This window comes from Coturnix japonica, chromosome W, assembly GCF_054131305.1.
Source record: "Coturnix japonica strain WE chromosome W, WE-NBRP24, whole genome shotgun sequence".
NCBI classification, from domain to species: Eukaryota; Metazoa; Chordata; class Aves; order Galliformes; family Phasianidae; genus Coturnix; species Coturnix japonica.
The window spans coordinates 31030016-31096263 of NC_140701.1; the positions used below are offsets into that span (position 1 = coordinate 31030016).

General features: G+C 46.1%; 1 protein-coding gene across 4 annotated transcripts; it reads right to left on the minus strand.

Annotated features, from left to right (window-relative positions):
• Positions 1-13892: 13892 nt before the first annotated feature.
• Positions 13893-60400, minus strand: LOC146754681 (transitional endoplasmic reticulum ATPase-like). 4 transcript variants are annotated; one of them, XM_085527754.1, is made up of 17 exons: positions 60252-60400; positions 58271-58382; positions 57765-57937; positions 35591-35733; positions 34221-34351; positions 29906-30037; positions 29410-29512; positions 24207-24340; positions 23920-24055; positions 22879-22991; positions 22574-22738; positions 22351-22473; positions 20745-20957; positions 19363-19671; positions 15238-15393; positions 14751-14905; positions 13893-14355 (listed from the first exon to the last, which is right to left on the minus strand). In XM_085527754.1, the coding sequence occupies exons 1-17, from the start codon at positions 60266-60268 to the stop codon at positions 14250-14252; spliced, it is 2421 nt and encodes an 806-aa protein (XP_085383880.1). In that variant the 5' UTR covers positions 60269-60400; the 3' UTR covers positions 13893-14249. The 4 variants fall into 4 exon arrangements, with proteins under 4 accessions (XP_085383880.1, XP_085383882.1, XP_085383884.1 ...); XM_085527756.1 differs by lacking the exon at positions 60252-60400 and adding an exon at positions 59625-59673; XM_085527757.1 differs by lacking the exon at positions 13893-14355 and adding an exon at positions 14418-14640.
• Between the last annotated feature and the right edge of the window lie 5848 nt (positions 60401-66248).

Genomic DNA, 66248 nt, shown 5'->3' on the forward strand with positions numbered 1-66248 from the left:
CCTGAGGCAAGCAATGTGTCAGCCTCAGGAGCACAGGTAAAGGCAGTTGAGCTGTGTGAGCAGTTGTGTTTGAGTCTGGCTGCAGCTCTCTTAGACCCCACTGAAGGGCTGAGTGCCACTGGGAAAGGATCTCTGTGTGGAGATTGCTTCTACTAGAGGTAGTTCTATAAGACTGCAGGGAGCTGTGCAGGGGCTGTGGGGGCCTCTAGGGAGTTGAGGGGGACTCTAGGGGGGATATGGGGCTGTGGTGGGCCATAGGAGGACTAGGGGCTCTAGGTGCTATGAGGGTGTGTAGGAGTTGTGGGGAGCTATTGGAGGATATGGGCAGATATGGGGCTTTAAGGGGTGGTGTATGGAGATATAGAGGGTTGTGGGGCCTTAGGGTGATATGGGGCTACTAGGGGCTGTCAGGGGCTGTGGGGAGGAATATGGAGTTATAGCAGATTGTGGAGGTGTAGGTTTGGTATATATATGTACATCTATGGGAATATCAGTATGAAAAAGATAGATCCATGCGTGTTCTGGGCTGCACTGAAAAAGGGGTGGCCAGCAGGGAGATGGAGGTGATTGTCCCCTCCTGCTCAGCTCTTGTGAGGCCCTATTTGCAGTACTGTGTCCAGGCCTAGGAAGGATGTGGAGCTGTTGGGGTGGGTCCAGGGGAGGGCCACTGTGATGATCAGAGGGCTGGAGCAGGTCTCCTATGAGGAAAGGTGGAGGTATTTGGGCTTGTTTAGCCTGGAGAAGAGAAGGCTGCGGGGTGACCTCATTGTGGCCTTTGAGTACTTGAAGTGAGCACATAAACAGGAGGGGGAATGGCTGTTTATGCGGGTGGATAGTGATAGGACAAGGGGGAATGGTTTTAAACTGAGATGGGGGAGGTATAGGTTGGATCTTAGGAAGATGTTTTTCACTCAGAGGGTGGTGACGCACTGGAACAGGCTGCCCAAGGAGGTTGTGGATGCCCCATCACTGGAGGCATTCAAGGCCAGGCTGGATGTGGCTCTGGGCAGCACGGTATGGTGGTCGGCATCCCTGCACCTAGCAGGGGTGTTGAAACTAGGTGATGGCTGCGGTCCTTTGCAACCTGGGCCATTCTATGATTCTCTGATACGGGGGAATATGAGTCTATAGGGTGGACCACAGGGGGATGTGCTCGCAGACACTCGTGCAGCCCTGTGCACACACACACACGTGTGCAATTCCATCCTCGCTTTATGCAATCCTGTGTGCACTCACATGTGTTTTTTATTGATTTCCCACTGAATTCTCGTGTGGATTTACAGTTTGGCTGGGAGTGAAGTGGAGCACTGGGTAGCTGTTTGTGTTCCCTGCTGTGTGCTGCGGGGTTGTGCTGGTAGCGGTGCGGTTGGTTTGCTTTTCCTTGGGAGGGTGGGAAGGAGCTTAGCAGGCCCGGTTCTTTTCTCTAAGGATTCTGATTCTCCAGTGTCACTACACCAGGGAATGCACGATCTAAAAGACTTCTGGGTTGTGATAAACTCATATCTCGGCAGCTTCTATTATTTCAGGTTGGGTGTTCTAGTGCAAGCAATTTGGGGGGCATGATTTATCGTCCCCGTAGCTAACGCTGTGTGGGAAATTTTGACCTGCTTTGGCTTGCCAGTGCTTTCCCCTGTCTCCACTTGTCTGGAGCCTCCTTGAAATGTTTGACTAATGTGGAAATATTTTCTTCTTTCCTAGCTTTTGTGGTATAAAGAAGCACAGAAAGGTGCTGGAACAGCTTGTTCTAGATGGCATCTCCAAGCAATTGGAGAAGAGGAAGATCTTCAGGAATAGTCAGCATGGATAGACCAAGGGCAAATTGTACTTGACCAACCTGTTAGCCTTCTACGATGGCATCACCAGCTGGGCAGATGGCAGGAGAGCAGTGGATGTCGTCTACCTTGACTTGAGCAATGCTTTTGATACAGTCTCCCCTGTCATCCTGGTAATGAAGCTGAGAAAGTGTGGGATAGATGAGCGGCCGGTGAGGTGGGCTGAGAGCAGGCTGATTGGCCAAGCTCAGAGGGTGTTGATCGGCGGTGCAGAGTGCGGTTGGAGAGCTGTGAGTGGCGGTGCTCACTGGGGGTCAGTGCTGGGTCTGGTCTTGTTCAATGCCTTTGTCAGCGACCTTGATGAGGGGGTAGTGCCCACCCTCGGTAAGTATGCCAATGAGTTAAAGCTGGGAACAGTGGCTGGCACACCAGAAGGCTGTGCTGCCATTCAGCAAGACGTGGACAGGTTGGAGAGCTGGGCCAATGTCATGGTTTAATAATTTTGTAATTTTTGCTATCAGTATTCCACATCATAACATCATATAAAGCATGAATAATTTTACTGAATCTGCAACTTACAGAAGAAGACTACATCTCCCAGGGAACAACACGATAGGTCACGGGACCTGGACTCTATATTAACTCGGTCGCAGAACAGACTGACGTTTTTCGAGTTCTGGCGTTCAGGGGAGTGTGTGGGAGCCTTCAGCCGTTCGCCTAGATTTCACAGTAGGCCTCTCGGTTACGGGACTCATTCTCTCTCCTATTTTGCTTGATTCGTTAGCTCAATTTTCAATTTTCAATTATATTGTATTATATTGTGTTATCCGGTATTTCGATATAGTATTTAGTAAATAAGTGTGCCTCCTTAGATCGTTGCCGCTGTTTTCTTTTCCTAATTAACTTTTTTTCCTTTCGGCCTAGGGCCCCTCCGGGGCCCACAGCCCCTGTCACGGACGCAGGTGGATTTTTCGTTCAAACCGTGACAGATTTTGGTGGAGGATGCGGGCAGCCTCATCAACACAGTTGCCACCATCAACACCTGGGACTCTTGATAGAGCAAAAGATGAGCAAAGTATTACGACCATTATTGATCGATCTTTTAAAATGAGTGAAATTCGAGATCTAAGAAAGGATTACACACGTCAGCCAAAAGAAAATATGGTCACTTGGTTACTTCGCTGCTGGGACAATGGTGCCAACAGTGCGTGGCTCGATGGCAGTGAAGCTCGCCAACTGGGTAGCATTTCCAGGGACTCACGTGTGGACAGAGGTATTGGCACATGCCAAAATCGGTCCTACACCCTCTGGAAGCGGATGCTGATAGCGGTAAGAGATAGATTCCCCTTTAAACAGGACTTGGAGCCTGAGAGAAAGAAATGGACTGATATTGAGAAAAGTATCCAATTTTTGAGAGAAAATGCTCTGGTTGAAATGCTATACAGTTGTGAGTTCAATCGTAATGATCCAGACCAATTACATGATCCTGAAGCAGTCCGCGTTCCACGACAAATGTGGCGTGACTTTACAAAAGCAGCTCCAGAAAAGCATGCCAGTGCACTTGCATTAGTATATGGCAAAGGGGACAGGAAACCCTTTATGAATGAACTGATTGGCAGACTTCAGGAACTTGAATTATTTATAAGCGCTACAGAAGTTAATCTGTATACTTCAGCCATTGTCAAAATAGTGGAAAGATTAAACAAAATGGAGGGAACACAAAGTGATATTATTGACAAATTGGCTAATGTGCCTGATGTAGATGAATCCACGATGGTACAAGATGATGGAAACCAGGATTTCCACAATCACCTATTGAGGAAGCTAAACAACATGAGTTCCTCTCGACCTGTATCATCGAAAATCTCAACCATTAAAAAGAGACGTCCTCGTATTCAAGCAAATGACGATGATAAGTCACCTCGAATCAACAATGAGACTACACGTCTTGCCTTGTTGCTTTTCCTCTGTAGTCATGGGGAGGACATGAAGAAGTGGTGTAATTCATCCACTTCTGCACTTCAGGCACGAGTGAAAGAATTACAAGGTGAAACAACTACCAAGGTGAACTCTTCCAAGAAGGGGAGAGTTCCAGTTGCTGCAAGTCAACGAGGTAAACAATAGAGGGGCCCTGCCCCCAGCCAGGGGGGGGAAAGGGACAATAGAGTATATTGGACTGTGTGGATTAAGTGGCCTGGCACATCTCAACCACAGAAATATAAAGCCTTGGTGGACACTGGTGCACAATGCACCCTAATGCCCTCAAGTCACCAAGGGACACAACCAATATATATCCATGGAGTGACTGGGGGTTCCCAAGAATTGACTATGTTGGAGGCCGAAATAAGCCTCACTGGTAAAAACTGGCAGAGACACCCTATTGTGACAGGTCCAGAGGCTCCATGTATACTGGGAATCGATTACCTAAGGATGGGATATTTTAAGGATCCCAATGGGTATCGATGGGCCTTTGGGATAGCTGCTGTTAACACAAACGGTGTTAAGCAGCTGTCAGCTTTACCTGGTCTGTCAGATGATCCTTCTGCTGTGGGGTTGCTCCAGGTAAAAGACCAAGAGGTACCAATTGCCACCAAAGTGGTTCACAGACGGCAGTACCGCACCAATAGGGACTCATTGCTCCCCATTCACAAGCTAATTCGCCAATTAGAAAATCAGGGAGTGATTAGCAAAACTCACTCGCCTTTTAACAGCCCCATATGGCCAGTGCGTAAAACCAGTGGGGAATGGAGGCTGACGGTAGATTACCTTGGCCTGAATGAAGTTACACCTCCATTAAGTGCTGCTGTACCAGACATGCTAGAACTCCAGTTTGAACTGGAGTCAAAAGAAGCTAGGTGGTATGCCACCATTGATATTGCTAATGCCTTCTTTTCCATCCCATTGGCTGCAAAATGTAGGCCACAGTTTGCTTTTACCTGGAGAGGTATTCAGTATACCTGGAACCGTTTACCTCAGGGGTGGAAGCACAGCCCAACCATTTGCCATGGATTGATCCAAGCTGTTTTGGAACAGGGTAATGCTCCTGAACACTTGCAGTATATTGATGACATTGTAGTGTGGGGCCATACAGCAGCAGAGGTTTCCAAGAAAGGGAAACAGATAATCCAAATTCTTTTGAAAGCTGGTTTTGCCATTAAGCGCAGCAAGGTGAAGGGACCTGCCCAGGAAATCCAGTTCTTAGGTATAAAATGGCAAGATGGACGTCGTCACATCCCAGCAGATGTGATTGACAAAATCACTGCTATGTCTCCGCCCACCAACAAAACAGAGACCCAATCTTTTCTGGGAGTAGTGGGCTTTTGGAGAATGCATGTCCCAAACTACAGCCACATAGTGAGCACCCTCTATCAGGTAACACAGAAGAAGAATAATTTCTCATGGGGTCCTGAGCAGCAGCAGGCTTTTGAGCAGATAAAACAAGAAATAGCCCGTGCCGTGGCCTTGGGGCCGGTACGGACGGGACAGGATGTGAAGAACATCCTCTACACTGCTGCTGGAGAGAAAGGTCCCACCTGGAGTTTGCGGCAAAGAGCCTCAGCAGAGACCCGAGGCCGACCCCTAGGATTTTGGAGTCGAGCATATAAGGGGTCTGAAGAGTGCTACACTCCAACTGAGAAGGAGATCTTAGCCGCGTATGAGGGGGTTCGGGCTGCTTCCGAAGTAGTCAGGACTGAAACACAGCTCCTTTTGGCACCTCACTTGCCAGTAATAAAGTGGATGTTTAAAGGACAGGTTCCCTCCACCCATCATGCTACTGATGCCACTTGGAGTAAGTGGATTTCATTAATTACTCAACGAGCTCGAATGGGAAAACTCAGCCGTCCTGGAATTCTAGAAGTGATCATGGACTGGCCTGAGAGTAAAAAAATTGAAACACCACCTACAGAAGAGGTATCACGTGCTAAAGAGGCACCACCATACAATGAGCTACCAGAAAACGAAAAGAAATTTGCCCTATTCACAGACGGATCATGTCGTATTGTAGGGAAGCATCGCAGATGGAAAGGTGCTGTATGGAGCCCCACACGACAAGTTGCAGAGGCCACTGAAGGTAAAGGAGAATCAAGTCAATTCGCAGAGGTAAAGGCTGTTCAGCTGGCTTTAGATGTGGCTGAACGGGAGAGGTGGCCAATGCTTCATCTTTATACTGATTCATGGATGGTGGCAAATGCCTTATGGGGGTGGTTGCAACAGTGGGAAGATGATAATTGGCAACGAAAGGGTAAACCTGTTTGGGCTGCTGAACTGTGGAAAGACATTGCTGCCCGAATAAGGAACATTGTTGTAAAGGTGCACCATGTAGATGCTCATGTGCCTAAAAGTAAGGCTACTGAAGAACATAAAAATAACCATCAGGTTGATCGAGCTGCCAAAATTGAGGTGGCTCAAATACACTTGGACTGGCAGAACAAGGGTGAATTATTCCTAGCTCGGTGGGCCCATGAGACTTCAGGTTATCAAGGAAGGGATGCAACATATAAGTGGGCCAGAGACTGAGGGGTGGACTTAACTATGGACGCTATTGCTCAGGTTATTCATGATTGTGAAACATGCGCCATAATTAAATAAGCCAAGAGGATGAAACCTTGTTGGGGGGAAGGGCGATGGCAAAAGTATAAATATGGAGAGGCATGGCAGGTTGATTATATCACCTTGCCACGATCTCGCAATGGTAAGCGTTATGTACTCACCATGGTGGAGGCAACCACTGGGTGGCTCGAAACATACGCAATGCCTCATGCTACCACCCGAAACACCATATTAGGGTTGGAAAAGCAAATCCCGTGGCGGCATGGCACTCCAGAAAGAATTGAATCTGATAATGGGACCCATTTTAAAAATTCTCTTGTAACCACTTGGGCCAAAAATCATGGCATTGAGTGGATTTACCATATTCCCTATCATGCACCAGCTTCTGGTAAGATTGAACGATTCAATGGGTTGTTGAAAACTATGTTGAAAGCAATGGGTGGCGGAACGTATAAAAATTGGGAGAACCATTTAGCAGAAGCCACCTGGTTGGTCAACACTCGAGGATCTAGTAATCGTAGTGGTCCTAACCAATCCAGCTCCCTACGTACCGTGGAGGGAGATAAGGTTCCTGTAGTACACATAAAGAGCGTGTTGGGAAAAGCAGTTTGGGTCCTTCCAGCGTCTGGAAAGGGCAAACCTCACCAGGGTACTGTTTTTGCTCAGGGACCTGGGTGCACGTGGTGGGTGATGGACAAAAATGGGAATGTCCAATGTGTACCACAAGGGAATTTGATGTTGGGGGAGTGCAGCCAATGATTTTCCTGTAGGTATGTAGGTAGAGTCTTAGAAAATATTTCAATTAGGTGCAAGATAGTTCAATTAGGTACAGGACTTAAGATAGAGTGGATTAATGTTAAGGAAACACTTTTTTTCCCCGTATACCTTAATTAGGCATTCTGTCAGCAAGTTTTCCATCTGGACTCTATATCCTGCACTGGCCATGCATGTGTAGAGCACACATGGAAAGAAGTATAAGTCAAAAGCAGATCTGCTGTGGTGGCTGGGAAAGGATGAGTGCACCTTGATGTGGGGGACGCCCTACTAGCGCTGCCTTTCCCCTCTACTGCTGACATGTTTTCCTTTTTCTGGCAGTTTCTGCCATTTTCTCAAAATTAATAAATAGTAGGTTAGGTTATAGAGTTTTGTTCTCAACTTAGGGATTTGTATGGAATAAATATAAATTGTTGAGAAAAATAAGGTTGCTGATTATTCACAATTATACATATGAGTGTGTATGTATGTATAAACATAATGTAATGATGTAGAATAAGGGGTGGAATGTCATGGTTTAATAATTTTGTAATTTTTGCTATCAGTATTCCACATCATAACATCATATAAAGCATGAATAATTTTACTGAATCTGCAACTTACAGAAGAAGACTACATCTCCCAGGGAACAACACGATAGGTCACGGGACCTGGACTCTATATTAACTCGGTCGCAGAACAGACTGACGTCTTTCGAGTTCTGGCGTTCAGGGGAGTGTGTGGGAGCCTTCAGCCGTTCGCCTAGATTTCACAGTAGGCCTCTCGGTTACGGGACTCATTCTCTCTCCTATTTTGCTTGATTCGTTAGCTCAATTTTCAATTTTCAATTATATTGTATTATATTGTGTTATCCGGTATTTCGATATAGTATTTAGTAAATAAGTGTGCCTCCTTAGATCGTTGCCGCTGTTTTCTTTTCCTAATTAACTTTTTTTCCTTTCGGCCTAGGGCCCCTCCGGGGCCCACGGCCCCTGTCACGGATGCAGGTGGATTTTTCGTTCAAACCGAGACAGCCAACAAGAAACCAATGAGGTTTAGCAAGAGCAAGTGTAGAGTCTTCCAGTTGGGAAGGAATAACTGCAAGTATCAGTCAAGGTTGGGTTGTGACCTGCTGGAGAGGAGCTCTGCAGAGTAGGGCCTGGGTGTCCCGGTGGGTGACAGGTTGGCCATGAGGCAGCAGTGTGCCCTGGCGGCCAAGAAGGCCAGTGGGATCCTGGGGTGCATTGAAAGGAGCGTGGCCAGCAGGGGAATGATCTCTAGTGGTCCCTTCCAGCTCCAGTTCTGTGATTCTGTACTTGCATCATTGCTTCTTGCAGCAGTACAGTGTTTCAGAAGAGAGAAAAAGGTGGTGGGCATAAACTGGATTTCTGCGATTAGTAAAGTTGTGCTGAGAACTGGGCAGACTGTTGCACCTGTGAATGTGTGCAAAGCCTGCCGACAGAGAGAAATAACTTTTCCCTGCAGGTTGAGCTTGTCTGACGTAGGTCATTGCTAGGTGAGCTTCTGCTTTAAAGCATCAAGCTGTATAAACAAGACAATTTTAAAAGCAAGCTTGCCAGTTCTTTTTTTATCAGTGATTTTTCCAGGAAGGAAAGCTTTAAGATGCTGTTTGCTAATGGAAGATGGAGAGAGGAAAAGCAAGAGAAAGACATGCTGTGCATAGCCAACACATCCCATCTGCAGCGTTCTCCCCCTGTGCAAATGAGGAGCAGCTCATCAAGCTTGGCCTGGGCCATGAAAAGGGAGTATGCAAACATCTGGGCCAACCCCAAATGAGTTAGTTCTGCAGGTTGGTTGTTTTCTGCTGTTTGTCTCACATCCTGTTGCTCAGCGGTAGATTTGTTCATGTTCAGTGCCAACAGGAAACTCTCACAGAATTTTTGTTTCTGCTGTCCCAGCGCTTTGATCCCTTGCTGCTGGGATTGGGGTGTTTGAAGAGTGATGCATGTGTTGATGTCCAGCCTGGCTCTGAGGATGAGTCTGCATCCCTGGCGGAACTGAGGGTTGGACCAGGGCAGGTTGAATCCGGTACACTTTGCTCTCATTTGTCGTGCTTGTTCTTGCGCAGGAGGGCAAGTGGTGAACCTCATGAGCCAGTGCCTGCAGGTGGGGTTTGCAGAGAAAGAGGTCCTGTAGGTCTTGCATGACACCCATGGAACCGTAGCGAGGCTGCATGGGTGTAAAACACCGGGAATCGACAGAGGTGTAAAGGTGAGCTGCGGGCTGCAGTACCACAGGGAGGGATGTGTGTGCTCTGGGTTTGGATGCTTCTGTGTGTTTTAAGTGACTGAGATACCACTGCTCAGTCTGCTTGAGTGTATAGAACAAGTGTAACATCCATTCTGATGGAGTATTGTGAAAGGAGTCCTATGGGTTTGAGACCTGCCATTAAGCTTGTGGGCATCATCCAGGAGTTGGGGATGAGGCAAGGAAAGTTGGGGTGAGAGGATGAGGCGTAGGAACAGGAACTTCTTTGGTCACAGAATCACACAGAATCACAGAATGACCCAGGTTGGAAGGGACCTCGAGGATCATGTAGTTCCAACCCCCCTGCCTAGCAGGGCCACCAAACATACACATTTACTAGATCAGGTTGCCCAGGGCCCCGTCCAACTTGGCCTTGAACACCTCCAAGGACGGGGCATCCACAACCTCACTGAGCAGCCTGTTCCAGGGCCTAACCACTCTCCTAGGAAAGAACTTCCCCCTAACATCCAACTTAAATCTTCCCTCCTTCAACATGGATCCATTTCCCCTAGTCCTGCTATTGTCAGCCCTTTTGAAGAGTTTACTCCCCTCCTGGGTGTAGGTTCCCTTCAGGTATTGAAAGGCTGCAATGAGGTCACCCCGCAACCTTCTCTTCTCTATGCTGAACAAACCCAACTCCCTCAGCCTGTCCTCATAGGGGAGGTGCTCCAGCCCCCTGATCATCTTCGTGGCCCTCCTCTGGACCCTTTCCTAAATTTCTGTCTTTCTTGTACTGAGGGCTCCACACCTGGACACAGTACTCCAGATGGGGCTTCACAAGAGCCGAGTAGAGAGGGACAATCACCTCCCTATCCCTGCTGACCACCCCACTCCTGATGGAGCCCAGGATCCCATTTGCTTTCCAAGCTGCCAGAGCGCACTGCTGGCTCATGTTGAGTCTCTCGTCCATCAGGACCCCCAGGTCTTTCTCTGCCGAGCTGCTCTCAAGGACAACTCCTCCCAGCCTGTACAGGTGCCTGGGGTTCTTCTGGCCCAAGTGCAAAACCTTTCACTTTGCCGTATTGAACCTCATTAGGTTCACCCAAGCCCAGCTTTCCAGCCTGTCGAGGTCCCTCTGAATGGCATCCGTTCCCTCCACTGTATCGACTGCACCACTCAGCTTGGTGTCGTCAGCAAACTTGCTGAGGGTGCACTCAATTCCCTCATCGATGTCATTAATAAAGATGTTAAAGAGCACCGGTCCCAAGACAGACCCTTGGGGGACACCGCTCATTACCGGTCTCCACCTGGACATAGAGCCATTGACCACCACCCTCTGTCTGCGGCCTTTCAACCAATTGCTTATCCATCGAGTTGTCCACCCATCAAATCCACTTCCCTCCAATTTGGAGATGAGGATGTGGCGGGGGACCATGTCAAAGGCCTTGCTCAGGTCCAGGTAAATGACATCGGTCGCCTTCCCTTCATCCACCAACGCCGTCACTCCATCATAGAAGGCCACAAGATTAGTTAAGCATGACCTTCCCCTGGTGAAGCCGTGCTGGCTGTCTCGGATCACATGCTCATTCCTCATGTGATCGAGCATGTTGTCGAGGAGGATCTCTTCCATGATCTTCCCAGGCACGGAGGTGAAACTCACCAGCCTGTAGTTCCCCGGGTCCTCCCTGATCCCCTTCTTGTAGATGGGAGTGACGTGACCCTTCTTCCAGTCATCCGGGATCTCACCTGACAGCCACGACTTCTCAAATATGATGGAGAGCGGCTCGGCAACCACCTCAGCCAGCTCCTTCAGGACCCTGGGATGCACGCCATCTGGCCCCATAGACTTGTACTCATTCAGTCTAAGGAGGCACTCTCGGACTTGCTCTGCCCTTACAGTGGGGAGGGATTTACCTCCTTGGTCCTCACATAGAGGTTTGGGGATGCAGGGCTTAGGGACGTGAAAAAGACTTGAATCCTGGCCACCAGTGAAGACCGAGGTGAAGAACTCATTCAGCACCTCAGTTTTCTCTTCATCTGTTGAAGCCAGTTCACATTTTAAATTTACCAAAGTAGGTATGCTCGTTTTGGCCTATCTCTTCTGGCCAATGTACCTGTAGAAGGTTTTCTTATTGTTTTTCACGTCCCTCGCCAAGTTCAGTTCTGCCTGCACCTTGGCTTCCCTGATCCCACGTCTGCAAGTCCGGACAGCATCCCTGTATTCTTCCCAGGTGATACAGCCTTGTTTCCAGAGCTTGTACACCCCTTTCTTCGCCCTCAGTTTTCTCAGCAGGTCCTTGCTGAGCCATGCCGGTTTCCTACTTCGCCTCCCCACTTTCTTATTCAGAGGAATGGAGACCTCTTGTGCTTCCAGGAGGGCATCCTTGAAGAGCAGCCAGCTCTCCTCAACGTCCTTGTCTTTGAGGGCAGCGAGCCAGGGTATCTTGGCCAGCAATCCATTGAGTAGCTTGAGGTCTGCTCTTCTAAAGTTCAGTGTCCTGGTCCTGCTCTTTGCCAGGCCCACATCGCGTGAGATCACAAACTCAACCAGGGCATCGTCGCTGGAGCCCAGGCAGCCTCCAACCTTGATGCCTTTGATGATCTCCTCAGCGTTGGTGAGCAGCAGGTCCAGCAATACTTTACCTCTGGTCGGTCTGTCCAATACCTGAACCAGAAAGCTATCAATGGATTCCAAGAGCCTTCTGGAGCTCTTGCAGCTCGCCGTGTGGTTTTCCCAACAGATGTCCGGATGGTTGAAGTCCCCCACCAGGACAAAAGCCCGTGAGCCAGACGCCTCATGCATCTGGAGCAAGAAAGCCTCGTCAACAGCCTCCCCTTGATCAGGTGGCCTGTAGTATACTCCTAATACCTGCTGACCTTTATTAGTCCCATCTCTAATCCTAACCCACAGGCTCTCAACCTGTTCCTGACTGTTTCTCATAGGGAGCTCCTCACAGTTTATCCTATCTCTGACACAGAGAGCAACTCCCCCACCCTTCCTACCTCGCCTATCTCTCCTAAAGAGTCTATAGCTGTCGATGGCAGTATCCCAATTGTGGGAGTCATCCCACCATGTTTCTGTGATAGCAACAAGGTCATAACTTTCCGAGTGCATCACAGTTTCCAATTCCTCCTGCTTGTTACTCAGGCTGCGTGCATTGGTATAAAGGCACTTCAGCCGCGCTATCCGTCTCACCACCTTTATAAGGGATCTAGGATCCCCTAGAACAGCAGCATCCCCAGCATCCCCCTGCCCTACTCCCTCCCTTTGCACTCTGCCGTGATTGCCCACGGAGTTTGGTACAAGCCCTCGAATGACCCGTTCAATCCCAGTAGCCCTTATTTTGTCCCCTTCCCCCTTCGTTCCTAGTTTAAAGACCTGTCAATGAGTGCCGCTAATTCTTCAGCTAAGATCCTCTTACCCCTCAGAGACAGGCTGCTTGCATCAGCAGCCATCATGCCAGGTACTGTGTAAATTGCCCCATGGTCAAAAAAGCCAAAATTCTTGCGTCTGCACCAGTTCTTAAGCCATCTATTGAAGAGTTGGGTTTTTGGGATCCTCCCTGTACCTTTCCCTGACACCACGGGCATAGAAGAAAAGGCCACCTGCACCCCAGCTCCTTCAAGTATTCACCCCAATATTGAAGATATTGAAGAGGACAGGCCCCAGCACCAACCCCTGGGGAACACTACTCGTGACTATTTGTAACTATTTTTAATATCCTAGCTATCATGCAGTTCTCAGACATTTGCAGTTAAATGCAAGGTACAGATGTGGGCTCCAGCCACAGGTGAATGAACATGCACACACCAGGACAGGAAATGTACCAGCTGCCAGACCCAGGGCTTCTCTCACATAAAATACTAAGTACAGCAGTCACAGGTTTTTCATTTCAGAGAAGGGAAAACAAAGTAAGAATCAGGCCTGGAAAAGAAGGAAAAGCACAAGAGCCTGATCAAAACCTGACTACTGGAGCACAATAATTGGCAGGCTCACAGCAAAGAACCAAACCTTTCATCGGAAGCCCAAATTGATACATGAACCATTCCTGCAAAAAGGAGAAATCTCTCCACAGTCTTATGAACACTGCTCTGCTGCTAACAGCATCAGAGAAAGCTCCCCTGTTCCCAAACATACTTGGGTCGTGCTGCACCACAAACTCCAGAGACAGCCCAAGAGCCCCCTCATGCCTGCCTTCAAGCAGGACAAGATAAAAAAAAAAAAAAAAGGGGATTCCTGGAGGGAGTTCTCTGTTGCACAGAATCCAATGCAACAGAAGACCCAACAGCTTATAGCCATCATCAAAAGAGCAGTGCCAGATACCTGCCAGCTTACTCGGTGCTTACTTTCAAATTCTGGCACAGGAGAGAGACTGCCCAACCAATTTGTTCTGTTAACATGAGCTAAGAGACATAAGGATGAAGAGCAACCTTGCACACCCCGCCAGGGAAAATGCACACACACACTCCAGGGAAATGCACAGATGAACTCCACCAGACAAGAAGGGCAGCTGAGGAATGTTCATATAGCAAGTGAGACATGGAGCTTACAGAGGCAGCATTTCAATACTGTGACAGCATCACACAAAGGAATTGCCAGGGCCTAGCTAGAGTTTTGTGGGATTTTTATTATTTTATTTTATTATTTTTATTTTGGTTTTGTTTGTGTTTTGTTGTTTTAATATAGGCTAGCATTGTACCCTTTGCAAAAGTTGCTGATTCTGCCACATAAACTACAACAGAAATTTCTCAGAAATTAAGTTGGTTCCCCCTACTTGTTAATTCACCGTCTCCCAACTGAACATTGGTCTGGATTTGTGTTTGCAGAAAACATTCCCTGTACAAAGTCTGACGTGCAGTACACTGTTCTGACTGAGGAACGAAGAAATCAGGAGTCCACTGAACACTGGATTTTCCCTGTACAACTTAGCCTGATTGGGAGTTTAGTCTACTGAGGACAGCAAGTTAACCATAAAGATCATCATCATTGTCTTCGCTGTAAATGTTGCCCCCGCTGCCACCTCCTGTGCCTTGGCTTGGCCCAGCGCCTCCCTGGTTACCTGATGGGAACCTGCATGCAGCATCACAGAAGGGAAGAGAAGAGATGATGTTCAAAAGCCTCCTCACAGCTCAGTACAATCCCCTCCCTCCAAACCAACACCCTGATGCCAAGTACAAGAGGGAAGAAATATGGTGAAGCCTTATGGTAGGTCATGCAAAAGCTTACACTGCTGCCAGATGTTGCTTGCATTAAAGGAAAAAGGGTTGATGGGCTTCAGGAGCACTAACAGAGCAGATACAACTGACCTGCAGTGCAGTCTGTACCCACCACATGCTCAGCTGGCTGCTGTATACTCTGGGGAAAATGGGAAAAATGCAGTGCAAGAGGGGATCATTACCCATAGTACAATAAAGCTGCCCTCTGCTCTTTTACTAGAGCTAGCCAAGTCACCTCCTTTCAGTTACCTGAAGCTACCAAAGCCACGGCTCTGCTGTAGAGTCTGTGCAAACATCTCATATTTCCTGATGTCGTTGTCACTGACAGAGCGGCGAGCAAAGCGCATGGCCTCCTCAAAGTGATCCCTGCGTATCTCAGGAACTGGGTCATCCTCCTCCACTTCCTGCAGTGGGAAAAAGGGCTGAGATGAGCCACATGCAGTTCAACGCTCGCCCACACCTCTCTCTGGGCCAGGATGCATCAATACCCACTGAGGCAAGGTCTAGAGAGGGATACTGCAGCAGATGCCTGTTGAGCAATGCCAGAGATGAGACATGCTAGGAGGCCCTTGCATTCCCACAACAGAACAAAGAGTGCTCCAGCTCAGCACTCTGTGCAGTGAGCCTACTTGTCCTCATCAGAGGATTATGGAGAGGAACTCATCATCCCTTACCCACAGGCAGAAACAAGCTGTCTATTTCATGAGCAAGGAAAGCTCAGAGTGCCCCTACTCACCATGGCTGAAGGGTTGGTCTGTCTCTCACGTTCTCGCCTGATTTCACTCTCAATGGACTCACGGATGGCCAGTTTGCAGGCACGCTGGCAAATTTCTGTCAGGTCAGCCCCCGAAAAGCCATTGGTCATCTTAGCTAGGAAATCCAGGTCAACATCCTAGCAAAAAAAAAAACAAAACAAGAGAAGCCTATCCTTTACACCTTGCACTCTCAGGTGATCAAGAGGTTCCTTTAGATCCCATGGTACCAACACACTGCCTTAACTTTGGCCAGTTTTAGGAAGATAAGCTTTTAAGGCTCTCATTTCCAGTTAACAGCATACAAGGGCAGGCTATACCACCCCCCCCAAACCCCAACCCCCCCGCCCTGCAACCCAGCAAGAATCCACTATGCGGTTATAACTGCCCCTCCACTGATCATCTTCAGATCTTCAGTAAAAAAGCTGACTTTGGGATTTCAGATATGACTTGCTCAGATCTCAGCATTAGGAGTCAAATGAAAGTGTTAGACTGGAAATGGAGATGGGGCATAGGCAGACAGGAAAAACAACCTCCTCTGAGGAGGTCTGCTGATGGGAATTGCCTGTCTCCAAAAGGGAAATGGATACTTGCCCAGGAGCTGGCGGGACTTGTAGAGAGAGCTTTAAACTAGATAGGAAAGGGGAAGGGGATAAAGCCAGGCCTGCTAGAGATTGGCCTGGAGAAGTGGAATTGGGATTAGGAGAGAGGCGAGGGGCTCAGCTGAGGTGCGTCTACACTAATGCACGCAGCATGGGCAAGCAAGAAGAGTTGGAAGCCATAGTGCGGCAGGCAAACTATGACCTAGTTGCCATAACGGAAACGTGGTGGGATTGCTCCTATGACTGGAGCACTGCAATGGATGGCTACAAACTCTTCAGGAGGGATAGGCAAGGAAGGAGGGGTGGTGGTGTGGCTCTCTACGTTAGGGAATGCTTTTATGCTACTGAGATTGTGACTGGGGATGATAACATTGAATCCCTATGGGTAAAGATCAGAGGAAGGGCTGACAAGGCAGACATCCTGGTGGGCGTCTGTTATAGACCGCCAAACCAGGATGAAGAGACAGATGAGGTATTCTACAAGCAGCTGGCACGAGCTGCACGGTCATCAGCCCTTGTCCTCGTGGGGGACTTCAACTTCCCTGACATACGCTGGGAGTACAGCACGGCACAGAAGAAGCAGTCTAGGAGGTTTCTGGAGTGCATAGAGGATGCCTTCCTGATGCAGCTGGTCAGAGAGCCCACGAGAGGAACTGCCCCGCTAGACCTACTGTTCGCAAACAGGGAAGGTCTGGTGGGAGATGTGGAGGTTGGAGGCTGCCTTGGACAGAGTGACCATGAAATGATACATTTCTCGATTCATGGTGGAGTTTGGAGGGGGAATAGTAAAACTGCTACCTTGGACTTCCGGAGGGTGGACTTTGAATTGTTCAAGAGACTAGTAGGGGGAGTCCCCTGGCATTCAGTCTTAGTGAGCAAAGGGGTCCAAGAGAGCTGGTTGCTCTTCAAGAAGGAAGTCTTAAGGGCACAGGAGCAGGCGGTCCCCCTGAGACGCAAAATGAGCCAGTGGGGAAGAAGACCGGCTTGGATGAATAGGGAGCTGTTCTTGAGGCTCCATGAGAAAAAGAGAATCTACCGCCTGTGGAAGGAGGGACGGGCAACTGAGAATGAATACAAGGAAGTCGTTAGGATGTGTAGAGAGAAAATCATAAAGGCAAAAGCCCAGCTTGAATTTAACGTGGCCGCTGGGGTGAAAAGGAATAAGAACCTCTTTTATAAATACATTAACAGTAAGAGGAGGACAAAGGAGAATATCCACTCTTTGCTGGATGAGGTTGGGAATGTGACCACTGAGGATAAGGAAAAGACGGAGGTTCTGAATGCCTTCTTTACGTCTGTCTTTAAAAGTCATCTCGGATATTCCCAGGGCTCCCCACGCTCTGACCTGGTAGTCTCGGCTGGGGAGCAGACTGAACCCCCTGTGATTCTTGAAGAAGCAGTTAGGGAATTACTACTCCAACTTGACTGCCACAAGTCCATGGGTCCGGATGAGATTCACCCGAGAGTGCTGAAGGAACTGGCGGAGGTGATCGCTGAGCCGCTTTCCGTTATCTTTCAGTGCTCCCTGTTAACGGGTGAGGTCCCGAAAGACTGGAGGCTTGCCAACGTGACTCCCATTTACAAGAAAGGTTCTAAGGAGGATCCAGGGAACTACAAACTCGTTAGCCTGACCTCGGTGCCAGGGAAGGGAATGGAACGGATTGTCTTGAGGGAGATCACGAGGCAGGTGTGGGATGACCAGGAGATCAGACCTAGCCAGCATGGGTTCGTGAAGGGCAGGTCCTGCTTGACCAATCTGATCTCCTTCTACGATCCTGTGACCCGTCTAATAGATGAAGGAAAGGCTGTTGATGTGGTCTACTTAGACCTCAGCAAAGCCTTTGACACTGTTTCCCATGCTGTTCTCCTACAAAAGCTGACAGCCCGTGGCTTGGATGAGTACACTCTCGGCTGGGTAAGGAGCTGGCTGGAGGGCCGGGCCCAGAGAGTGGTGGTGAATGGAGTTAAATCCAGTTGGAGACCAGTCATGAGTGGTGTTCCCCAGGGATCGGTGCTGGGACCTGTCCTCTTCAACATCTTTATTGATGACTTGGATGAGGGCATTGAGTGCACCCTCAGTAAGTTCGCGGATGACACCAAATTGGCAGGGAGTGTCAATCTGCCTGAGGGTAGAGAGGCCCTGCAGAGGGATCTGGATAGGCTGGAGAACTGGGCCGAAGCCAACGGGATGAGGTTCAACAAAACCAAATGCCGGGTTCTGCACTTTGGACACAACAACCCCAGGCAGCGCTATAGGCTTGGGGCGGAGTGGCTAGAGGAAACGGACCTGGGGGTACTGATTGATGCTCGGCTGAACATGAGCCGACAGTGTGCCCGGGTGGCCAAGAAGGCCAACGGCATCCTGGCTTGCATCAAAAACAGTGTTACTAGCAGGAACAGGGAGGTAATTGTCCCCCTGTACTCGGCACTGGTGAGGCCGCACCTTGAGTACTGTGTTCAGTTTTGGGCCCCTCACTGCAAGAAAGACATTGAGGCCCTGGAACGCGTTCAGAGGAGGGCAACAAAGCTGGTGAGGGGTCTGGAGCACAGGCCTTATGAGGAGCAGCTGAGGGAGCTGGGATTGTTCAGATTGGAGAGGAGGCTCAGGGGAGACTTTATTGCTCTCTATAACTTCCTGAAGGTAGGTTGTAGTGAGCTAGGAGTTGGCCTTTTCTCTAGTGTAGACAGTGATAGAACTAAAGGCAATGGTTTCAAGCTGCGCCAGGGGAGATTCAGGCTAGACATTAGGAAATATTACTTCTCAGAAAGGGTGGTCAGACACTGTAATGGACTGCCCAGGGAGGTGGTGGAGTCACTGACCATGGGGGTGTTCAAGAAACGTTTGGATGTTGTGTTGAGGGATATGATTTAGCTGGGAAGTATTGGTGATGGTTGGACTGGATGTCTTTTCCAACCTTGATAGTTCTGTGATTCTGTGATTCTCTCCTCCTTCCTGTCAACTGACAGAAGCAGTACTGCAGCCTCCTTTAAAACTTTCCTTCCCAGCAGTAATTAAAAATGTAAACTTGACCTAAAAAAAGCTTGTGCACTCACTTGACATCTGCTATTCTCTGATTAACTATCAGTTTAATTATTGCCTAATCCCCAGGCAAGGGATATAACTCTCATCTATGAAAGAGTTTGGCAACAATCAACTGCAACGATTCCTCTTCAATTTCCTATTTCCAACCCATTTTCTATATTTACTTTTCTTTCAGGGTACAAGACTCTTTTCCACCTTGCCATAACATTCCTACACCATGAGCAGAACTCTAATATGTGATAAGACCTGCTCATGCTTATGTATTGATGCCTAGCCGTGTTGATACCTAGTTTTAAAGCTTGAGCCACCCCTCACCTCTTATTTCCACTCTTAAAGGATGAAAGGTTTCCCAGCTCTGCACTGCACAGAACAGTCACTAACTCTCTTCTTTGCCTGTAGCTCATGAGGAACATGTGCAGCACACAGGAAAACTAAGTCAGATACAGTCATAGCATATATCCTACCTTTGCAACTGGTGATTTCCTCAAGTTGGCCTTAAGAATAGCAACTCGGGACTTCTCATCAGGCAGGGGGATGTAAATGAGTTGATCTAGACGTCCAGGGCGCAAGATGGCTGGGTCAATTATGTCTGGCCTGTTGGTGGCACCAATGATGAAGACGTTCTTCTTGGTGGACATGCCATCCATCTCTGTCAGGATCTGGTTGATGACGCGATCTGCAGCACCACCACCATCTCCAATATTCCCACCTCGAGCCTTCGCAATGGAGTCCAGCTCATCAAAGAAGAGTACACAAGGGGCTGCTTGGCGGGCCTGCAAAAATCAAATAAAAACAGTCCCTGTTAAACACTACCAGGTGAGAAGCACTGATTTCATGCTAAGCCTACCCTAGAATTAAAGTAGCTCAAAGGAATACCAGAGCACTGCTACCTCAAAAAAAACAAGGTGAATTTTCCCCAAACTGGGAACACTGTGAACCAAGTAGAAGGGTAGTAACTAATACCTAGAGGGAAAGTTGGAACCAATTTACTTACACAAGAGTTTTCCCTGCAAGATCTGAGGATGTTAGGATGTAGATGTCAGTTAATTATTTAGACACTGGGTTATCAGTAGTCACAACATATCAAAAGGTCCGGCAAAAGCCAGATCCTTCTTTGAAATGTGCTGTGAGAACAGGTGCAAACTGCTACTAGCACATAGGCCCACAGAAGTCAGGGATTCTCCATCCTTGGCAGGTGTTCAGAACTAATATACTTGAGGACCCAATATACACAAACCAAATTTCCAAGTTGCCTCCCTGCCCTGGACAGTTGGAGCAGATGGCCTCTGAGGTTCCTTGCCAACCCATATTTTTCTCTCATTCTCCTTCCAACATTGTTCTTTCAGTGGCTTCCCTGACTGCAAGAGTGAGGATTCCCAAGGTAATCCATGTGTGTACCTTTTGGGAAAGGATGTGACACTACAGGAAACTGAGCAGCAGGAGTGGAACTTCTTTCTATGTCATGCATACTGCAGGACAACAACCTGTAGGATGTCTTTAAAATCTGTAGAAGGTGATATATAATGAGGTGTCAACCTAAGTTTTAAGGGATGTGAAGGATATTTATGCCACCCTAATGCTAGCCTTACTGCTAAGGCACTGGAACATTTATCATCCTGTAACAGCAGATGCAAACTGTAGTGGGAGAACACCAGTTAAATAGCTATATTCCCAAAGAAGATTAATACTCTAACATCAGGAAAGCAACCTCTGCTCACAGTGCTAGTTGGGAAAACACAAAATAATCAAACAATAACCAGGCCAGTAAGACAGGTGCAGTGGAGACAACATTCTGGGAGTATCTCAGAATAAACACAGCTCTAGGAACTACCCTGTCAACACCTACCTTGTCAAAGATCTCACGCACATTGGCTTCAGATTCTCCAAACCACATGGTAAGCAATTCTGGCCCCTTGATGGAAATGAAGTTTGCCTGGCATTCATTAGCAATGGCTTTGGCCAGAAGTGTCTTACCACAACCAGGTGGGCCATAAAACAGAACCCCTTTTGACGGGGTCATACCAAATTTTAGAAACTTGTCTGGGTGCTCCACAGGATACTAAAGGATGCAAAAAAAAAAAAAAAAAAATCATAATGAGCCAGAACAGACCTATACCTTGCTCCTACCAGAAACAAAACTGGAGATTTCTAGTGAATTAAACAAATGATTCTTCCTGCTTGGGGCCATTGGCATTTTTAGAAGCAGACTGGTTTGAAAAGCACCACAGATAAATTGTAAAACTGCCCTAAACAGCCTATTTGCCCCTAAGAATCATAGAATGGCCTGGGTTGAAAAGGACCACAATGATCATCTAGTTTCAACCCCCTGTTATGTGCAGGGTCACCAACCATCAGACCAGGCTGTCCAGACCCACATCCAGCCTGGTCTTAAATGCCTCCAGGGATGGGGCATCCACAACCTCTCTAGGCAACCTGTTCCAGTGCTTCATCTCACTCTGTGTGAAAAACTTCCTCCTAATATCTAACCTAAACCTCCCCTGTCTCAGTTTAAAATCATTCCCCCTTGTCCTATCACTGTCCACCCCGTAAACAGCCATTCCCCTTCCTGTTTATATGCTCCCTTCAAATACTGGAAGGCCACAATGAGGTCTCCCCAGAGCCTTCTCTTTTCCAAGCTGAACAAGTCCAGTTCCCTCAGTCTTTCTTCATAAGAACTAAGCATCACTGTGCAGTTTTCCAGCACACTTAACCCCAGCTTCACTCTGCCCTGCAGAAGCAAAAGGGAACAGTTCATTATCCAATCTAGTCAGCTCTACCCTCCAGAGACAGGCAAAGTATCTCAAGTGAACATTTATCTTCAACAAGAACAGAGCTAGGTGATTTTACACAAGGAAGTTGGAATTTTTAATGTATTTGTTTATTTTAAGTCAAAGACAGAGTGTCTCTATAGTGTTAACTGAAAGCAGAGATGTATCAAGAACAAACCATCCTGATGCAGACACCAGACATTTCCACAGATAATTCATGACTTTTTGTCTCTATTCATAAGAGGCTTCACTAATTACTTTTTTTCTGTCTCTATGCTAGTGCTGATAGGAAACCCCTTTGGAGGCTCACTGCATGAGAATCTTTATACACCTTCTGGCAGATAAAGCCACCACATAACAGATTTCTCAACAGTGGTCCCATTGCTGGTCTCCACTCAAGAGAAGCAGAACTACTTCTGTTTCTGGTGGGTTTTGTGCTACATGCAAAGATGTCACTGTAGACTCTATTAAGGAAAGCCTGATGTTGCTTCCTAGCACCTTCCTCTCTCTAAGTTCACTAAAATGGTACACCATGGTATTTTTACTCTGTTACAAGCAATTGCCATAAGAACCTCTACATTTACCCTGTTCACAGCCTGAACAAGAATATGAAGAGGTTCTGGATTTTATTACTATCATTACTTTTTAAACTGACTAGACAAAAAATCTGTTGGAAACCCTTACCTGTACAAGCTCCTGGAGTTCTCTCTTTACATCTTCTAGGCCACCAATATCTTCCCAGGTAACTTGTGGCACCTCCACCACTGTCTCCCGAAGAGCAGAAGGATTGCTCTGGCTCAGAGCCCACTATCATTAAAATAAATGACATTATATAATTATGTCACGTTCACACACTTCAAATAAGTAATTAGATGCTGCACCTAGAAGAGGGGCACTCTTGCATTACCCTGAAGTCATCCATGGTCACAGCTAGGGAGTTCATCACTTCAGCATCAATGGTTTCATCTTCTAGATCTATGAGATCCATCTTCTTTCTGATAGCCTGAAGAGCAGCTTCTGAGCAAAGAGCAGCCAAGTCAGCACCAACGTGTCCATGGGTCTCATTTCCCACCTGAAAGCAAAGCACTGACTGACTCACAGGCATACAGGAAAGCACTCTGCAAGGGCAAAGTCACAACAGTTCCACTACAAAACACAACATCAGGAACATTCATCTGCAGAGACAAGCTTTACCAATAACGTGCTACTCACCTGTTCCAGATCCACATCATCAGCCAGTTTCATATTTTTCGTGTGGATCTGCAGGATCTCCAGGCGCCCAGTTGCATCTGGGATACCAATATCTACCTCTCTGTCAAAACGACCTGGGGAGTACAGAACACAGCTGCTGATTCTGCAAACCAGAGAAGTTGCAATTGCTGTTTTCCTCTGACTGAGCAACATAATGACAAGCCACAAACACAATTTCAGAAAACACCACAGCTTTCATATTCTCTACAGAATATATCGGCATAGTTGCAGAGTCAGATCAGAGAAGGAAGAAAGGCCTTAAATGTTTAGGAAAATAATACTGTATTAACTTAAGTTCAAGATTGTAACAAGCAGAGTATTACTGATTTATTAAATTTTTCCAAGCCTCGTTTGTAGAAAAATATGCTTTCCCTAACCAACATACCACAAGACATTTTTGCTTACTTCTGTCTTTGCGTCCTCAGCATGACTTTGCAAATTCCAAGACAGATTTAGTTTTTCAGAACTTTCTATATTACTCATCAATACCCAAATGGTGAAAAGTATAAACTGCCACTGCAATATTAACTAAGGTACATACGTCTATCATTTGCTTCCAGTCATGCTTCTGCATACTGAAGATGCCATTTTCTCCTACAAACTTGACTTTTTTGCTATTACAGTCTTTACCAACTGCTCATACACCAGACATACACATTGCATAGTTTTGAAAAGCATCAGGATTCTCACCAATAAGAAAGATAATTCTTTTGCAACCTGAGGCATGAACATCCTCTCAAGCAGCTATTTACTCACCTAACAGAGGCTACTAAATAATTTCAAAATATTTTGTTATTTCTACAAGTTCTAACCTAATAAGACAGAAAATGATATAGAAGTCTGGAAGCCTAGAAATTAATTTCAAACAAGTAGCTGGAAAAAAGTCACAGTCTATGAAACACACAGATGTTTAATATCAATTTTTGCTCTTTCCAAGGGACCTGAAGCATAGTCTGTAATAAAGTATCCAATACACAAAACAGAGATTACAGTCCTAGTTACCAAACCGCCTGAGTGCTGGGTCAATGCTGTTAGGTCTGTTGGTAGCTGCCATAACAATCACATGTGCCCTCTGTTTCAGTCCATCCATAAGAGTCAACAGCTGAGATACTATGCGACGTTCCACCTCTCCATGTGTCTACAGAGAGAGAAAAAAAATGATTAGACCAAAAGCTCTACAGCACAGAAATTAGTGCTGCACCAGAGCAGGCAGACATTACGGCCACAAGCTGTTAAGAAACATTGTGAACTGTATACAATTCCTCTAATGCCTGACAGGCTACTTTTACCTTCTCTCTCTTTGGAGCAATGGCATCCAGTTCATCAATGAAGATGATGGCAGGAGCATTCTTCTCAGCTTCTTCAAAGGCTTTCCTCAGATTGCTCTCAGACTCACCAGCCAGCTTGCTCATGATCTCAGGACCTAAAAAACAGCAGCACTTCGGCACACAGAAGCAGCTAAGCCCCAAGTCACACAGATAATTTTTTTCAGTAAAACATTTACAAGAGAGTATCTATATTTCAAGCCAAAGCAAACATTATCAACACAGTTCACTAAATTTGCAGTCGAAGAGACAAGAACAGTATGCGGAATTATGTATGCATACTTTCTATTATAATTCTGGTGTTTTCAGTTTAACACAATAATTCAGTGCTAGTCGGTGAGCTACCTTTAGCTGTCTCTTTTCTTACCCTATTTCACACTTGGTGAGCTTTTCTGTGATATGCCACCACACACTGTTAATGCCAGTCCTAGCTTGCAAGAGAAGGCGTCATATTACATATTAATAAATTATCAGGGTAGGGAAGGAAAAAGCTATAAGTCACTAAAGTTGTCTTGAACTTGCATTGCACAGGTACACATTTACCTCTGTAGAACCTATAAATGAGTTCCAAAACAAACAAACAAACAAAAAAAACACACACAAAAGAAACAAAAAACAAAACAAAAACAACAACAGAAAAAAACAAGCAACCAGCCAAAAAAACAGCCCACACAACCTCCCCTCAATTTTTATTTATTTTTTTAAGTATAAACACATAAATCCCAGATTGAAGGACAACAATTCCCTGAGATTTCCTACAGTTGCTCAACTCTAATGCTTACAGATCTATTCCATTTAGATTTTTCCATCACAGTGTTGGGAGTGGTCATGAAGAAAAACTACACTTCTTTTGAAAGATCCATGGATAAGAAACTTGACCCTTGGGAGCACAAAGGAGCTAGCTGACTGAAGTGAGCCAGCTGCAGAGCCACTGATGCAGGCAGGCATTAAGTAAGACTTTCACTGCAAGTAACTCACCAATCCACCAGCTCTGCCTGCAGCACCACCTGCAGCTGCAGTCTTGGAATGAACAGACAGAGAAAATATCACTAATTCTGACAACAAATGTTATTTTCATTATGCAACAGAAGTACAAGTCTCTGGAGAAAAAGCTGTCTTGTTTTTATACACTGACACCTTCCCCATGCTCTGGAAGCACATGATGACAAGGGCGATATGGGGTAATAACATCTTGAGATAAAATACAAGTCAATTCCCTACCATTGGTCAATCCTATGACATCTTGATATAAAAAGCAAATCAAGGAGGAGAAGGGGGAAGAGAAAAAAAAAGCAGCAGTCCTGAAGTACAAATGTTCAGTTAATCCAGCACTGACTGTAAAATGGGACAAAAAAGTGTTGGTGAACGCGCAGGCAAAAGGTCAGTGCGCTGGGACAAACAGCCACACACCAATATGGTTAAATATAGCTGCGTCCCTTTATTTCCCAAAAAGCCATACTTTTATAGCAGACAGATGAGGGCGTTCAAAAATCACACACACTAATTGGAGGTAAGCTACTGCAATAACAACCCTAAAACCCCCTTCAAAGCCGTGAGCCATTCATTCTTATCTTAGAGGTGTCCTTGGTTCTCATGCTGTTTATCCTGCTCCGCAGCCAACTGCTCTGTGAAGTCCTTATCTTGAACCATAGCAGCTGCTCTGTAAAATTCTTTGTGTATTACCACAAAAAGGTATTGAGGAAAATTCTGAATTTAGTCTTCAATGGACATACACTAGCAGCTATCTCAACTGCTACAGGTTTAATTGATTAATATGAAATAGTGTCACTTAGAATCATTGAACAGAATTATCAAGGTTGGAAAAGACCTCCAAGATCATCCAGTCCAACTGTCTACCTACCTCCTATACTTCCCCACTAAACCTTGTCCCTTAGTTCAACATCTAAATGTTCCTTGAACACCAGGAACTCCAGGGACAGTGACTCCACCACTTCCCTGAGCAGCCCATTCCAGCACCTGACCACAATTTCAAATAAATCTTTCCTAATATCCAACCTGAATCTCTTCTGGCACAACTTGAGGTCGTTACCTCTCATCCTATTTATTATTAGTTACGCGGGAGAAGAGGCCAACCCCCAGCTCACTACAACCTTTTTTCAGGCACTTGTAGAGAGCAATAAGGACTCTTCTGAGACTCCTCTTTCCCAGATTAAACAATCCCAGTACCCTCAGCCACTCCTCATAAGACCTGTGCTTTAGACCCCTCACCAGCTTTGTTGCCCTTCTTTGAACATGCTACAGGGCCTCAATGTCTTTCTTGCAGTGAGAGGTCCAAAACTGAACACAGTACTCGAGGTGCGGGCTCACCAGTGCTGACTACAGAGGAATGATTACTTCCTTGCTCCTGCTGGCCACACTTTCTGATACAAGCCAGGATGCCATTGGCCTCCTTGGTTACCTGGGCACACTGCTGGCTCATGTTCAGCCAAGTGCTGACCAATACCCCCATGTCCATTTCTTCCACACAGACTTTCAGCCACTCTGCCCCAAGCCTGTATCATTGCCTGGGGTTGCTGTGGCCAAAGTGCAGGATCTGGCACTTGGTCTTGTTGAACCTCATCCCATTGGCTTCAGCCCAGCTATCCAGCCTGTCCAGTTACTTCTGTAGGGCCATCCTACCTCCAGGCAGATCAACACTTCCATCTTGGTGTCATCTGCAAACTTAATGAGGATGCACTCAATACCCTCATCCAAGTCATCAATATAGATATGGAAGAGGACAGGCCCCATTACCAACCTCTGGGAAATACCACTTGTGATTGGTCACATTGAGCGGGATTTAACTCCCTTCACCACCACTCTCTGGGCCTGGCCCTCCAGCCAGTTCTTACCCAGCAAAGAAGATACCTGTCCAAGCCACGGGCTGCCAGCTTCTGCAGGAGAACACTGTGGGAGACAGTGTCAAAGGCTTTGCTAAAGTTCTGGTAGACTACATCAACAGCCTTTTCCTCATCCACCAGGCCGGCCATCCGATCACAGGAGATCTGGTTGGTCAAGCAAGACCTGTCTTTTGTGAACCCATGTTGGCTGGGCCTGATCCCCTGGTTGTCCCACACATACTGTGTGACCTCACTCAAGACGATCTGCTCCATAACCTTCCTGGCACCAAGGTTAGGCTGATAGGTCTGTAGTTCCCCAGATCTTCCTTACAACCCTTCTTGTAGATGGGAGTCACATTGGCAAGCCTCCAATCCTCTGGGATCTCTCTGGTTGACCAGGAACACTGATAGATGATAGAAAGCAGCTTGGCAATCACCTCTGCCAGCTCCCTCAGCACCCTTGAGTGAATCCCATCTTATCCCATGGACTTGTGACAGTCCAGGAGGAGTAGTGGGTCTCTGAATGTTTCCACCTGAATCATGAGGAGTTTATTTTGCTCCCCATCCCAGACTTCCAGGTCAGGGGGTAGAATACCCCAAGGATAATTAGTCTGACTTTTAAAGACAGATATAAAGATGGCATTGAGAACCTCAGTGGTCATGTTCCCTGCCGTATCCAGGAAAGGATGGAGATTCTCCTTAGCACTCTTCTTACTGTTAATATATTTGTAAAAAAGTTTTTTGTTCTCTTTTACCCCAGAAGCCAAGTTGGGTTCAAACTGGGCTTTTGCCTTTCTAATTTTCTCTCTGTACATCCTAACAACTTCTTTGTACTCTCCTTGAGTTGCCCGACCCTTCTTCCACAGGTGTTAGACTCTCTTTTTCTTCTGAAGCCTCAGAAAAAGTTCCCTGTTCACCCACATCGGTTGTCTTCTCCCTTGGCTCATCTTACAGCACAGGGGGACAGCCTGCTCCTGCACCTTTAAAACTTTCTTCTTGAGGAGCGACCAGCCTTCTAGGATCACCTTACCTTTCAGGACAGAATTCCAAAGGACTCTCCTAACCAGGGTCCTGAATAGTTCAGTCTGCCCTCCGGAAGTCCAAGGTAGCAGTTTTGCTGGCCCCTCTCCTGAGTTCACCAAAAATTGAGAACTCTACTATTTTGTTGTCACTCCATCCAAGACAGCTTCCAATCTCCACATCTCCCACCAGTCCTTCTCTGTTTGTGAACAGCAGGTCTAGTACGGAACCTCCTTGGTAGGCTCTCTTACTAGTTGTGTCAGGAAGTTATACACTCTAGAAAACTCCTAGACTGCTTCTTCTGCACTGTATTGTATTTTGTTTATATTAGGGAAGTTGAAGTCTCCATGAGGACATGGGCTGGCAATCACACAACTTCTGCCAGCTGATCAATAGAACCCCTCATCTGTCTCTTCATCCTGGTTAGACATTCTATAACAGACCTCCACCAGGCTGTCAGCCTTGTTGACCCTCCCCGTGATCCTTACCCATCGAGATTCAACCTTATAATTCCCAGCCCTGAGCTCAACAACATCAAAACAGTCTTAACAGAGAGAGTATTGTAGCTAAGTTCCAAAGTACTTGTTATAGCTTTCAGAAAAGTTCCTCCAAATTAATATTATGTGAAACAAAACAGGCATTGTGCTTTACTTGAAAAAAAAAAGAAATGCAATACAAATTGGCTTTTTTTTGAACAGAAGATGTTAACAACAACAGTGTCATGGTTTTGTAATTATTGCTATTGGTATTCTACATTATAACATCATGTGGAGCACAGAGAAGAAGAACTACACATACCAGAGGACCTCATGGTCAAAGAGGAAAATACGTCATGGAAGTGACATTCGCTCTCTCTCTCAATGCCTGACAGCAGGTGTGGGTGTGCTTCCAAGCCATGGCACCTTCAGTTTCAAAGTAGGCTTCTCCGTCTTCGAAAACCTCTCTCTCTCTCTCTTATTTTATTTGATTTATTAGCCTCAATTTCAATTAAACTGTACTCTATTGTGTTAACTTGCATTCTGACATAATAATTAGTAAAATAAGTTTTCCTTAGATTTTTGCCGCTGATCTGTTTGTTTCCTTGAGCCCAACTCCCATCTCCCTACCCCCTTCCCCTTTTCCCTTCCCATTTGTTGGGGGCCAGGGGACCCACGGGCCTACTGTTTCCCCCCCCCCCCCGTCTCGGACATAGATCGATCTAGATAACTCTGTGACAATGAAACAATGTGGCTATATAAGCCTTATCTAAACTATTCACTACCTGGATCAATGACTACACAGAAGATTTGGGTCCAAATAAAACTTACCATTAATCAGGAAGAAAAAAGCCCCGGTTTCATTGGCTACTGCTCGGGCAATCAAAGTTTTTCCAGTGCCAGGGGGACCATACAGCAGGATTCCACGTGGAGGCTGGGGTCAGAGACAAGGGATTTAGGTGGTAAGCTAGTACCTGAATGCATAAGTATCTTCACAGTGAAATTCTAAGCATTTGATAAAGTCAGTCCAAAATTGTGATGCAAGCTCATGCAACAGCTGCCATCCTACCAACATCCTTACTACTTTGCATGACACAAACAAGAACCTTGCCAGTTACGGCAATACTGACTCAAAACTCTGCTCTACTTTACAAATGCCAGTACTTTAATCTGTGTCTAAAACATGTAATGAAATGCTCTCCTAACACTAGCATTCAAAAAATAAATACAAAAGGTACTTATTCCCATCCACTAAGTAAGCCCCCTACATCAAAAAGCATCAATAAAGGTAAGATCACTCACCCATCTGTCACACACAGGTACTTACCTTCACCCCTATGGCCTTGAAGAGTGCAGGGTGTCGGAGAGGAAGTTCTACCATCTCTTTGATCTGAGCCAGCTGCTTCCGGCAGCCACCAATGTCATCGTAGCCCACCTCATTTAATGACTCTTCTTCATCCTACCAGGAAGGAAATTTATTAGATATTTGAGTGAAAACAGAAGTTCAACAATTCCTCCTAATTCATAGAACCAGGAATCTGGGCTTTGTTTGGTGCCATTTCTTTGTTGTTCTGAGATTCTCATTTTCAAGCCTTCATCATGTCTTCTAATATTGTTTCTTAGCTCTGATTCCCAAATATACAATAGCAATTGCCTGCATGTACCTAGCCCTCACTGGAACCCACCCTCTTGAATAACAGACTCTAATGCCAGGTTCCCTACAGACTCTAGCACAAAACAAACTGTGTGATCCTCTGCAGCTTACAGAAAAACAGACAATAACATCCAGTATAAAATCTGCTTAGTCTTTAAACAGTCAGTGATATTTCATAGAACCACCAAGGTTGGAAAAGACCCACGGGATCACCCGGTCCAACCATCCACCAATCACCAATAGTTCTCACTAAACCATGTCCCTCAACAGAACATCCAAACATTCCTCAAACACCTCCAGGGTCAGTAACTTCGCCACCTCCCTGGGCAGTCCATTCCACTGCCTGACCACTCTTTCAGAGAAGGAGTATTTCCTAACATCTAGCCTGAACCTCCCTTGCCGTAGCTTGAAACCATTCCCTCTGGTCCTATCACTAATGACACGAGATAAGAGGCCGACCCCCAACTCACTGCAACCTCCTTTCAGGAAGTTAGAGAGAGCAATAAGGTTTCCCCTTAGCCTCCTCTTCTCCAGACTGAACAATCCCAGCTCTTTCAGCTGCTCCTCATAAGGCCTGTGCTCCAGACCCCTCACCAGCTTTCTTGCCCTTCTTTGAACACACTCCAGGGCCTCAATGTATTTCTTGCAGTGAGGGGCCCAAAACTGGACACAGTACTCGAGGTGCAGCCTCACCAGAGCCGAATACAGGGGGACAATCACTTCCCTGTTCCTGCTGGCAACACTGTTTCCCAGTTGTCCTGCACATGCCAAGTGATCTCCCTTGGGACAATCTGCTCCATAACCTTCCCTGGCACTGAGGTCAGACTAACAGGCTCGTAGCTTCCTGGGTCCTCCTTACAACCCTTCTTGTGTATGGGAGTCACACTGGCAAGCCTCCAGTCTTCTGGGACTCATCAGTCACCAAGGAGCGCTGATAAATAATGGAAAGAGGCTCAGCTGTCATCTCCGCCAGTTACGTCAGCACTCCTGGGTGAATCTCATCTGGCCCCATGGACTTGTGGCAGTCCAGTTGGAGCAGTAGGTCTCTGACTGTTTCCTCCTCAATCGTGGGGGGAGTTTGTCTGCTCCATAGTCGAGACTACCAGTTCAGAGAGTGGAGTACCTGAGGATAACTGGTCTGACCTTTAAAGACAGATGTAAAGAAGGCATTCAGAGCTTCTGCCTTCTCCTTATCCTCAGTGGTCAGATTCCCAGCCTCATCCAGTAAAGAATGGAGATTCTCCTGAGTTCTCCTCTTACTGTTGATGTATTTATACAAGTTTCTTGTTCCTTTTTTACCCCAGTGGCCAGGTTGTGTTCAAGCTGGGCTTTTGCCTTTATGATTTTCTCTCTGCACATCTTAACAACTTCTCTGTATTCTTTCTGAGTTGCCCGTCCCTTCTTCCACAGGAGGTAGATTCTCTTTTTCGCATGGAGCTTATAGAATAGCTTCCTATTCATACACGCTACCCCCAGGCAGATGGACACTTCCAGCCAACTTGGTGTCACCTGCAAACTTACTGAGGGTGCACTCCATGCCCTCATCCAGGTCATCAATAAAGATATTGAAGATATTGAAGAGGACAGGCCCCAGCTCCAACCCCTGGGGAACACCACTCGTGACTATTTGTAACTATTTTTAATATCCTAGTTATCATGAAGTTCTCAGACTTCAAGTATTTTCTTTTGGGATTGACTCAAACTCAGATAATGTTGAGATTCAGACATGCAGATAAGACCAGCTGTAACTAATTATTCTAGTACAGCCCTACAGCATTAATTTAGCTCACATCTGTGAAAATCTCTACTGGTCTTAGTTATCCAGAACATCAGGCAACACTAAAATCATAAAATAAAATAGTCTGGAATTTCAGAGGGACTCAGACCAAAACCCCATAAAGCCAGGACTATTACTTCAAGCAGGTTGCTCAGTCTGTACCTAAAAAGCACTGAATGTCTTCAGTATTAGAGATTCCTGCCCACTCTGGGCCCTGCCCTAAGATTTAGGGAAACCTTTTTCCTAATACCTACTGAGAATTTCTCTTGAGTCAGCTTGTGCCATTGCCTCTAGTCTTGTCCCCAGTCACAACTCTCCACCAGGTGGATGTCAGTAAGCCTGCCCTTTCAAATTCCCATCTCTAGGCTGCATAAACCTATTCTAGCATCTTTTTTATTTTGACCTCCAACTCCTCCTCTTTTGGAGGAATTTGTTCCTGTCTACCTCTGCTGTGTCCTGAAGAGCGCAAACAAGATTCCCTGGTGCCTCACAACTGTTGAGGTAAATTTTTCAGAAGGCAGCTAACTACAAACCAGCACTCACTTTGACTTGTGGGCAGTGAAAAGGCAGTCACTTCATGAGGCATACCAGTCACCTCCTGTATCTCTGAGATTTCCTACTTTTTATAAAAAGTACCCAACTCCTGGTAGATGAGCCACACAGTCTGCCTTAAACTTGGGATACTCAAGGCTGTTGGGGTGCTAAGTTGTCTTTGCAAGGATTTATGAGTGCATACAGTAGTTCTGAGTAGATGGAGTGTTCTAGAATAGCTGAGTTAGGCCTGTAGGTTAAGAGTTAGTGGGCGGGGGGTTTAGGTAGGTGTGTGTATAGGTTATCTCGTGTGCATTGGGTTTTGCGTAGCGGGTGTACGCGTCTGCGCGGGATTTAGGATGGTATATAAGGTGTGTGACGCAGCAATAAATTGAGAGAAGACATGACGGCATCCATGTTTGTGTCTCTCTCCCCCGGACAGTTGAGGTCCCGGGATAAGTCGGGTTAATTGGCAAATACGTCAAGTGGTGACTCCCAACGTGATAGTGTGGTTGTTTTAGGATTGAGGAGTTTGCTTGTGGTGTGAGTGTACAAGTGATTGTAGAAGTGATTGTGTCTGTTCTTTTGTAGAAGTTTGGTGTTCGAGTACTCGAGGAAGCGGCTGAGAGAGCAGCCGGGAGAAGCGGCCGTGAGTGAAGCAGCCGAGAGAAGCGGCTGGGCAGACAAGAAGGTCCGGTAGAGTAGCTGGGAGAAGCAGCCAGGAGTGCAGCCGGGAGAAGCAGCTGGGAGAACGGACGGGGAAGGTCCAGGAGAGTCTTTACCGTGGCGGCAGGATCCGTTAAAGAGACGGTAAAGATTTTAAAAGTGCTTGCAAAAGATGTGGGGGGCACATTGTCCTCTAATAAAACGGAGAGGCTCATCCAATGGATGATTCAGGGCGGGCTGATTGAGTCAGCCACACAGGCTATGGACCTGGATAAGGTTCAAGCCGCAGGGATGGAGTTACTATCAGCTGCTGGAGCAGGAAGTAAGTCTGCTCTTCAGCTTATCCCTGCCTGGGGGGCTCTACGTGCTTGCCTTCAGAAAATTCGCAGCTCGCGAAGTGTGTGGATGGTGGCTGCGGCTGCTGTTTATGGCTTGCTGAAAGCGGCAGAGCCAGGGAATTCGAGTTTTAATGGTTTGAGGGAGAGCGTTCAGCTGCTCCCTGATGTTCCCCCTCAGGAATGCAAAAGGCAGATAAAGAGGGGGAAGGACAGTGCTTTCTCTTTGGAATCGGCACAGGCTTTTCCCATTACGGAGAAAAAGGCTTTGGAATCCTTGTTTGCAGAGGAGGGGCAGTTTGCCCCTGGTATTGCGGTTGATTGTGTGCCGACACCAGCGGTCCCTGCCCCACCTGCTCTATGCTTACACCCTGTGCGCGGTTTAGGCGTCTCCACGGACGTTAGTATGCCATCGGCGGCCACTGGCCCTCCGGAGGCTCCTAGGGGGGCTGTGGGGGGTGCCGCGAGCGCTGAGGATACCGAAGGGGATGATCTGCCTGAGAGGCTGCTTAGAGAAATTCGTCGGCTTTCGGTTAACTCTAGGACGTTAGCTCAGGCAGTTCAAAACAAGGCTAAATACTTTAAGGAGCTGAAATAAAAATAAAATATTTGGAAATCAAGTTTCTCACTCAAAAAGTATTAATTCAGTACAAGAACTGAGTGAAAGGATTCTGCTCACCTCTCGTTTGATGGGCTCTCCTTCACAATGGATTACTGTGTCTGGAGCCACTATGCAGTAAGGACTTGGATCTGTCTCCACCACTTTGAACTCCACTGCACGCATTCCTCCTCGCACCAAGAAGATGTCACCTGTAAAATCTCACATTTTTAATAACCTGCTGCAACTGACATCTGCAAAACATCAACCCCTATACTACCAGCAGCCCCAAAGGACAAGGAAGTATGTTACACATGCATACACCACTGGTATTTTTAATATTGCTCTGTGTTTTAAACTCAAGAGCTGCATGTACCGGGACAACCATGGCAACGTTTAGATCTGCAGCAGTTAAAACTTATCAAGTTTCATACAGAATCAAACAGAAACCAAGATATAAGAATACTCTGCCTCTGCCTAAATGCCAAATAACTAAAAGCAATGAACTACATTTTCCATTTGGTTTCAATTTAACTGTTCTAGAACACTCTTTCACAAAAGACAGCTTCCTAAAAATAATTCAGATATTGTGGTGTTTTTTTTTAAAGTTCTAATTGGATTACAATTTGTGTTTGATCAGCCACCTAGTCACAAACCTGCCCGAGGTCCAAGTAGTCCCCAATCTTTTGAAACAGGCTAAGAATAGAGTCCAACAATAAGATGCTCATGCTGTTCCTACCTCCTTTAGAAACTACCTATCAATTGATAAGAGCTGCCTACTCCCAGCACGTAGCCCAGGGACAGTAAACAGTGCAATCACAAGTGAAACATCATGAGATAGAAGAAATTTTAGTCAGAAGCAACCAGGGAAGAGTCAAAATGTCCTAACAAAATAAAAATTTATTTTGAATTTATTATAAGTTGCTGCTATTAGTTAGAACAGCTCATCTTCAGAAGCAGAATAATATATAATATTGCACTACAACTCCTGGCTAAACTCACCTAAAGAAGCTGGAAAACTTGATTCAATTAGTGTTTATACTTTATTAGGACCTATTTGTTCCAGCAGAGGTGCTACTAATACAGCTCTAAAAGCACATTTGTTTTTTTAAGCACTCTCCTAGTTATTAATTCAATTACTTTGAAGAAGCAAATTTAATCAGGGTACCAGCTGGTATATACCTAACTAACTGATTAATACACAAGCAAACACCCAATCCTGTCAGGTAGTAACAATTTAACAAGATTTTATCATAAGTTCTACATAAGCCTTTTCTAACACACTCTCATCCAATACAGAAAAAAAAATCAGCACCATCAAAATCTCACTCTACAGATGCCAGTCTGATGCTTTGCAGAGATCTGTACAAGTCCCTAGAAATTTCCTTTACTCAGTTTCAGAACTAGACCACACTCATTGTCATCAGGACTTCTATAACAGTTGCTATTACCTTTCCTGATGGGTCTGTATGCTTCCAGGAAGTATGGTTTGAGATAGACCTCAAACAGATTTCCGGTGATCCCTTCTACCGTATCATCAATTGGCAGCACATGAATACGTTTGCCATATTTCACATCTGGGCAGGGCTGAATGCTGCAACAGAAAAAAAAAAAAGCCAGTTAACCACATCATCTTGGACTTGCACCCAAGCCTGGAAAAGGTTGTGACGTCTCTTCCCAGGACAGTACAACTTCCAGAAAGGACTCTCCAAATCCTTGCTGACACCACCTGCCTAAGAAAATTTCAGTGCTGACAGGGTAAATATAATACCACTAGAAAACTACTCTTTATAATACATGCCTTCATTCACTCCTCCCAAGGAGGAGAGGTCTCCAGATCTGATGACAATGCAAGGGGCCCTATAGTTACTCCAATGCCTGCAATGGTTCTTTGATTAAACTGAAGAACTCAGTCTGTGCCAGTGTACGGAACTGTTGAGTCACAGCCTGAACCACTCATTGAGCACCTGAGGAAAGGACCCGGTCAGCCCTGAGAACACAGGTGAAGGCAATTCAGCTGTGCGACCAGAAGGGATGAAGCCTGGCTGTACCTCTCTTAGACCTCATTTAAGGGCCGATTGCCACTGTGGAAGGATCTCTTTCTGGAGATCTGTTTTTGGTGAAGTTTTGTCCTGTGAACCTAGACTCTTGATATGGGTGAGCAATCTTCTTCCCTTCCTTTATAGCACCTTTCTAGTGCGTTGCTCTGTCTGTCATCGCACCTTTGTTGCGATACCTTGTCCATTGTATCGATTTGTCCAATTGTTACAGTTGGTGTCATTTATGTAAGACAAAGAAATAACTGCAAAATTCAAACTGTTTAGTAAGGACAGCAATTCCTACTAAACCGAGGATGGAAGGACAAGATGAAGCTGAAGCAGGGCTGTCACAAGAACATGATGAAGAGTCAAAACACATAACCATCTGACTCCTAACTGAGTAAACAGATATGTGGAAAGACTTCAGCCATAATCCAGGTAAACATATTGTCACCTTATTGCTCCCATGCTGGGATAGTGGTGTCAGTAACCTGGACTTAGAGGGAAGTGAAGCCAGGCAGCTGGGGTCCCTTTCTAGGGAGTCAGACCAGTTATCCTCAGGGTATTCCATTCTCTGACCTGGTAGTCTTTGCTTTGGAGTAGACAAACCCCCCCATGATTCAGGAGGAAACAGTCAGAGACCTACTGCTCCAATTGGTGGACTGCCACAAGTCCTTGGAGCCAGATGAGATTCACCTGAGAATGCTGAGGGAACTGGTGGAGGTAATAGCCAAGCTGCTTTCCGTCATCTATCAGTGCTCCTTGATGGCTGGAGGCTTGCAAATGTGACTCACATCTACAAGCAAGAAGGGTTGTAAGGAGAACCCAGGGAACTACAGGCTTGTTAGCCTGACCTTGGTGCCAGGCAAGGTTACGGAGCAGATTGTCTTGAGAGAGATCACGTGGCATGTGCGGGACAACCAGGGAATCAAGCCTAGCCTGCATGGGTTCACAAAGGGCAGGTACTGCTTGACTGATCTGATCTCTTATGATCTAGTGACACATCTGGTAGACGAGGGAAAGGCTGTTGATGTAGTCTATCTAGACTTCAGCAAAGCCTTCGACACTGTCTCCCATGCTATTCTCCTGCAGAAACCGGCAGCTTGTGGCTTGGACAGGAATACCTGTGGCTGGGTAAGGAACTGGCTGGAGGGCTGGGCCCAGGGAATAGCAGTGAATGGAGTTAAATCCAGCTGGCAACTGGTCATGAGTGGTGTTCCCCAGGGGTCAGTGCTGGGGCCCGTCCTCTTCAATATCTTTATTGATGACCTGGCTGGAAGTGTTGATCTGCTGAGGGTAGAAAGGCCCTACAGAGGGATCTGGACAGACTGGATAGCTGGGCTGAAGCCAATGGGATGAGGTTCAACAAGACTGAATGCCGGGTCCTGCACTTTGGCCACAACAACCTCAGGCAGCGCTACAGGCTTGGGGCAGAGTGGCTGGAAGACTGTGTAGAGGAAATGGACCTGGGGGGTTGTATGGGAAATCACAGCTTGAACCACTGATTAATTAGCTGAGGCAAGTGTTGGGTCAGCTGCGGGAGCACAGGTGAGAGTAATCTAGCTGTGCTCCTGGAAGGGCTGGACTTTGACTCCACCTCCTCTGAGACCTCATTTAAGGGCTGACCCCCACTGAAACAGCATCTCTTGGAGATTGCTCTCCACTGGAGACTGCATCAGCTATTGGGTCATGGCCTTGACATTGGTGAGTTTTCTTTACTAACAACCTTTGACTATTTATCACCATCTTGATCAACATCTTTATATTAGCCACCTTTACAGGGGTATTGATTGATGCTTGGCTGAACATGAGCCAGCAGTGTGCCCAGGTGGTCAAGAAGGCCACTGGCATCTTGGCTTGCATCAGAAACAGTGTTGCTGGCCAGAACAGGGAAGTGACTGTCCCCCTGTATTTGGCTCTGGCCCCAGGCAGAGCTACAGGCTTCATCACTCTCCTCTCCACATCTCTTAGTTTTTCCTGTTGCCTTTCTTGGTTCTGAGGAGGGCTGCTCATCAGGATCTTCCACTACCTCTTCCTACTCTTCTTCTTTTTTCCATTCTAGACATGAGGACACCTGTTTCCATTTCTTGCCTTCCACAGGGGCAACTGACATTGTTACTGGTACCTCCTGTGACTGATCAGATTTTACTTGGGGATTTCCCCTTTTGGCTTGAACCTCAGCTCAGAAACTCTTTCCTGAATAATATTATATAGAGCATGGTAAGCACAAGCCAAGCCCCAAATAAGTTGTACCTCCTTAGATCTATCTAAGCAGCACCATCCCTGGCTCAAATACTGGCTTCGTTTCTCGGGATCCCACAGGTGTTCAAGAGTGAAATCCCATGACATTGTGGGGCCCCATGCTTCTAAGATTTTTCCTAAACCTCTCCATATTCCCTGAAAGTCAGCATTCTCTGGTTTTGGAGGAGACTTTTTCCACATAAAATGAATGGAGAAGAGTACATTCAGGGAGGTTGATAACATACACGCAAGTATGACCACGAGCATGGCCACAAACTCAGCATTCAAAATGTGTGTGGCAAACTGAGAAGAAAGCCCGGAAACTGGTTTGAGCGTTGTTGTTTGTAAAGTAAGCTATTCCATCTGGGATGTGTTACAATTCAAATTATTCCACATTGCATATAACTTATTGTCACGAACACAATTCCACAACAAGTAATCTCGATGTTAATAAATTCCCAAGAACACAATGGCTTTTAATCCCCTTATAAGGTGCTCCTAAAATAAAGAGCAGATTCTTAGCTGGTGGCTGCTTAAAAAGAGAAAAACAAAAGAAAACACTTGGTACAGTGTCCAGAGGTGGCAAACTGCCCAGACTATAATCTAATCTACGAAGGTTGAAGTAGCAATGCCTTGCGGAATTCCTTTTTTCTCTGTTAAAAGCTTCAGTTTGTCCGCATCTTCCATCAAAAACTGTCACGGTGTTATCTAGATCAGTCTATGCCTGTGATGGGGGGCAGTAGGTCCCTTGGCCCTCTAAAATGGCAAGGGAAAAAAGGAAAGGATAGGGAGGTGGGAGCTGAGAGCTGGGCTCAAAGACAGAACAATGGTAATGATCTAAGGAGGAAAACTAAATTTTAACTATGATATCGGAATGCAAGATAACACAATATAATACAGTCTAATTGAAATTGAGGCTAATAAATAAGAGAGAGAGTTTCTGAAACCGAAAGGCCTACTTGAACTGAAGGCACATGGCTTGGAAGCACACCCACACCCTCTGCCAGCCAGTGAGAGTGAGCTCCCATTGAAGAGTGAGACCCTGTGACTTCTGTGACGTATCTTCTGTTCTGACTGTTAAGACCCCTGGGATATGTAGTTCTTCTTTTGAGAAGCAGGTATCCAGAAAGTTGTCAGTCAACAGAACTGGAGTATTAACTCTTTAATTACCTGTGCTGTACATGGCATTATGATGTGAAATACCAATAGCAAAATTACAAAACCATGACAAATAGCTGTTCCTATGTCCAGTGGGCAGTCACCAGAACAGAGAAGATGGACTGATTTTATTTTTGAGGTTGATAACAAGCCTTTTATCTTAATTCTCAGGAAGTGAGTGATTAATATAATAATCAGGACTATAGGGGCCCTGCCTCCAGGTGGAGGAAAGGAACAATCTGGTTTATTGGATTGTATGGATTCAATGGCTAGGCACATCAGAACCACAGGAGTATAAGGCTCTAGTGGACACAAGTGCATGGTATACCTTAATGCCATCAAATTCTAAAGGAATAGAACCAATATGTATTTCTAGAGTGACAAAGGATCCCAAAAGCTAACTGTATTGGAAGCTGTAAGGAAAACTGTTGATCACAGCCTGAACCTCTGATTAACCATCTGAGGCAAGTGACAGGTCAGCTGTGGGAGCACAGGTGAAGGTAATTTAGCTGTGCTCCTGGAAGGGGTGGAGCTTGACTCCACCTCTCCCAGATCCCATTTAAGGGCTGACCACCACTAAGGTAGCATCTCTTTCTGGAGATTACTTCTTTGTGGAGTTTGTGTGGCAAGCCTCAACATTAGTGTGCATCCATCTTGACTGAAAGCCTCAGTACTGGTGAGTCTTTCCTTAGATACTCTCTGGCTATCTATTTACTCTGTAATTACAGCTATACGCTTGTATTATTCCAACTATACATTTGGTGAGCCAGGCAGGAGATGTGGCCACAATGTCTTTCTTATGGAGCATGTACAAATGGGTCAAGAGAGAGAACACTACCCCCTTATGGAAAATGCTCCTAGAGCAGATCACAGGGTTTATGGGTTCCCCTTATTTCCAAATTGCGATCATACATGAACAATGGGGTCTGTTGCAGGAGATGTTTCCCTGTTCCGCCTGGCAGAATGTTTTGAAGGCTTGTACAGTAAGTAAATCCTTCTGTTAACACCTGACTCATTAGATGCAGTGGGACAAACAGCAGATTTGTTGACAACTTATCTGCAGAAAAGAGGATGGGCTATAAATCCTCAGAAGGTGCAAGGTCCAGGCTTATCTGTGAAATTCCTGGGTGTAGTTTGGTCTGGGAAAACCCAAGTACTTCTCAGTGCTGTAATAGATAAGGTCCAGGTGTTTCCAGTCCCTATGACATCAAAGCAGCTGCAGGAATTTTGGAGGGTATATTGGGATATTGGTGCTCCTTTATACCTCATTTAGTGCAGCTGCTAAGACCACTATGTAGGCTCACAAAAAAGGGGCAATTATGGGATTGGGAGAAAACGGAACAGGATGCTTTCCAATGGGCAAAACTGGCAGTTAAACAAGCCAAGGCACTGGGTATATTTGATCCTACCCTCCCAGCTGAATTAGTTGTTCATATTACTCAGGATGGTTTTGGCTGGGGCCTGTGGCAGCACCAGAGTTCTGTTCAGACCCCTATTGGATTCTGGTCTCAGGTTTGGCATGGAGCAGAAGAAAAATATAGCATGATTGAAAAACAGTTATTGGCTGTCTATTTGGCATTACAAGTGGTAGAACCAATAACACAAACAGCAGAATTCTTAGTTAAAACTACTCTGCCGATCCAGGGGTGGGTAAGAGATCTGACCCACCTTCCTAAGATGGGGTGACCCAAGTGCAAACAGTGGCACGATGGGTTGCCTATCAGCCAGAGAAGTAGCCAGTCTTCATCTCCACTTAAAGAAGAGCTACAGAAAATCCTAGGCCCAGTAACATACTGTAGTGATGCACTGAGAGAAACGTTGGTCGCTCCACCAGAGATGAGTCCCGTTCAGGAAGGAAAATATCCTATTCCTGAAGATGCGTGGTACGTGGATGGATCCAGCAAGGGCAACCCGAGCAAGTGGAAAGCAATAGCATATCATCCCTCTATTGAGACAATCTGGTTTGATGAGGGGGATGGTCAGAGCAGCCAATGGACAGAATTGCGAGCCATGTGAATGGTTATAACCAAGTAACCCGGTGATGGTATCCTGAACATCTGTACAGATAGTTGGGCTGTGTACCGGGGGCTCACTCTTTGGATTGCACAGTGGGCTACCCAGGAATGGACTATCCATGCTCAACCAATCTGGGGAAAAGACATGTGGTTAGACATATGGAATGCAGTTAAATGCAGGACTGTATGTGTCTACCATGTTTCTGGTCACCAACCCCTACAGTCACTGGGAAATTATGAAGCTGACACAATGGCCCAAATTCAATGGATCGAGAATTCGCGGTCTGTGAAAATTGCCCGTTGGTTACATCAGAAACTACAGCATGCTGGACAAAAGATAATGTGGGCAGCTGCTAAAGCATGGGGGCTGCACTTACAACTATCTGACATCACCCAGGAATGTTGAGATTGTGATACTTGCTTGAAGATGAGACTGAGATTGTTGCCCGAAACAACAGCTCACACTGCTAGAGGATACAGTCCTCTCCAGTGATGGCAGGTTGATTATATTGGGCTCCTCCCTCGGTCTGAGTGGGCGAGATATACACTGACCTGTGTCGATACCATAAGTGTGCTCCTGCAGGATTATCCAGTACCAAAGGCAAATCAAGCATACACAATTAAGGCGCTTACTAAACTGATGTCTGCCTATGGGGCACCTCAAGTGATTGAGAGCGACCAAGGGACTCATTTTACTGGTACAACAATACAACACTGGGCAGAAGAAAACAACATTGAATGTTGATTCCATCTGCCATATAATCCAACCAGGGCAGGTCTCATTGAACGTTATAATGGTATTCTCAAGGCTGCCCTGAAGACAGACTCCCAATCCCTGTAGGGGTGGACAAAGAGATTATACGAAACCCTGCGGGACCTGAATGAAAGACCTCGAGATGGCAGACCTAGTGCCCTGAAAATGCTACAAACAATATGGACCTCCCCACTTAGGATCCAAATTACGGGCACTGATAATCAGGTAAGACCCCAGACTGACAATGAAAATAATCTTCTGCTCCCAGCCCTGGAGAATTTAGATCTGGGGTACCCATAGAATAAAATGGCCTTGGAAGGTGCAAGTAGGGCTTAAGTGGTGTGGCCTACTTGCACCTTGGGGGAGATTATTGGAGGTGGGAGGCTTGGTAGTCCCTCCAGTAATAGGTACATGGCCTACAGGTATTGTGGTCAACACTCCAATCTTCATTGCCAAAGGGATCCCCATCATGTCCCTATGGCAGATCAGGACACCCTGTGTGGTGCCTGATATATTATGCAGCTGCAGAGATCTGGCCAGAAGGTATGGTACAGGCAGCCAGGGCATGACCCAGGACAAGCTGAAGTGTTGACACAGAATAGAAATATGGCCTGTATCTTGCCCTTGAGGGCAGACCTTCCCCTCCTGGTACCTATGAAACATCTGTATTACTCCCCCTGAGTCTTTGAGCCTCTAGGATCACTGGAAGGTACAAAATGCCATCAAAGCATTCCAGTGTTGCTGTTAGATCATGTGTGACACCTGGTGATGGTCTACATTGGAGTAATGGAGCATAGGATGGACCTGCACCTCACAACCACATGCTTCCAGTAACATCATCAAGCAATGGCCCATAAAAGAATGTTTTTTCACTGTTCCTCACGTCTTAAATTGTGTCAGTGTACATCACAACAGGAAATTGTGTAAGCATTGCAATGTGTCGGATTTCTGTATTAGGGAAGACTCCCCCTTTAGTTAGCTCCATCATTGGTTCATGCCATGAAGGGGTGGAGTGTATGGGAACTGTTGAATCTTGGCCTGAACCTCTGATTCACAGAATCACAGAATTGTAGGGGTTGGAAGGGACCTCTAGAGATCATCGAGTCCAACCCCCCTGCCAAAGCAAGTTCCCTACAACACGTCACACACGTAGGCGTCCAGGTGGGTCTTGAATATCTCCAGAGAAGGAGACTCCACCACCTCCATGGGAAGCCTGTTCCAGTGCTCTGTCACCCTCACTGTAAAGATGTTCTTGCGCACATTCGTGCGGAACTTCCTATGCTGAAGTTTCATCCCATTTCCCCTAGTCCTGTCCCCACGCACTACTGAAAAGAGACCAACCTCGCCACTATGGCCCCCACACCTCAGGTATTTATAAACCTGGATCAAATCCCCTCTCAGCCTTCTTTTCTCAAGGCTAAGCAGACCCAGTTCACTTAGTCTCTCCTCATAGGGTAGATGCTACAGGCCCTTCACCATCTTTGTGGCCCTCCGCTGTACTCTTTCCAAGATGTCATGGTTTAATAATTTTGTAATTTTGCTATTAGTATTCCACATCATAACATCATATAAAGCATGAATAATTTTACTGAATCTGCAACTTACAGAAGAAGACTACATCTCCCAGAGAACATCACGGTCAGAGATGGGTCACAGGACCTGGACACTATATTATCTCTCTCGCAGGCTAGACTGACGTCTTTTGAGTTCTGGCGTTCAGGGGAGTGTGTGGGAGCCTTCATCTGTTTCGCCTAGAGTTTGCAGTAGGCCTCTCAGTTTCAGGACTCATTCTCTCTCCTATTTTGCTTGATTCGTTAGCTTAATTTCAATTATATTGTATTATATTGTGTTATCCTGTATTTCGATATAGTATTTAGTAAATAAGTGTGCCTCCTTAGATCGTTGCCGCTGTTTTCTTTTCCTAATTAACTTTTCCTTTCGGCCTAGGGCCCCTGTCAGGGCCCACGGCCCCCCCCTGTCACGGGCGCAGGTAGATTTTCGTTAAAACCATGACAGACTTTGGTGGATAACGTGAGCAAATTGAGTTGCTGGTTTTCTGTGTTTTCTTCTGTTGCTCTTTTAGCTTTTAACAGAGCTATGAGGTTTTTTCCTGTTAAGGAGCTATCTTAGGTTTGCGTTTCTGCACCTGCAAGCTTGACCTTGAAAGTCCAGGCGGGCTGCCAATACCCCGGGATATTTGTAAATACTGTTGAGCTTTGCTTTTTTACTTTTTTCTCTCTATTGAAGAAAACAAAAAGAGAAAAAAAATGTTTTCTCTAGTGAATTTGTTTTACAAGGGACTGCATGTCATTAGTTCCTCTTTTGAGATGCTTCAAACATATTGGACCATGTTTAAGCTAGCCACTTTTTCCTTTGGAGCTATAGAAATATATAATCGATTGAAAGCATGGATAGCAATGCTTCCTTGGTATCTTCATGCAGCTCCAGAGGGAGCAACTAATGCAACTAATAGTACAGAAATGGTGGTTTTTGAGCGTGCTCTTCCTTTTTTCTTTGCATCCTTTAAGCACTCTTCGAATAACCAGTTGGCCCAGTGGACCACACTGTCAATTGTGTTAATCTCCCTGAACTTACTGTCGGTTATTGTAATAATCTCACTCAGTATCTGGATTTATAACCTCGGGAGGAAGGCTTCCCTAGAACCAGAGAATACTGAGTGGCAGGGAGTGTGGAGAGACTTTGGAGAGACTTTTAGAAGACAGACATCTCTAGTGTCATGGAGCTTTACTCCTGAACACTTAAAGAATCCTGAGAGTTTGACCGCATATTTGAGACAGGAATGTTGTGGCTCAGGCAGATCTAAGGAGGCACAAATGACTTGGGGCCTAGCTAATGCTTATCGGGCCTTATTCAATACCATTCCTGAGAGGGAAGATTTTGAGGTTGAGAGAGAGAGTCTCAGGGCCGAGAATGAGAGTATCCAGTCCAAGCACAACGCTCTCCAGTCCAAGCACAACGCCCTCCAGTGAGAGCACAATGCCCTCCAGTCCGAGTACAACGCCCTCCGGTCAGAGCATAATGCCCTCTGGTCCGAATACGACACTCTCCAGTCCAAGTACGACGCCCACCAGTCTGGGCGCGACACCCTCCAGCCCAAGCACAATGCCTTCCAATCCAAGTGCAACACCCTCCAGTCCAAGCATGACACCCTCCAGTCCAAGCACAACACTCTCCAGTCTGAGCACAACGCCCTCCGGTCAGAGCACAATGCCCTCCGGACCAAGCACAACACTCTCCAGACTGAGCACAATGCCCTCCAGTCTAAGAATAACATCCTCCAGTTCGAGTGTAACACCCTCTGATCTGAGCGCGACACCCTCCAGTGGAAGTATGACAGCCTCCAGACTGAGCTCGGCGCCGTCCAGTTCGATCAGAACATTCTCCGATCCCAGCTATGCACCCTCCGGTGTGAACTGAATGTATTCCAATTTGTCCTACCACCAGGGGCACATGTAGTCCAATTTCACCAACCACCGGGGGCACCAGATACAATATTGGTTGCCCCTGTAAGAGGGCGAAAAACATAACGAGTTTCAACTCAGTTAGAGAAAATACAGAAGGAGTTAGAAGAGCAGGGGGAGTCAGAAGACCAGAGGAAGTTAGAGGAGCAGTGAAAGTTAGAAGAGCAGAGGAAGTTACTTGAGAGGAAAAAAAAAAAGAGGGTGAACTGGAAGAAATAGAAGAAGAGGAGCCAAAACCTAGATTTTCATTACGAGAATTTCTCGAGTCCAAAATTCTAGATGGGGTGGCCTCATCAACACAGTTGCCACCATCAACACCTGGGACTCTTGATAGAGCAAAAGGTGAGCAAAGTATTACGACCATTATTGATCGATCTTTTAAACTGAGTGAAATTCGAGATTTAAGAAAGGATTTCACACGTCAGCCAAAAGAACATATGGTCACTTGGTTACTTCGAAGCTGGGACAATGGTGCCAGCAGTGCGTGGCTCGATGGCAGTGAAGCTCGCCAACTGGGTGGCATTTCCAGGGACTCACGTGTGGACAGAGGTATTGGCACATGCCAAGATCAGTTCTACACCCTCTGGAAGCGGATGTTGATAGCGGTAAGAGACAGATTTCACTTTAAACGGGACCTGGAGCCTGAGAAAAAGAAATGGACTGATATAGAGAAAGGTATCCAATTTTTGAGAGAAAGTGCTCTGGGGGAAATGCTACACAGCTCCCACTTCAACCGTAATGACTCGGACCAATTACATGATCCTGAGACAGTCCATGTTCCACGACAAATGTGGCGTGACTTTACAAGGGCTGCTCCAGAAAAGCATGCCAGTGCACTTGCATTAGTATATGGCAAAGGGAAAGGAAACCCCTTGTGAATGAACTAATTAGCAGACTTCAGGAACTTGAATTATTTATAAGCGCTACAGAAGTTAATCTGTATACTTCAGCCACTGTCAAAATTGTGGAAAGATTAAACAAATTGTAGGCAACACAAAGTGATATTATTGATAAATTGGCTAACATGCCTGATGTAGATGAATCCACGGTGGTACCAGATGATGGAGACCAGGATTTCCACGATCGCCTATTGAGAAAGCTAAACAACATGAGTTCCTCTCGACCTGTATCATCAAAAATCTCAACCATAAAAAAGAGACATCCTCGTATTCAAGCAAATGACAATGATAAGATTACACGTCTTGCCTTGTAATATTTGCTTTGTATTCATGGGGAGGACATGAAGAAGTGGTATAATTCATCCACTTCAGCAATTCAGGAACGAGTGAAAGAATTACAATGCAAAACAACCACCAAGGTGAACTGTTACAAAAAGGGGAAAGTTCCACTTGCTGCAAGCCACCGAGGTAAACAATAGAGGGGCCCTGCCCCCAGCCAAGGGGGGGAAAGGGACAATAGAGTATACTGGACTGTGTGTATTAGGTGGCCTGACACATCTCAACCACAGAAATATAAAGCCTTGGTGGACACTGGTGCACAATGCACCCTAATGCCCTCAAGCCACCAAGGGACACAACCAATATATATCCATGGAGTGACTGGGGGTTCCCAAGAATTGACTATGTTGGAGGCCGAGATAAGCCTCACGGGTTAAAACTGGCAGAAACACCCTATTGTGACTGGTCCAGAGGCTCCATGTATTTTGGGTATTGATTACCTTAGGATGGGATATTTTAAGGATCCCAAGGGGTATCGCTGGGCCTTTGGGATAGCTGCTGTTAACACAAACGGTGTTAAGCAGCTGTCAGCTCTACCTGGTCTGTCAGATGATCCTTCTGCTGTGGGGTTGCTCCAGGTAAAAGACCAAGAGGTACCAATTGCCACCAAAGTGGTTCACAGACGGCAGTACCGCACCAATAGGGACTCATTGCTCCCTATTCACAAACTAATTCGCCAATTAGAGAATCAGGGAGTGATTAGCAAAACTCGGTTTTCAGATTACTGTGGCCTGAATGAAGTCACACCTCCATTAAGTGCTGCTGTACCAGACATGCTAGAACTCCAGTATGAATTGGAGTCAAAAGAAGCTAGGTGGTATGCCACCACTGACATTGCTAATGCCTTCTTTTCCATCCCATTTGCTGCAAAATGTAGGTCACAGTTTGCTTTTACCTGGAGAGGTGTTCAGTATACCTGGAACCGTTTACCCCAAGGGTGGAAGCACAGCCCAACCATTTGCCAGGGGTTGATCCCAGCTGTCTTGGAACAGGGTAATGCTCCTGAGCACTTGCAGTATATTGATGATATTGTCGTGTGGGGCCATACAGCAGCAGAGATTTTCAAGAAAGGGAAACAGATAATCCAAATTCTTTTGCAAGCTGGTTTTGCCATTAAGCGCAGCAAGGTGAAGGGGCCTGCCCAGGAAATCCAGTTCTTAGGTATAAAATGGCAAGATGGACGTCGCCACATCCCAGCAGAAGTGATTGACAAAATCACTGCTATGTCTCTGCCCACCGACAAGACAGAGACCCAATCTTTTCTGGGAGTAGTGGGCTTCTGGAGAATGCATGTCCCAAACTACAGCCACATAGTGAGCCCCCTCTATCAGGTAACACTGAAGAAGAATAATTTCTCACGGAGTCCTGAGCAGCAGCAGGCTTTTGAGCAGATAAAACAAGAGATAGCCCATGCCATGGCCTTGGGGCCAGTACGGACGGGACAGGATGTGAAGAACATCCTCTACACTGCTGCTGGAGAGAAAGGTCCCACCTGGAGTTTGTGGCAAAGAGCTTCAGGAGAGACCCGAGGCCGACCCCTAGGATTTTGGAGTCGAGCATATAAAGGGTCTGAGGAGCGCTACACTCCAACTGAGAAGGAGATCTTAGCCGTGTATGAGGGGGTTCGGGCTGCTTCTGAAGTAGTTGGGACAGAGGTTCAGCTTCTAGCACCTCGCTTGCCAGTAATAAACTGGATGTTTAAAGGACAGGTTCCCTCCACCCATCATGCTACTGATGCCACTTGGAGTAAGTGGATTTCATTAATTACTCAACGAGCTCGATTGGGAAAACTCAGCCGTCCTGGAATTCTAGAAGTGTTCATGGACTGGCCTGAGGGTAAAAAAATTGAAACACCACCTACAGAAGAGGTATCACGTGCTAAAGAGGCACCAACATATAATGAGCTACCAGAAAACGAAAAGAAATTTGCCCTATTCACAGACGGATCATGTCGTATTGTAGGGAAGCATCGCAGATGGAAAGGTGCTGTATGGAGCCCCACACGACAAGTTGCAGAGGCCACTGAAGGTAAAGGAGAATCAAGTCAATTCGCAGAGGTAAAGGCTGTTCAGCTGGCTTTAGATGTGGCTGAATGGGAGAGGTGGCCAATGCTTCATCTTTATACTGATTCATGGATGGTGGCAAATGCCTTATGGAGGTGGTTGCAGCAGTGGGAAGATGACAACTGGCAACGAAGGGGTAAACCTATTTGGGCTGCTGAACTGTGGAAAAACATTGCTGCTCGAATAAGGAACATTGTTGTAAAGGTGCGCCATGTAGATGCTAATGTGCCTAAAAGTAAGGCTACTGAAGAACATAAAAATAACCGTCAGGTTGATCGAGCTGCCAAAATTGAGGTGGCTCAAATAAATTTGGACTGGCAGAACAAAGGTGAACTGTTCCTAGCTCGGTAGGCCCATGAGACTTCAGGTCATCAAGGAAGGGATGCAACAAATGTCTGCCTCCGGTGGCGCAGTGGTTAAGGACGCCACTTTGCAACACTGGAGGTCCGGGTTTGAATCCCCCCTGTGGCGCAAGTGGTAGAAGTGCCGCTCTGCTACACAGGAGGCTCGAATCCCGGGGGTTGGACTCAATGATCTCTAAGGTCCCTTCCAACCTGCACAAGACTGTGATACTGTGATATAAGTGGGCCAGAGACCGAGGGGTGGGATTAACTATGGACACTATTGCTCAGGTTGTTCATGACTGTGAAACATGCGCCATAATTAAACAAGCCAAGAGGATGAAACCTTTTTGGGGGGAAGGGCGATGGCAAAAGTATAAATATGGAGAGGCATGGCAGGTTGATTATATCACCTTGCCACGATCTCGCAATGGTAAGCGTTATGTACTCACCATGGTGGAGGCAACCACTGGGTGGCTCGAAACATATGCAGTGCCCCATGCTACCACCCAAAACACCATATTCGGGTTGGAAAAGCAAATCCTGTGGCGGCATGGCACTCCGGAAAGAATTGAATCAGATAATGGGACCCATTTCAAAAATTCTCTTGTAACCACTTGGGCCAAAAATCATGGCATTGAGTGGATTTACCATATTCCCTATCATGCACCAGCTTCTGGTAAGATTGAACGATTCAGTGGGTTGTTGAAAACTATGTTGAAAGCAATGGGTGGCAGAACATATAAAAATTGGGAGAACCATTTAGCAGAAGCCACCTGGTTGGTCAACACTCGAGGTGTTCACTCGTAATGGTCCTAACCAATGCAGCTCCCTACGTATCGCAGAGGGAGATAAGGTTCCTGTAGTACACATAAAGAGCGTGTTGGGAAAAGCAGTTTGGGTCCTTCCAGCATCTGGAAAGGGCAGACCTCTTCGGGGTACTGTTTTTGCCCAGGGACCTGGGTGCACTTGGTGGGTGATGGACAAAAATGGGAATGTTCAATGTGTACAAGGGAATTTGATGTCGGGGGAGTGCAGCCAATGATTTCTTATAGATATATAGGTAGAGTCTCAGAAATATTTGACGAATGTCCAATTAGGTACAGGACTTAAGATAGAGTAGATTAATGTTAAGGAAACACTTTTTCTGTATACCTTAATTAGGCATTCTGTAAGCAAGTTTTCCATCTGGGCTCTATATCGTGCACTGGCCATGCATGTGTAGAGCACACATGGAAAGAAGTATAATTCAAAAGGAATCTGCTGTGGCAGCTGGGAATGGATGAGTGCACCTTGATGGGGGGGCGTCCTACTAGTGCTGCCTTTCCCCTCCACCGCTGTCATGTTTTCCTTTTTCTGGCAGTTTTGCCATTTTTCTCAAATTAATAAATAATAGTTGTTGTATTAGGCGAAATCGGACCCTCGGGATGTAACGTGATAGGCCCTCCCCTGCTGGGTCATGCATATGTAAAAAAGATATAGATGAAACAGGATACCTATATAAGGAACCCTCACATTCCAATAAATGCCATTTTACCGCTCACCATAATGGTGTAACAAACAGCTGTGACTTGTTCGGGGCCGTCAATACACATTCACAAAGGAACTTGACTTTCCAGGTTACCAGATCGGGGTAACAAATAGTGAGTTAGGTTATAGAGACCCCTGTCTTTTTTGTACTGGGGAGCCCAGAAATGGACACAATATTCCAGTTGAGGGGGAGGATCATCTCCCTTGACCTGCTGGACATGCTCTTTTTAATGCACCCCAGTATGCCATTGGCCTTTTTGGCTACAAGGACACACTGCTGGCTCATGGCCAACATGTTGTCCACCAGGATACCCAAGTCTCTCTCAGCAGAGCTCCTCTCCAGCAGGTCTTCCCCCAGCCTGTACTGGTGCATGCAATTATTTCTTCCGAGGTGCAAGACTCTACACTTGCTTTTGTTAAACCTCATCCAGTTTCTTGCTGCCCATCTCTCCAGCCTGTCCAGTTCTTGCTGAATGGCAGCACAGCCTTCAGGCGTGTCAGCCAATCCTCCCAACTTCGTGTCATCAGCAAACTTGCTGAGGGTGGTCACTATCCCCTCATCAAGGTCGTTGATGAAGATGTTGAACAAGACCGGACTCAGCACAGACCCCTGGGGGACGCCGCTAGTTACAGACCTCCAGCTGGACACTGCACCGCCAATGACAACCCTCTGCACTCTGCCAGTCAGCCAGTTCTCGACTCACTTCACTGTCCACTCATCTATCCCATACTTCCTCAGCTTTGTTATAAGGATGTCATGGGGGACAGTATCAAAAGCCTTTCTGAAATCAAGGTAGACTACATCTACTGCTCTCCCCCCATCCACCCAGCTAGTGACATCTTCATAAAAGGCCACCAGGTTGGTCGAGCACGACCTCCCCTTGGTGAACCTATGCTGACTATTCCTGATAACCTCCTTTTCTCCCAGTTGTCTGGAGATGGCATCCAGCACAAGCTGTTCCATCACCTTCCCTGGGACAGAGGTTTCCTAGGCACTCACGGACCACCTCTTCCCTGACTAAAGGGAAATCTCCCATTCCCCAGACTTTCTCATTAACATCCAGGGTCTGGGATTCCTGAACCAATGATTGAGCACCAGGTGAGAAGGGGTGGACCCCCAGGTCCATCCCCCCTTACTCTCATTTAAAGATTAGCAGTTGGGGGAGCACCATCTCTTTTTGCAGATCATGCTCTTTGAGACTTCATCACTCTTTGGAAACAGTGAGCTACTTGCCTCTATATCACTTTTGAAACTAAACTGTAACAAATACCTTTAAGTGTACTTGTATCCTAGTGGAAGGCATTATTATAGCTTTCCATTTCTCTATAGTGATACAGCCTCCTCCCTTTCCTCTACAAAGCTTGTATGAAACACAGTTCATGTTTAAAGACTTTTCCAGGTGCCACCCTGGGAAGTACAGTGCCCGAAACCAGACTCTGATTTTCCCAGAACACATAGGAGGTCATAAATTAGAAAGTTACTCAGGATAGGAAGCTGTCAGCCCTCTCATATTCAAGTCTGCAAATTAGTATTTCTATACTTTGAAGTGCTCAGTTTTTTGTAACTCAGAGAATGGGATCTGTATCCTGTAAGCCAAGATGTTTACTCAAATGTATTCTCATTACTTTCTTCATTACTTTCTTTAAGTGTTCCACAACAAAATTCCTGCAATGCTTTTAATGTATTCCTAATCATAAAATTACTTATCTAACTGAAGCTGAGATACAGACATCCTGGATGTAAACATCTTTGGGGGCTTTTTAGTCTTAGTATTGACTGCTTCACATTTTTGTTGTTCATTACTAGCAAGTTTTAACTTTTTGTCATGGTTTTGTAATTTTTCTATTGGTATTCCACATCATAACATCATGTGGAGCACAGAGAAGAAGAACTACACGTCCCAGAGGACCTCACAGTCAGCGAGAGAAATACATCACAGAAGTGATGCTGGCTCTCTCTCTCTCTCTCACTGCCTGGCAGCAAGTGTGGGTGTCTTTCCAAGCCATGGTGCCTTCAATTTCAAAGTAGGCTTCTCGGACTTCGGAAACCTCTCTCTCCTTCTCTCTTATTTTACTTGCTTTATTAGCCTCAATTTTGATTAGATTGTAATCAGTAAAATACGTTTTCCTCCTTAGATCATTGTCACTTCTGTTTGTTTCCCTGAGCCCAGCTCCCATCTCCCTACCTCTTTCCCTTTTTCCCTTCCCATTTGTCAGGTGCTGGGGGGTCCACAGGCCTACTGCCCACCCAGTAACGAACATAGACTGATCTAGATCACACTGTTACAGTTTTTGTTGGAGAATGCGGGCATAAGCATAAGATTGTAACGTTAGTTAGTAGGGGAAAAAAAAAATTCTTTAAGCTAGAGACTGCAAAAGCATTGCTATTTGACAATGTCTGATCTGGAATTTCAAAAATCCTTTTTATTTAAGGTAAGACTTGGAATGCTTTTAAATAAAAAAGTAGACGATGAAATGCTTTGTATTTTCAGCAATGACCTTCTATCCATATTTCTGGAGTGACTGGGGGCTCACAAGAATTGACTGCGTTGGAGGACGAAGTAAGCCTCACTGGTAAAGACTGGCAAAAACATCCTATTGTGACTGGCCCAGGGGCTCCGTGCATACTTGGTATTGATTACCTCAGAAGGGGGAATTTCGAGGATTCTAAGAGGTATTGATGGGCCTTTGGAATAGCTGCTGTAGATATGGACAACATTAAGCAGCTGTCTGTTTTGCCTGGCCTGTCAGAGGACCCGTCTGTTGTGAGGCTGCTACGAGTAAAAGAGCAGCAGGTACCGATTGCTACAAAGACAGTGCACAGACGGCAGTATCGCACCAACAGGGATTCCTTGCTCCCCATTCATGATTTGATTCGCCAGTTGGAGAATCAGGGAGTGATCAGCAAAACTCACTCACCTTTTAACAGCCCCATATGGTCAGTGCGTAAAGCCAGTGGAGAATGGAGGCTAACAGTAGACTACTGTGGCCTGAATTACGTCACACCCCCACTGAGTGCTGCTGTGCCGGACATGTTAGAAATTCAGTACGAGCTGAAGTCAAAAGCAGCCAAATGGTATGCCACCACTGACATTGCCAATGCCGCCTTCTCCATTCCTTTGGCCGCAGAATGTAGGCCACAGTTTGCCTTCACCTGGAGGGACATTCAGTATACTTGGAACTGTTTGCCCCAGGGGTGGAAACACAGCCCAACCATTTGCCATGGGTTGGTTCAAACTGTATTGGAACTGGCACTCCTGAGCACCTGCAATACATTGATGACGTTGTGTGGGGTGAAACAGCAGAGGAACTTTTCACAAAAGGAGAACAAATAATACAAATTCTTCTACGAGCTGATTTTGCTGTTAAGCGAAGCAAAGTAAAAGGACCTGCCCAGGAAATTCAGTTCCTAGATATAAAGTGGCAGGATGGATGTTGTCACATCCCAACAGATGTGATCGACACTACCATGTCTCCACCCACTAGCAAGAAAGAGACACAGTCTTTCCTGGGTGTGGTGGGCTTTTGGAGAATGCACTTTCCAAACTACAGCCTCATTGTAAGCCCCCTTTATTAGGTGATGCAGAAGAAGAATGATTTCTCATGGGGTCCTGAGCAGCAGCAGGCTTCTGAACAGATTAAACAAGAGATAGACCGTGCCGTGGCCCTGGGGCCAGTACAGACGGGATAGGATGTGAAGAACAACTTCTACATTACTTCTGGAAAGAAAGGTCCCACTCAGAGCTTGTGGCAAAGAGCCTCAGGAGAGACCCGCGGCCAACCCCTGGGATTTCAGAGTCAAGCGTATAAGGGGTCTGTAGAGTGCTACACTCCAACTGAGAAGGAGATCTTAGCCCCATATGAGGGGGTTCGGGCTTCTTCCGAAGTAGTCAGTACTGAAACACAGCCCCTTCTGGCACCTTCACTGCCAGTGCTGAACTGGATGTTCAAGGGAGAGGTTCCCTCCATCCATCATGCTACCGATGTCACGTGGAGCAAATGGATTGCACTGATTACACAACAAGGGCAGATGGGGAACCTCGATCACCTCTAAAATTCCTGGACGATTATGGACTCGCCTGAAGGTAAAAAGTTTGGAACATCACCAGTAGAAGAGGTGTTATGTGCTAGAGGCCCCACCATACAACGAACTACTACAAAATGAAAAGAAATATGCCCTGTTCACTGATGGATCATGTCGTATTGTAGGGAAGCATTGCAAATGGAAAGCTGCTGTGTGGAGCCCCACACGACAGGTGGCAGAGGCCACTGAAGGTAAAGGAGAATCGAGTCAGTTCACAGAGGTAAAGGCTGTCCAGCTGGCCTTAGGTGTGGCTGAACGGGAGAAGTGCCAATGCTTTACCTTTATACAGATTCATGGATGGTAGCAAATGCCTTATGGGGGTGGTTACAGCAGTGGGAACAAAATAACTGGCAACAGAGAGGTAAACCTATTTGGGCTGCTGAACTGTGGAAAGACATTGCTGCCCAAACAAAAGATATGGTTGTAAAGGTGCAGCACATGGATGCACACATGCCCAAGAGTCAGGCTACTTAAGAAAAACAAAACAACCATCTGGTAGATAAAGCTGCCAGAATTGAGGTGGCTCAAATCGACTTGGACTGGCAGAACAAGGGTGAATTATTTCTAGCTTGATGGGTCCATGAGACCTCAGACCATCAAGGAAGACACGCAACATATAAGTGGGCCAGAGACCGAGGGGTGGACTTAACTATGGACGCTATTGCACAGGTTATTCATGACAGTGAAACATGTGACATAATTAAACAAGCCAAGAGGATGAAACCTCTCTGGGGGGAGGGGAGACGGCAAAAGTATAAATATGGAGAAGTGTGACAGGTTGATTATATCACCATGCCACGATCTCGCAGTGGTGTTACGTGCTTACCGTGGTGGATGCAACCACTGGGTGGCTTGAAACATACGCAGTACCTCATGCTACCACTCGAAACACCATATTGGGTCTTGAGAAACAAGTTCTATAGCAACATGGAGCCCCAGAGAGAAATGAGTCTGATAATGGGACACATTTCAAAAATTCCCTTATAAGTACTTGGGCCAAAGATCACGGCATTGAGTGGATTCATCTTATCCCCTACCACGCACCAGCTTCTGGTGAAATTGAACAATACAATGGGTTGTTGAAAACTATGTTGGAAGCAATGGGTAGTAGAACATTTAAGCACTGGGAAAAGCATCTGGCAGAAGCCACTTGGTTGGTCAATACTAGAGAATCTATCAATAGTGATGTTCCTAGCCATTCTAGCGCCCTACATACTGTAGAGGGTGATAAGGCCCCTGTAGTACATGTAAAGAACGTGTTGGGAAAAGCTGTTTGGGTCCTTCCAGCCTCTGGAAAGGGCAAACCTGTCTGTGGAACTGTTTTTGCGCAGGGACTTGGGTGCACTTGGTGGGTGATCATCATCATAGTATCATAGTCTTGTGCGGGTTGGAAGGGACCTTATAGATCATCGAGTCCAACCCCCGGGATTCGAGCCTCTGTGTAGCAGAGCGGCACTTCTACCACTTGCGCCACAGGGGGGATTCGAACTCCAGGCCCCAGTGTTGCAAGGCGGCGTCCTTAACCACTGCGCCACCAGGGCACACTGATGTGATGTGATGCAGAAAGATGGGGATGTTCAATGTGTACCGCAATGGAATTTGATGTTGGAGGAGTGCACTCAGTAATTCCACGTGTATTATATGTGTGTGTATGTATATATATATATATATATATATATATATATAGACCTATGTGTGTAATGCATTTTAGTTATTGTTAATTTATATGTGTATATATATTTCAAGCATGATGTAGTGATGTAGAATAAGGGGTGGAATGTCATGTTTTTTTAAATTTTTCTATTGGTTTTCCACATCATAACATCATGTGGAGCACAGAGAAGAACCATGCGTACCAGATGACCTCACGGTCAGCAAGAGAAACACGTCACAGAAGTGATGCTGGCTCTCTCTCTCTTTCACTGCCTGGCAGCGAGTGTGGGTATGCTTCCAAGCCATGGTTCCTTCAGTTTCAAAGTAGGCTTCTCGGTCTTCAGAAACCTCTCTCTCTCTCTTATTTTACTTGCTTTATTAGCCTCAATTTTGATTAGATTGTAATTAGTAAAATACATTTTCCTCCTTCGATCATTGCCGCTTCTCTGTTTGTTTCCCTGAGCCCAGATCCTATCTCCCTACCTTTTTCCCTTTTTCTCTTCCCATTTTGTCGGGGGCCAGGGGGCCCCACAGGCCTACTGCCCCTCGTCACAGACATAGACTGATCTAGGTAACACTGTGACACTTTTATATCTCTAGCTCAAGCACTGAGCTGCCTTGAGATGCTGTGAGATCAGTTACACTATTATGTAATGATTTCCTACGTGAATTTTTCTTGTCTAAATTTTTTGTGTCTGAGTTCATTTAACAATTTGAATTTAAGGTAATTTAACTACTCAAGTTTAATGATAGTACCTAGGCTTATCCAAGTGCTGAAGAGACTTTATGAATCTTTACCATCAGTTTTTAGTATTAAGTATGATCATAGCCATGAACCTATGAGGAAGTTAACTGAGATCCCTGATGTAAGCAACAGGCTTGGAAGCATGTCTGAGTTCTCATCTGGAAGATACAAAAATACTTCCTGCAAATCTTGTCTTTGCTATTGACTGAATCAACTCAGAGCCAGCACACAAATTATTTAGGCAACCCAGAGATATATAATTGTTGGCATACCAGTTCCTACCTGATCACATCGCCCAGGCGCACTCTCAGGTTGTTGCGAACAACCCTATTCATGCGAATCTTCTCATCTGAGCAGGTATCATCTGACAGAACAATGCAGACTGCCTCTCTCCTCTTCTTTCCTTTTAACAGAACAGTATCTCCTCTGAACAGCTGTAATTCATCCATTTTTGCCTGTAAACAATAACACTAGAACAAGCTTTTGACCAAAAAAAAAAAAAAATTCCAGCACTTGAAGGAGAGTTAAATCTTGTAAGTGATATACTAAACAGTCAAAGACACAGAATCCCACTATGTTGATCAAGAGCTAATACTTAAGTCAGTGAATCTTAAGAGTTGAGAATTAAAATATATTTTATCATGGAACAGTGCTAGAAAACAAAACAACCCACCTCCCTCCCTTGTAACATTAAGTATTTGTATAAGAAGTTGCAGCTGTTACATTTCAAGTTAACATACAGCAACAGTTTGTGTGTTGTCTAGATTAAGTTTTTACAGAAGATGCACCTGGGACAGTGACACAACACTGTTGTCTTCATTGATGGCTTCATCAACAATTAACCGATTAGGCCTGTTCTTCTGCTTCAGAATAGCAGTTGATAAGTCATCTGCTTTAGAACTGGAAAGAAAAAACAGAAGTAATGAGTAAGTGATGCCACTCCCCTGCTTTGGTCTCTATTTTCTACATTTTTTTTGTTGTTATATCTTTTAGAAACTATACTTCTTTGTAAGATAGAAGATAATATTCTTCCTAGGCACCAGTTTCAGGCATTCAAAATAGCATGTTTTTTTGGGTATAAATACCAATTCAGCCTCATGGGAATAGCTACAAAGCATCTACGAAAAGAAGTAGCCAGTGAGATGTTGCTGACTGTAAGGTGTTTCGCCTAAATGAATTAGTCAGACATATAAAAAATAATCACTGATTAGTAGTTATTTCCATTAAAAAAAAAAAAAAAACTGATCTCCAAAACTCCAGATGATCTAGGTAACTAAGATACTCCTGTAAGTCTGTGATAAATATATAGTGAAAAGTCACAGACTTATAGCAATTCCAGCTTCAGTAATGAAAAAGAAAAAAAAAAAAAAACAAACTATGCTTTCTGTAGGCTGCTGGACCTTTTTAATCCATGTCCTCACAAACTTTCTTCTGAGACAAATCTGTCAGTAGTTTTTGTTGTTTTTTTTTTTAAACCACCCTGAGCACGTACATTCATGTTACATACTGACTTACTTTCCCCATTTTATCTATTAAAGCAAATAAATGATGTTTTTATTATTGGAGCCACTTACTACAACAGCCCAGGACAACCAAGCAGCAAGTTTATACCCATACTTTAGATGAGAAATTCTCAAATACTGTGCTAGATGAGTATGCACATGAGAATCTCTTCATAGACCATACTCTTAGCTCTTGCAGTGCTACTTGCTGTGCTAAAGCTCATCAAGATGGTTTGCCAACAGCACTGTAGTAAGAACTATAGCTAAAAAGCAACAGTTCTCCAGTTGAGAAGCAAGTTTTGATTCCTACCTGGTGAGAAGAACATTGTAAAAACAGATGTTTCTTTTTAAAGGCATTGTTTATATCACTGAAATGACACCTATCTTGACTATCACTTTAATCACAAGCTCATCACAGACACTGAATTCTTAGCACGTCTCAACTCCGTAGGGCCAAGCAGATCTAAATTTCAGGAGTTCCAAGAGAAAAAGAACATAAACAAGACACTGATACGGCCAATTATTTCAGGTATTCTTTGATTTAGAAAATTCTGTTCAGGTGTTATTTTTATTCTTCTCAAAAGCCAATGCTATGGTTTGCATATATGGGACAGAAACTGGGAAACCGCTATTACTCAACTCATTTTCGAGGAGCATGAAAGATGATCTTCAGCCTGAAACATAAAGCAAGACACTTCAGATGAAAATAGAGCAGATTGTCTCGGCTGCCACTGGGGCCGGCCCAGCACGTCTGTCTCTTCATGCCAAATCACTCACAAGCCCTAGCTCCGGGACTGCTCGGCGCCTGCGGGGAGGAGACAGGAACGTGCTTCTCCCCCTCCTCCTGTCCGCAGCGCTGCCTTTTCCTCTGGCTCCCGGGAACGCGCGAGACAAAGCGCTGCCTGTCTGCGGCCTAGCGTAGGCGGGACACTCCAGGGCACAGCAGGCAGCATCAGAGCGAGAGAGTCCGGCCCAGCTTCATTCCGCCATGACTCGACACTTTCCAGAAAGGGAAGTCGAGAGGGAGGCAGCGAAGGTACACAAGGGCCCCCTGCGGGCACGCACCAGACCGAGAGCGCGCGAGGAGCAGCCCACCCAACACCTCTGCCTCTTCGGGTGCCGCACGACGTAGTGAGATCAAGAAATATCGGCCTAGCCCAGTCAACACTACATCGCGATAAAACGGGGGAAGTGGAGCTAAACTGCGCTGGGCCAGGACCAGCGCCTCAGCCAGGCCTAGGCAAACCGCCGGGCAGCCCACACTTACTCAGATCCCGAAGCCATGGCGCTGAGGGGGAAAGGGGTGAGGGTGGGCGCGCAGCGACGGCTCCTCAAAGCAGACAGGAGATCTTGGAGCAGATTCGTAACAACAGCAAATCGAGATGCTTCACGCTGACTGAACCTCACAGCCGAATCATCAGAAAAGGAAGCTCCACCCCGCGCCTCTTCACCTGCATAGCAACAGCGTGCGCTGGCCAATCGGAAATTCCGCCTGGTGAGTACCTCAGCCAATCGGAAAGGGGAAACGGGGAAAGAGGAAATAAAAAAAACGAGCGCCCTCTGCCCTTCGCCCTATCTCTCTTCTCTTTCCAGTCGTTATCAATCAAGTGCGACAGTCATCAGCCAATCGCAGTGGCCCTCTCTGTCATGGCTGCTCTACCAGGCAGCACGGGCCGGACAGCCAACGGCTAAAATCCGCCAACAGGAAAATCAAGGCGGGAAGGCCCGCCCCTACAGCGATCCTTGCCTCGCGATTAGCTTGCATATGAGCAAAGAGAAACGGAGTAGGGAGCTGCAGCCAACGAGAAGAGCGAGAGGCGAGTGACTGAAAGCTCAGAGAGCGTCACTGGTGTGCTGAGCCCGCCCGACCTCAGCCGTATAAATCATATATGGACGAGAGTACAGGGACTTGCTCCGTAGCTAACGTCAGGCAGTAAGGACAAGGCCCCGGGCGCAGAATGCTGGGTCAAGTCAAGCCTTTCACTTGGATCTGATTTTAAGGGCTTTTTTTTTTTTGCTCTGAAGAAGAAAATGCTCCGTGGATGATGGCCTCAATGAGAGGTTATGTCAACCTCTGCACCACTGTACAACCCACCACACTCCAAGCACAGGTTTCCCATCAGTTCTGGTACTCACATTCTCCCATCACCACCTGGGGAGGTGCTTACTGAGGCAAAGAATGTCCTGGGAGCCCTGCTGCCTTGCTCACCCTGTTACATCAGAGATCACTGAATGCTAGAGCAGCCTGTGCTGGCAATCCCTTTGTTTTCCTCCAGGTGCTTATAAATAAATATATTACCTGATGCTCTTTTCCAACTTGTACTTAATTACAGCCTCTTCTCTCTTGCCCTCCATTTTATAAAGCCAAAGCAAGGTGGGACTTAAAAAAAAAAAAAAAAAAAAAAAAAAAAAAAAAAAAAAGCAACCAAGGGGACTGCAAGGGTGGCTAAAATAAAGATGTTAACAAAGATGATGGTAAATAGTCAAAGGTTATTAGCAGAGGAAAACTCACCAGCATCAAAGCCTTAACCAGAAAGCTGAGGTAGTCAGCACTAGGGAGCAGCGTCCAAGAAATGCTGCCTCAGTGAGGGTCAGCCCTTAAATGAGGTCTTAGAGGAGGTGGAGTCCAGTTCCACCCCTTCCAGGAGCACAGATAGATTACTCTCACCTGTGCTCCTGCAGCTGACCCAACACTTGCCTCAGCTGATTAATCAGAGGTTCAAGCTGTGATTTCCCATACACTCCACCCCTTCACAGCGTGATCCAATGATTAGGTGAGTTTTCCCTATTACAGAGACCCAACGCGATGCTGATACAATTGTCCTGTCGCCATAAATGTTGATATAATTTGAATGACGATTTGATGGGTGTTCATAATCTTCCATGGTCCAGTGCTTGATAGATGTTACTGGAGACAAGCCATCTTAAGGTGCAAGTCTATCTGCGTTTCATCAGTCCAAACGAATCGTCCTGTAATGGTCCTAGGCTTAGATGGCTTAGAGTCTTAGGGAGAGTAATACAAATGTTTCAAGGGTACCAGGAGGGGAAGGTCCACCCTCCAAGGCAAGATACAGGCCGTATTCTTATCTTGGGTCAATACTTCTACTTGTACCGGATTATGCCCCGGCCGCCGATACCATACCCTCTGGCCAGATATCTGTGGCTGTATAACTATATTGGGCACCAGAGGAGGAGTCTTAATTTGCCATAAGGACATGATAGGTGTCCCTTTAGCAATGAAGATAGGAGTATTGACCATGATGTCAGTAGGCCATGTACACCTAGGTTTTACCTGATTATCAGTACCGGTAATTTGGATCCTAAGAGGGGAGGCCCATATAATCTGCAGCATTTTTAGGGCACTGGGTCTGCCATCTCGAGGTCTTTCATTCAGGTCCCACAGGGTTTCGTATAGTCTTTTTGTCCATCCATGCAGGGACTGGGAGTCTGTCTTCAGGACAGTCTTGAGGATACCATTGTAACGTTCAATAAGGCCTGCCCCTGTTGGATTATATGGTAGGTGGAATCGCCATTCAATGTTGTTTTCTTCTACCCAGCGCTGTATCATTGCACCAGTAAAATGAGTCCCTTGGTCACTCTCGATAACTTGATCCGGCCAGTGTGTCAGCTTCATCGTTTCCTGGTGACTGCAGGGGTTGATGACCAGAGACGTGGTAGACACATACTGTCCTGTGTTTGACTGTATTCCAAATGTCAACCCACATGTCTTTACCCCAAATCGGTCAGGTGTGGACAGTCCATCCCTGGGTAGCCCACTGCGTAATCCAAAGAGTGAGCCCCCGATACACAGCCCATCTGTACAGATGTTCAGGACACCGTCACCAGGTTCTTTAGTTATAACCATCCACACGGCTCGCAATTCTGCCCATTGGCTGCTCTGACCATCCCCCTCATCAAACTAGATTGTCTCGGTAGAGGGATGGTATGCTATCGCTCTCCACTTACTCGGGTTGCCTTTGCTGGATCTATCCGTATACCAGGCATCTTCAGGAATAGGATATCTTCCTTCCTGAACGGGACTCTTCTCTGTTGGAGCGACCATCTGTTCTTTTGGTGCATCACTATGATATGTCACTGGGCCTAGGATTTTCTGTAGCTCTTCTTTAAGTGGAGATGAAGACTGGCTACTTCTTTGGCTCAGATAGGCGACCCATCGTGCTACCGTTTGTGCTTGGGCCACCCCTGTCTTAGGAAGGTGGGTCAAATCCCTTACCCACCCCTGGATTGGTAACGTAGTTTTTACTATGACTTTTGCTGTCTGCGTTATTGGCTCTACAGCTTGCAACGCAGAATAGGCAGCCAATAACTGTTTCTCAATCATGCTATATCTTTCCTCTGCTCCATGACGAACCTGAGACCAAAATCCAATAATGGTCTGAACAGAACTCTGGCATTGCCACAGGCCCCAGCCAAAACCATCCTGAGTAACATGAACATCAAATTTGGCTGGGAGGGTAGGATCAAATATACCCAATGCCTGAGCTTGTTTAACTGCCAGTTTTGCCTGTTGGAACGCATCCTGTTCTACCTTTCCCCAATCCCATGATTGACCCTTCTTAGTGATTTTGTAGAATGGCCTCAATAGCTGCACTAAATGAGGTATAAAGGAGCTCCAATACCCCAATATACCCAAGAATTCTTGCAGCTGCTTTGATGTTGTAGGGACTGGAAACACCTGGACCTTATCTACTATTGCACTGGATAGTACTTTGGTTTTCCCTGACCAAACTACTCCCAGGAATTTCACAGATAAACCTGGACCTTGCACCTTCTGTGGGTTTATAGCCCATACTCTTTTCTGCAGATAAGTTGTCAACAAATCTGCTGCTTGTCCCACCGCCTCTAATGAGTCGGATGTTAACAGGAGGTTGTCAGTATAATGATATAAATTGACATTATTTGGCTTTTCCCACTTAGCCAGGTCACACGCCACTAAATTATGACAATAGGTGGGAGAATGCACGTACCCTTGCGGTAGGACGTGGAAAGTCCACTGCCTGCCCTCCCATGTAAATGCAAACTGGTCTTGTGATTCTTCACTGATTGGAATACTGAAGAATGCATTCGCTAAATCTAGGACACGGTGATATGTTTTAATTTCCCTGCTTAGTGTGTTCATTAGGGAGGCAATATTGGGTACGGCCACATGAACGGGCGGCGTAACCTTATTCAATTCTCTATATTCTACTGTCATCCTCCATGTTCCATCTGGCTTTCGCACTGGCCATATTGGGGAGTTGTATGGGCTATGTGCAGGCCTTATAATACCCACTCTCTCTAATTCCTGCACCATTTTCATTATTTCGTCCTGCCCACCCGGGAGTCTGTATTGTTTTACATTAGTAATCCGGCATGGCTTCGGCAGAGAAATAGGATCATGTTTTGCATGGCCTCTCAATATTGTCTGTATTGCTCGGATACTAATGCATCTCTGTCTGATCTGGAACTCCCCCACCATTGTGTGGAGAGCCAGGCCCCACAAGATGTCAAAGAAGAAGAGAAAAACAACCCCACAGAAATGGGGGATAAAAGGCCCTCACTAAACTGGGGACTTTGGAGACAAACTCCCAAAGACATCTCTGACAGAGAATTCCCTGAGGGGAAAACCTCATTGGAAGAACCCCCGGGGCCGGCTTGCTGCAGAGCTTCCTGGCTTTCTCCCATCCTCCGTGGTGATCAGACGAGTTTCTGAGATCAACGGACCTACTGTGTACCTCGCTGGACCCACAGTGGTGACTATCTCTTTTGCTCTCCGCAAAGACTCCTTGCTTATATTTCCTACTTTTCCTATCGCCTACCTTCCCTTCCCCATCTCCCTAAAAATGGCTAGGACTTTAATAAACTGGTTGGACCAACATTTGAACCGTTGCTTCTTAATCTCATGCTGGGTATACACATATCAAAGAACCTTGCCTCCCTCCTGTTATTAGCAAAGGAAAAACCTCACCAATGTCAATGCCTTGACCAGAAAGCTGAGGCAGTCTCCACTAGGAAGCAATCTCCAAGAGATGCTGCCTCAGTGGTGGTCAGCCCTTAAATGAGATCTTAGAGGAGGTGGAGTCGAGTTCTACCCCTTTTGGGAGCACAGCTAGATTACTCTCACCTGTGCTCCCGCAGCTGACCCAACACTTGCCTCAGCTGATTAATCAGAGGTTCAAGCTGTGATTTCCCATACAGAGACTGTCTGCCATCAGACTCTCCCAGGTCTGAGTCCAGAAGAATTGGACTCTACTGAATTTAACCTCTCCCAGCAATGTGCTGTTTCACTCCTACAACCCTTAAGTCTATTCAAGGCTAAGACCAAATGCTTTCCTGATCAGCACTGAGCTATTGTCATGGTTTTATGTTTTTTGTTATCAGTATTCAGCATCATAACATGTAGTACACTGGGAGTTAAAGAGTTAATGCTCCAGCTCCGTGAATTGTGGATTGTTCTGAGTACCTGGTTCTCTGAAGAGAACTACATACTATGTACCCCAGAGGAATTTGCATTGTTCTGTTTTGGTTTTTTGTTCAGAGGGAAAGATAAAACTGTTCACATATCATGAGACGTCCCCCCTTTTCTCTACTGCTTGGCCTGGCTAGATGTCTCGCCTCATTAGAGTAAGGCCTACAGTTTTTGGACACTCTTTCTCTCCTTTTATTTGATTTATTAGAATCAATTCTAATTATATCTTATTACATTGTATTATAGAGTGTTATCTTGCATTCAGATATCTTATTTAGAAAATTAGTTTGTTTCACTTCTGATCGCTGTTGTTGCTTTGTTTTGAGTCCCATCTCCCTACCCATTCCCCTTTTTTCCCTTTTCCACTTCCTGCGGCATGGGTATATGGGATCCCCCACCCTGCTAGTCACAAAACCAGGCACAACCAGCCCTTAAAATGTTGACATTCTGTCATGGTTTTGCAAAATAACTGGCAGTGGAAGGGTAAACCTATTTGGGCTGCTGAACTGTGGAAAGACATTGCTGCCCAAATAAAGAATATGGTTGTAAAGGTGTGCCACGTGGATGCTCACATGCCCAAGAGTCAGGCTACTGAAAAACAACAAAACAGCCATCAGGTAGATCGAGCTGCCAGAATTGAGGTGGCTCAAATAGACTTGGACTGGCAGAACAAGAGTGAATTATTTCTAGCTCAGTGGGCCGAGGAGACCTCGCGCCATCAAGGAAGAGATGTGACATACAAGTGGTCTAGAGACCAAGGGGTAGACTTAACTATGGACACTACTGCACAGGTTA

Excerpts from the sequence above, each read along its gene's own strand:
- LOC146754681 (XM_085527754.1), bottom strand. Across the intron at positions 35,734-57,764 it reads CGCCTGGGCGATGTGATCAG|CATTCAGCCCTGCCCAGATG; the intron begins GTAGGAACTGGT and ends TTTCTGTTGCAG. Across the intron at positions 24,341-29,409 it reads TTTTTTCTTCCTGATTAATG|GTCCTGAGATCATGAGCAAG; the intron begins GTAAGTTTTATT and ends GCTGTTTTTTAG.